This window comes from Alosa alosa, chromosome 14, assembly GCF_017589495.1.
Source record: "Alosa alosa isolate M-15738 ecotype Scorff River chromosome 14, AALO_Geno_1.1, whole genome shotgun sequence".
In the NCBI taxonomy this organism is placed as follows: Eukaryota; Metazoa; Chordata; class Actinopteri; order Clupeiformes; family Clupeidae; genus Alosa; species Alosa alosa.
Window position 1 is genome coordinate 11227752 of NC_063202.1, and position 72089 is coordinate 11299840.

The window sequence follows — 72089 nt, forward strand, 5'->3', positions numbered from 1 at the left end:
ACTGAATACGCACAACTTGCCCAGTGAGATGTTCAGGCTTATCTGAGGAGGACGAGGCAACCGGAACAACATTACTGAGAAAAAAAGGAAAAACCCCAAAATAGCAAAAATCTCAAAAATACAGGGACAGATAAGAACAGTGAGGTACACAGGTAACAGGAGGTCATCTGTCTGAATCTGAATGGGAAGTACATGAGCCGCAGAGCAAGGGGCAGCCTGTCCAGTTAGCAGCTGGAAACCTCAGTGAGCAATAATCTTAGTAATTCATGAAGGGTGTCAGAATGGGGGAGACTCAAACAACAGAGCCGTACAGCACACACACACACACACAACAACACACACACACACACACACACACAGACACACACACACACACATCCTCTCCCCTACCTCCCTTTCTCTCTCTTTTACACACACTCACCAGGAACCTTCTCTTTGACAATAACTGCATTAGCTGCCATAACTGCATTAGTAATTCTGTGGGATTCTGTGCGTCATGATTGGCTGAGAGAGTTCTCTGAGGGCTCGAGAGAGAGATGCAGAGTGAGAGGGCATCTGAAGACATCATTGGCCGGCAGCATTACTCACTAATGCTGGGTGACTTCAAAGCTCTGACAGCAGACCACAGGAGCCTCAGTGTGCTCAGGCAGGAGTCACAGCACAAGGACAGCATGTTGATATTATGTACCTTATTGGGTGAGTCACAGCACCAGGACAGCATATTGATATTATGTACCTTATTGGGTGAGTCACAGCACCAGGACAGCATATTGATATTATGTACCTTATTGGGTGAGTCACAGCACCAGGACAGCATATTGATATTATGTACCTTATTGGGTGAGTCACAGCACCAGGACAGCATATTGATATTATGTACCTTATTAGTGGCTGGTCTTGGAGAATGATCCTGAAACATAATACTAAGCAGTGACGGAGGCTGCAAGAGGCAGCAACTGGTAAACATAAGTGGCCATGTATCTACTTTGATTCCTACTAAAACTAAAACTAAACTAAAAGTTTATAAGTTTAGAGAACTTCAGTTCCCCTGCCGGTGGAGTTTTCATGGCTCGTATAGGGCAACAGTTGAGAAAATTTGTAGGTGAGAAAATATGGAGGTCAGAACAGCAAATAAAGTTCCCCTCCACAGCAGGAGAGTGTGCTGTCACCATTGTGATAAATGGTGTAAACAAGTCCAGGTCCAAGGTTGTGTGCCGCAGGTCAGGAGGTTGGCGGCAGCTCAGCATCTCCAAACAACATAATTGAGCTTATTAATTACCTCTAACAAGACAATTAGGGGCTGCGGGCACTCATGCCAGCCTGGATGTAATCTGGGCCTCCCAGCGGTTTCCGTGGTAAGCATATCTTAGCATCTCTAAACCTTATCAACTCTGCACCATGCCTGCCATCACTATGAGCACTGAGAGTGGACTAGCGGAGGTCTCCAGGTGTACTGCTCACTCCAACACACCGTTCCCAGGGATTTCTTTTTCATGTGCCCTGCCCTTTTGCCTCACTGTCTTTAAATAAAACATTGTAATGGTACTGTGGTTCTCTCCAAATTGCACAAAAATGTTCCTCCCCTTCTCTCTCACACGCACACTCACCATAATTAATGATTTAATTCACACCATGACATTTTGTGGTAGCTTTTGTTTTCTTTCATGTTTAGGTCTAAGACCAAGTGACGATAGCGGTACTGTAGAGTCTGTGTGTGTGTGTGTGTGTGTGTGCGCGATAGTCAGCTGGTAATAACAGACTGCATTACAGACTGCAGCACTATAAGCAGGATTACTGGAGAGGCTTGACTGCATGTGCTAATCTGAGGTTCATACAAGGAGCAAGCTGTCCAGTAGCCCTATGATAACACTGCTCAAATGGCAGAAAGAGAGGAAGAAAGAGAGACAATAAAATATGATCACTGTTCAAATGGTGAAGAAGAAAGAGAGAAAGAAAGAGAGGGGGAGAGAGATGGAGAAAAATAAGTGAAAAAGTTCTTTGCCTGCTCTCATACAAGAATCATTGATGGTCCTCCTGCCTCAAAGCCTTTTAGCATCATTGTGAGCACAAAACAAGGCTGTGGGTTTCCTCATACCCTGTCAGGAAGACCTTTTTAACAGCTGGTCATCTTCGCATGTTAACCTTCCACAGTCAGTCTGGACCTTATAGAATGCTGTTGATTATAGTACTGATGTTGTACTATGTAATGTAATGTAATGTGGTGCCCACCTGTCTTGTCCATATAGTCCACATCCCTATGGATCCAGACATTTTAATATATTTTCATTGAAATGGATTTCAGATAAAATACAGTTCACCTTCATGCTTAAACATGGAGAAACATTACATTGGGAATGAATTCCGCATTGACAATAAAATGTTATTTTACTCTTTTATTCTGCAAGTTCTAGGACATTTTTAAAATTCAGGATTTCATGTGGAACCAGTTCAAGGCACTTTAAAGGGTTCTTTCTGGGGGCAAGATGGTATGATGCAAAGAGATAAAGAAAGAGTGAGGGTGAAGTGAGAGAGAAAGATAGATTTAAAGAGTGAGGGTGGAGTGAGAGAAAGATAGATTTAAAGAGTCAGAGTGAAGTGAGAGAGAGAAAGATAAGATTTAAAGAGAGGGAGAAGAGAGAGAGAGAGAAAGATGTACTGGCACTGTGCACTGGGTCATCTCTGCCAGGATGTTTAAGAATGCAATATATATCCTCTCATCCAGCACTGCCAAGCTGCTGCTATCACATGAAACAGCACATCGTAAAAATGCCACGTGGACAGCCGGATGGACAGCCTGCCGACCGCAGCAGCCCCAGATATAGCCCTCTCTGAGCCCAGCATCAGCCCAGCGGCCCACTTCTTCCACTTGGCTGGCGCGGGCCAGGTGAGGCGGGGAAGAGGACATTCCCAAACAAGGGCTTTGTTTTGGCTCCAGACGCCGGGCCTCCTTCATCCCTCTCCACAGGAGTGGGCAGGACACCTGATATCAGGGCGGAGGGCATGAGAGAGGGACAGAGAGATTCAGACGATCCCACTCACTCTCCTGCACCCACACGCACGCACACACACACACACACACACACATCTCACTCAAATGTGTACACACAGATTGTACAGTATTTGTTTCTCCAGTTCTTACAGTACATATCATTGCAACCACTCACATCAAACACACAAAGTTAAACGTAACACACATTCAATCACGAAATGAGAGAGCAGGGTGATGGAGCAGTGCTGTGATGGTCTACTCTACTCTAGGAGAATGCTGCAAATGCATTCCAGGGGGCTGTTGTGCTCTCATCATGTTGCTGCCGTTCTGCATGTAATTACAGGGCTGCCCGCTCCCTCACGCAGACCAGGCATGGCCATGGCATCAGAGCTGCGCTGGCGTGCCAGGGCCTTCTCCACGCCAGCTAATGTCAGGCGTGCACACTACAGTTAAACACAAAGGACCATCCCATCATAAGTACAGGCACACATACTTTCACACACATCGTTTGCTCCCTGTGAGAGAAAAGAGAAGTATTACTTACCTATCCAGTCTCCATAAGGTCCAGTATTAGTCACCTAGTCTACATAACATCTAGTATTATTTACCTAACCAGTCTCCATAACATCCAGTATTAGTTACCTATCCAGTCTCTATAACAACCAGTATTACTTACCTATCCAGTCTCCATAAGGTCCAGTATTAGTCACCTAGTCTACATAACATCTAGTATTATTTACCTATCCAGTCTCCATAACAACCAGTATAGTTACCTATCCAGTCTCCATAACAACCAGTATTACTTACCTATCCAGTCTCTACAGTATATCATCCAAACGGCTTGAAAGAAATCCATTTAAGACATTTAGCAATATTTCACTTGCTGTTGGCTATTTAGATGTGTCATATTCTGTGTAAACACAAACCTTTTAACATCCTCATAGCGTTGATGGGTGCTGTGCTCCAATACTGCCACCTAGTGGCCAGGCCTCAATGACAAAACAAGAGATAATGCGCAACTTTTGCGACTTTGGATGGACTTTGGATATTGAGAACAATTGGGCAACTTTGGGACTTTGGATGGGTGGGTTGAGTTGCATCAAGATGTCCTGATAAAAGACTCCACACTAATGTACACATGTCAAGACACAGTTTATACATGGTATCGAGTTTTATTGTTTATATTAAATCAAAAAAAACATAAGCACTATAACATACATCACAAACCAAAAAAGCTGTTACTGAAAAAAGACAATGATTTAAAATGGCATATTAAAAAACAAACAAAACAAAACAGTAGTTACACTAGTGGACAAGAAACCTTTTTAAATAACAGAACTGTACATTTTTAAAAGGTAACTAAAAAAAGTAAGACACCAAACAAAAACAAAATGTTAAAAAATGAACGAAATGAAAAAGAAACACAAATTCCTTCTACGAAAAACGGCATTTTTTGCTACTAACATCTCTGACAAGAACTACGTAAAGAAGACCAACATAACAAAACAAACAAAACAAAACTGCCCGCAAGGGAAAAAGCAGAGACTGCAGCGAGAGGGACGAGAGACATAAGGCATTAGAGGGAGAGAGGCATGACCAGAAGAGAGGAGACATGCCGCATGAAAGACTAAAGCTGGTGACACACACACACACACACACACACACACACACACACACACACACACACACACACACACACACACACACACAGAGCCTGTGCTGGCAGTAAAGATGTCCAGGAGGACACCAGAGCAGTGGCTTTGTTTCCACTCGTCCCAAAGATAAATACCACTGAATGTCTGACTTTCAGTTCTACACAATTAATCTCTTTTACTTTTTGGGGAATTTACATTACATTACATTATATATTATATTATATTATATATTATATGATCTTATATTATATTAATGTTTATCAAGCGACAGTGACACTTGTAATAAACTGCTGGTAAAGGTGTTTTAGTGAAGCATTAGTAGATGTGAGACTGTCCTGGCCACTGTTCTGTTAGACATTGGTACAACCCTGTGATTGTCTTTGTACAAGAAATAAAATGGTCTCTGTCTTTTTGGATTTGGCTTGGATTTGTTCATATGTAGGTGCATAAAAGGTTGTATGTCTGCATGAGAGTGTATGTCACACTACAAGAAGGTAATGAACCAACTGAATTATTACACACGCACACATATACACACACACACACACACACACTTGCTCCATCTCTCTCTCAAACATACTGCACACAAAATGGAAAGAATAACTAAATAGACACACAAGACACTGCCTGCATCACAACTGCTGATGCCACCAGAAATAGAAAAAGAAATACACTGTTAAAAGTCAGAAAAAAAGGAAAAATACAACATTGACATGGAACGAGCTGCATTAACAATTCAGTACACAATGTGAAATAAGTGATTATACTTTATATATATATATATATATATATATATATATATACTTACATTACAATGGGACAGAGAGATACATCATAGTTAATGAAAGGTAAAATAGTTTCTGTTTCTCTGTGTTGTGCTGGTTTTGCTGCAGTGCTCTGCATAGTTATCACTGACAAGACAACACGCCACGGCCTTTCAACAGGCCGCTCAACTCAGCACCGAGCTTCCATAATCTCCATGGAAAAGTCAAAAATATACAATAGAAGTGCATACAAATAAGTCCTTTTTTTCTCTTTGTCATAGACTTTATACCAAAACATTATAGAAGTGTTTCCATCTCATATAAGAATCTTAAGATTTGTTTGAAATATCTTTTTTTTTCCATCTTTAAAATCTTTTTTGTTTGCACTGTAAACAGTTTGCCCTTTTTATGAAGTGTTCACGCTTTTTTCTTGATTTCTTAGAAAATACATTCTTGTCCGACGGTGATCGTGAGGCATATGTTAAGTGGCAAACTTTTTTTTTGTTTCTTTTAAATCTCATTAAATTTTCATATTTTACAAAAAAAAAAAATATATATATATTATGCAAAGACATTGAAAAATAATGCTCCGTGCATAAAGAAGAGCGGGTGATTGTGCCTCAATAAAGTATTCAGGGAGAAAGAGAGCTTCTCTCTCTATGAGTGTTTGTCGCCGGTCCCCATTACGCTGCAGCTGAACTGCACTGGACACGGGCATTGCAGCCAGAACAAGGGGTTCACACACTGGGCCCACACAGGGGCTGTGGGCACATATGCCACAGACTGGAACAAAGCAATGGATCCGGTGCCAGGGCCTCTCTGCCAGGCTTCAGAGTGGGCACTGGAGGGGTGGGTGGGGTGGGGGGGGGTTAGTTGCGGGGTGCTGGCGCAGGATTGCTGGTGGGCAAGTCAGGGACTGAGCCCCCTGAAGGGCGCGCCCATCTGTTTGCTTGGTGCCAGTCTGGTCTGGGCACCTCATCTCGGCTTGGCTCACCATCCTGTTTGTGCGCAGCGCAAGAGGATACAAGCAAGAGGGACGATGTCCTCAGACGTCATCCAGAATCTCCAAAGATGGACCCAAGAGAACAACCCCGGGAGGACCCGTGCGCAGAGAGCAAACGTTCCCGGTCAATGGACGTTGGACAAGGACAGTGTCACAGAAACGACATTCCTCTTTTTGGTGAAATTAGGGGGAAAAGACCTTAGCCACATGAAGGACAATAGAAGACGGTTATAAAAACAAAACAAAAACGATAGCAAACACACACATACAAAAAAAGTCCCTTATTACACCTCTTAGAGTGTGTATGCATGTTACTGCCAGTGCTGTGTGTGTGTGTGTGTGTGTGTGTCTGACTGTATGTGTACGTTCAGATAAACATCAAACAAATACACAAACAGGGTAAAAAAATAAAGACGCTAAGATGATTTCCCATGGACACAAGCGCTCCTGGATAAAGGGCATATGGGACTGACCACACAGCCCTGGCCGCTTTATGTTCCATTTGCGTGTAAGAAAAAACAAAACTAAAAAAAGTGTGTGCGTCTTAACTGTGATGCCGATGAGTCCACAAGTAGTGTGTGAGAGAGTGTAACATTTTTGACTCTTTACAAGTAAATACATGCAAGAATGCATCCTCACATGCACGTGCTTTTCCACAAAGTGTTCCGTTGAGCCAACAATGCGCGTGCGTGAGAGTGAAGGTCACGTGGAACTGGGAGTGACCTGCCCTGTCCACCTCCACCAGGAGAGAGTGCTCTTCAGAGTCTGTCGCTACGGAAACTGTCCTCCACGGAGGGGTCTGGCAGGACCATGTCGGGGTCACTGAGCATGCTCAGACCGTCCAGGCTGAGGGGCTCGATGCGCAGCTCGTCCTCCAGGGGGAAGCCGCCCTCCGAGTCGAAGCACTCGGGCACCGCCGACAGAGCATTGCTGATGTCCTTCGACAGGTTGGGGTTGGAGTCGTCTGGGGGGGGGGGGGGAGTGAAAGTGAAAGAGGGAATAGAAACATACATGTCAGAATGGTGTCTAGTGGACTGCAGTCTGTTTGGCACGTCATGCTTTAAAGAGGCAGAGACAAAAGTGAGTGAGAGAGAGAGAGAGAGAGAGAGAGTGTAGAGGGGGACTGACTAGCAATGGCAAAGCTAAATGCAGCGCCTGCGCTACCTGTGAGGATGATGTTGGGGACTCCTCCCCCGCAGTTATTGTAGAGCATGTTGGAGCGCATCTGCAGGGGGTCCTGCAGGTTGCCGTGGCTACCGCTCAGCCCCATCAGTGAGGCCTGGTTGTAGTAAAGGTTGGAGGCGTTGTCGAAACACGAGCCCCCACCCATCGCACTCATGGCATTCTCCAACAGACTGAACTGATCCTGCTACGGGAGGGAGAGGGGGAAAGAGGGGAGAGAGAGAGAGAGAGAGAGAGAGAGAGAGAGAGAGCAATAAGAATGAGATCATTTAGTAAATCACCACAATGGAGTGGTTTTCCCATCATTCCAAACTCCAAAATCCTACATGTGGTTTCGGTTTCTGAGAGGGGCCTTGGGACAGGGCACATTGATTGGAAGTGGTGTGTAAAAGTGGCATGTGAATTTCAACAGAATTACCCACAAAACATTTTTTTATTTTTTTATTACCCTTTTCTTTTACTCAAGCGCACAACTTGTTTTACCATCACACACACACACACACACACACACACACACACACACACACACACACACACACACACACACACACACACAAAATAAGACATACCTGGTAATTCAGACCCTTCTGGCGGCCGCAAAACTGAGGATCCATGAAGGGATCGTTGAAGAATGTTCCCATGTTATTTTGCTGTAAACAAGGAGAGAGAAAAGAGAGGATGTGAGAAAGGCAGAGAAAGAAAGAGAGAAAGAGTGAGTGAGAGAGAGAGAGAGAAAGAGAGAAAAAAAAAGAGACGGTCACTTTTATGATCATGGTATTAGACCCTGGCTCGAGGCTTGTGGAAAAATGTTTTTTTTCCCAGCAACCCCTCACAATGATCAGCACGGGCAATGAGCCGTACCTAACGGTAACGCATTATGGCAACGCATCACGGCAACCGCTTCCCCTCCCCATGCCATAATGCCCTTTTCAAAGAGAATGGCTCTGATGCATTCCGCCTGGGTCATTCCACGTCAATTCAACCAGGGCCCACGCACTTAGGTCTCAAAAAATTCTGAAAAAATTACCAGGTGTATCTATGTTACCCAAGAGACACACTGTAAAATTACTCTTATGTAAGATCAATACTCCAAGATACAGCCAGTTTTACAGGGGGAGGGGGGTGTCGAGGGTGTCGAGGGACAGCTATGACCATGCAGGATTATCCAGACCAAACGTGACGATTTTGCTACATACTATTCCTATTTATGTACCAGCATGCAAAATTTAAGCCTCCTACATGGTTTAGTTCTTTGGCCGTGGGCTTGTGAACTTTGACAAAAAAAGAGGCCGGTTTCAAAATCGACACCCCCTCCCCTGTAAAACTGGCTGTATCTTGGAAAGTATTGATCTTACATTAAGAGTAATTTTACAGTGTGTCTCCTGGTAACATAGGTACACTTGGTAATTTTTTCAGAATTTTTTGAGACCTAAGTGCGTGGGCCCTGGTTGAACTGACGTGGAATGACCCGCCTGCTCTTCCAAAAAAAATGTCTCTGATGCATTCCGCCTGCTTCAGCGTTCCTGGCGCTTGAGTCACCGCCTGTGGGCACACTACGGCTCCTGCTTCCTGCTGACCAGCGCTGCTGAACGCCCACCCCGCGCTACTCAGCACTGTGGTCAGGAGCGGTGGGGGGGGGGGGGGGGGTGTTGGGTGTGGGGCCGAGGCGAATTCCCTGGGCTTGAGACGGACACACAGGTCTTTGAAGTTTTGCTTTTTTTTTCTTTTGTCTTTTTTCTTTGTGTTGAAGCTGTGCATGTTGTCCTAGACCAAATAAGGATTTCGGGATCTTTATCTTTTTTTTCTCATAGAAGTGGAAAATGCATTTCCAGGAATTAACCCCGCAAATGGTGACCAAAGCTGTCATGAAGTTGCATTTCTGCCTGAATAATGGGAATGAACCAGATCCTTAGTTTGGAGATCCAAAGCCCACATGTACAAATGTGTCCTTGTAAATGTGTGTACATGTGGCCTGAGATTGCAGCCTTATGGGGACTCACCAGGGCTGAGCTGAAGTCCAGGTTGGACAGGTTTTGCAGTGGCGACACTGGCTGCTGCTGCTGCTGCTGCTGGTGGTGTTGCTGGTGTTGCTGGTGCTGCTGCTGGTGCTGATGCTGGCCACCCTGGCCCTGACACCGGCCTTGCTGCATGGGTTGGTGCTGGTTCTGGTTCTGCTGCTGCTGCATGGCCTGCTGGGACTGCTTGTAGAGGGGGTACGGTGGGGGGGGCTCCATGGGGAGGCTGGTGTCTAACGGGACGCCCTGGAAATAGACAAGGAGGACAGTGGGTTGGGAAAAGGCCTTGCATTGTTACTCTCATTGTTTTGGTCTGTGTCTTCCTCTCAGTGTCTTTATAAGCTGCTCATGCTAACAAAAAACAATGTGAATGTGACTAAGCTAGGGGCAGCCGTGACCTATTGGTTAGCGCTTCAGACTACCAGAGGGTTGCCAGGTTCGAACCCCGACCAGTAGGAACGGCTGAAGTGCCCTTGAGCAAGGCACCTAATCCCTCACTGCTCCCCGAGCGCCGCTGTAGCAGGCAGCTCACTGCGCTAGGATTAGTGTGTGCTTCACCTCACTGTGTGTTCACTGTGTGCTGAGTGTGTTTCACTAATTCACAAATTGGGATAAATGCAGAGACCAAATTTCCCTCACGGGATCAAAAGTGTATATATACTTATACTTAAGGGTAAGGACTGTGCAGGTGTATTCTCAATCACTGGTTATGTGAATGGCTATACAGTGTGTGTGTGCACGTGTGTGTATAGGTGTGTGTGTGTGTGTGTTACCTGTGTGATTGGGGACAGCGATGGCGACATGGTCGGCGACATCTGCTTGCCCAGACTCCGCCTCTGCTCCGCGCCCGGCGACAGCGTCAGGGGGCTGATGGGGGCAGGGCGTCGCCGTGGCGAACTGCTCATGCCCGCCGCTGGCGGACTGGTCAGTGAGGAGAGGCGCAGGGACGAGTGGATGGAGGGATTACTGAGGGACGAGTGCAGCTGGGAGTTGGCGAGTGATGCCTGGATGGAGGGGTTGCTGAGGGAGGATGAGAGACCTAGAGAGGGAGAGAGAGAGAGAGAGAGAGAGAGAAAGAAAGAGATCAGAAATTTAGAGGACAGTGCTTAGATATCACCACTATACCACACACACACACACACACACACACACACACACACACACACACACACACACACACACACACACACACACACACGCTCACGCACAGTAGATTTGTTCATCTTTGATGCACATGTTTGCTGGCCATATCTTTGTATTCTGTATGTAATCATTGTGCTTTGGCAATGCAAAAAGAAGTGGTTGTGCCAATGAAGCTCACTTGAATTGAGGTGAACAGAGAGGGAGAGAGAGCGAGGAAGAGAGATGGAGAGAGAATGAGAGAGAGAGAGAGAGAGAGAGAGAGAGGAAGAGAGAGGGAGAGAGAGAAAGAACGGGGGAAGAGTGCGCAAAGGGTTGGAGAAACAAACAGTGCTGTTGGCCACCCCACTGAAAACTATAAAACATAATCTGACTGATACTGCTCCTGGGAAGCATGACGTTGGGTGGAAATTATGATGGCTTGCATTCTCTACTTTGTTTTTTTCACTGTCCACTCTCCTCCTCCTCCTCTCAAACACACACACACACACACACACGGGTCCTTGTTGGAGAGCTGAGAGAACAGAGCAGCAGCTTGCACAGAGGCGACACTAGGGTCAGATCTGGCCTTGGATACTGGTGTGCTGCCAGAGTGAGAGTGCACACACAAATACTGCACATGCACGCACGCAGGCAGGCAGGCGCACGCACACACACACACACACACACACACGAAAGTCAAGAGAACTGCAGTAAATAAGAAACACCATCCACTTAAAAAGACTGAGATTAATGGGAGAAATGATGAAGTGGACGCAGTTTTAGACTGGACAGGACAAAGATAACATGCAGAGAGGAGCGGGATGTGGAAGAAGGGAAAGACGTCTTCTATGGCAAGCCCAGCCAAGGCAAGCAGCTGCTCTCATTCCCACACATTCACCGTTTTCTGTGTGTGTGTGTGTGTGTGTGTGTGAGTGTGTGAGTGAGTAAGTCTGTGTGTAAGAGTGTGTGTGTGTGTGTGTGTGTGTGTGTGTGTGTGTGTGTGTGTGTATGTGTGTATGTGTGAGTGAGTAAGTGTGTGTGTAAGAGTGTGTGTGTGTGTGTGTGTGTGTGTGTGTGTGTATGTGTGAGTGAGTAAGTGTGTGTGTAAGAGTGTGTGTGTGTGTGTATGTGTGAGTGAGTAAGTGTGTGTGTAAGAGTGTGTGTGTGTGTGTGTGTGTGTGTATGTGTGAGTGAGTAAGTGTGTGTGTAAGTGTGTGTGTGTGTGTGTGTGTGTGTGTGTGTGTGTGTGTGTGTGTGTGTATGTGTGAGTGAGTAAGTGTGTGAGTGAGTAAGTGTGTGTGTGAGTAAGTGTGTGTGTGAGAAAGTGTGTGTAAATTCAATTTTGGAAACATATAAGCCACTGGCATCCTAGCAAACTCTAAGCTCTGTGTATGCTTGTACACAGGTGTGTGTAGTACGTGCATGAGCACTGACCCTGGGAGTTGCCGATGCCCAGGTGCATCATGGCAGCGGGCAGGTTGCCGGTGCTGCTGCCTCCGCTCAGGTTGGGGTAGCAGCTGCCGTCGTCTGGGTCCAGCGGCGTGGGCAGTGGCGAGGGGAAGTGCAGATTGCTCAGGTCAGGCAGGGAGCCGCCCGTGTTCAGGGAGCCCTGGTAATGCGACAGGCCCATGCTGGGCTCCGGGGAGGGGAATATGCTGCACACACACACACGCACACACACAGAGAGCCAAGCACACACACACACGTGCACACACACACACACACACACGCACACACACACAGCCAAACACACACACACACACAAAGAGCCAAACACCCACACAACAACACAGATGTGTTCTGTTACAGCAGTGTTAAGTCACAGGAAATCTAAAAGCCTTTTATATTACTTCACTCCACCATAATATGTGGCTGAATCAAGGTAGTGCCAAAACAAAACAAAACAAAACAACGCTTGGCTGGAAGTTTTGCATAACCTGGCTTTACCGAGATTATATACTTAGACAAAGCCTATGTGTATTTGGCCAAAGCTGCCAATAAACTATTTGTGGTGAGAAGACCACCAGCATAGTTAATGTGTACGTGCACTCCAACTGAGAAGAGCAAAACAGCAACAGCAAAGAAGGTTATTTAAAGGCCCTCGGCCCTCTGCTCAGGTCACTACAATTGGCCACCAGGCCCCATGGAAGGAATACTGTGTTTCAGTTCTGGAGCACTAGGAAACATAGTGAACGGTTGAGCCTGAAACCTGTTGGGAGGAGACATGGAAGAGAACGAGGGCCAGTGAGGGCCAGCCTGACCGAGAGAGGACAGGCAGAAGAGAGACTAGAGGAGACTAGAGGGCAGGAGTGAGACTAGAGGAGACTAGAGGAGACTAGAGGGCAGGCAGGAGAGAGACTAGAGGAGACTAGAGGGCAGGAGAGAGACTAGAGGAGACTAGAGGGCAGGCAGGAGAGAGACTAGAGGAGACTAGAGGGCAGGAGAGAGACTAGAGGAGACTAGAGGGCAGGAGAGAGACTAGAGGAGACTAGAGGGCAGGCAGGAGAGAGACTAGAGGAGACTAGAGGGCAGAGTGTCCCACTCACTTGATTCCAGGCACTTCACATGACTTGGGGCGCGAGGACAAGGACTGGACCTGCAGTTAGGATCAGAGGACAGCCATGAACCCCTGGACATCATCAGGTGTGTTTGATGTCCACAAAACCCATCTCACACATTGGAGGTGAACATTTGACATTTTGTCTTGTCGTCATTGTCACAAGAAAATGAGTCTCCACATGACACTAAATGACACACAACGGTCTCGTTCATTGTACTAACATCTTACAATATCTTCTACAGTATGACATGATTTAAGACAAACAAAGCTTATAGTACACCCATCACTTATTCTACAGTATTCTATAATGCTTTACACACTTAGGCTGTCTGGGATTTTAGTCCATATCAGCAGCTCTGAAACAGAAGCACTCCTGTCTCCTCTCCATAAAGCTGTGTAATGAGGAGCCCGAGCCCCCCCCCCCCCATTGTGCCCCTCTGCTAACGAGCCCACTTCTTCAGAGCCCAGCACTGTCCTCACCTTCTTGGCCTCCCACAGCTGCTTGGGCATTGGCTTGTTGACGCCCATCAGGCCGTCATCGCTGGGCAGCGAGGGGAAGGAGAACACTGCGGAGGACAAGAGAGGACACACACACACATGGCCTGGTCAGCATGAGGAGAAGAGAGGACACACACACATGGCCTGGTCAGCATGAGGAGAAGAGAGGACACACACATGGCCTGGTCAGCATGAGCAGCCGAGACTGAGAGAGAGAGGCCTGGATTAAGACAGAGAATATAAAGTGTGTGTGTGTACTGTGTGTGTGTGTACTGTGTGTGAGAAAGAGAGAGACTGAGTGTGAGTGTCGGTGTGAGTGTGTGTCTGTGAGCGAAACACAGAGAGAGAGAGAGAGAGAGAGAGAGAGAGAGAGAGAGAGAGAGAGAGAAAGAAAAGGTGTGAGGGAGTGAGTCAGAATATGCGTAGGAGAGTGAGAGGAGGGAAAGAGAGAAAAAGGTGTTCTCGACTTCCTGCCTGCTGTGTTCTCTAATGGTTATTGCGGAGAAGGCCTCATGGGGCTCTTCCTCTGATCTCTCAACCCCCCCCTGGACCTTCCTGGCAGTCAGTCCTTCGGTATGGACATCAGTGTGCACTTCTGCCATTCATTAACTCTGTGGTTGCACCAGTGTCACTGTCAGTCAGTCAGTGAGTCAGTCAGTGGGCATCCCACGCTTTGGCCAGCAGGGGGCACTAATCACTACCAGATAGTCACAGCAATCACACTCAAGCCTATAGACAGTCTAAGACATCTTGAACATGTAGTGAAGCATTCATCCAAAAAAACGTGTTTGTGAATGGAAAACACACACACACACACACACACACACACACACACACACACACACACACACACACACACACACACACACAGCTTACAGCTGGCAACCAACACAAACAGCACTTCACTTATCCAGCAATGACACTCATATTGCCTCAGATGGAGTGTGTGTGAGTGTGTGTGTGTGTGCATGCATGTGTGCCATGCATGGCAGTTGTGCCCACAGTAGTGGGCATGGCCACCTCGGCACAGACACCTGCGTGTAAGGTTGGCATCCTGGCAGTGCGGGTCCAACGTGATCTAAAGCTGGCACGGCCCTACAGCCAGGTGGTTGAGAGTGCGGCTGCCAGGCCCACCCACCCCCATGGAGACGTCTCCTACGGAGACCTGCACTTGCGGACAGAGACGGCTGATTGAGGGCTAACGCTAACCACACCTCCCCTGCTCTACCACAGGGAATCCTAGAGCTTCAGCTTGCAGGGCTGGAACACCAAGGTTTGGGGGAAAATGGGGGGTTGGAAAATGCATGTTTTCCAGCACTGGAGCGGCCTGTGTGTGTGTGTGTGTGTGTGTGTGTGTGTGTGTGTGTGAGGGATATGTTGGCGTGCACCAGTGCACCATGTGAGGTGTGGGCTGAGTGTGTAGTGGGTACACACACATATGTGAGCCATGTGTGTGGTGTGTGTTGGTTTGCAGTCAGCAGGAAAGACTCCCACACAACAGCACTGGGTGGCGTTTTCAGTGTGTGTTACGAAGCTGACGCTGTTACAGATTACTCTGCAGTGTGTGGTGTGGGTTAAATGAGTGGTGTGTGTGGTGTGTGTGTGTGTGTGTGTGTGTAGTGTGGTATGTGGTGTGTGTGTGTGTGTGTGTGTTAAATGAGTGGTATGTGTGTGTGTGTGTGTGTGTGTGTGTGTGTGTGTGTGTGTGTGTGTGTGTGTGTGTGTGTGTGTTAAATGAGTGGTATGTGTGTGTGTGTGTGTGTGTGTGTGTTAAATGAGTGGTGTGTGTGTTGAGTGTGTTGAGTGTGTGGTTAAGTGTCTTTTGTATGGAAACACTCACCATCTCCTGATCTGTCTATCTCTGCCTCATTAACGCTGGCTGCACAGAGGGGGAAAAGAAAGGAAGAAAAAAGAGAGAGAGAGGTTAGTCATCCCCCTTTCATCTTTTAATTGCTTCCCTGATCCCCCCCAGTGTTGACAACACTGCCATGTAGGTGCACAACTCCAGCGAACAGGAGCTGAATACAACTCAGCTGAATTGCACAGGGACACAATACTCCACTCCCCCACACAGAATGATCATGCAGATTCTCTCTCTCCCTCTCTCTCCACACACACACACACACACACACACACACTCCGAGTTGTTTTCAGTCAGCACGTTGGTTCACAGCAGATTCTTTATGCCGATGAGGTAAACGGGGGAAATACGCCGAGCTGGATTCCTGTTTGATTTCCTGCTCTTCTACAACATGAGAAATATGCAAATCGGACTGGGAGTTCGCTGGCGTCTCACTAAGTCTCCCGAATGCTACCACACACACACACACACACACACACACACACACACACACACACACACACACACACACACACACACACACACACACACTTTCACTAGTTAGACAGGAGGTGTGCTTTCCTCTTTGCACCACACAGCAAATGCAGTGGCAAAGCTCACACCAGCCATTCATACATCACACACGCACTCCAGACAGCCTTCATTTCCTGTGCCTGCTCTTGTCCTGTGTGGGTGAGAAAGGGTCCAGTTGGGAGAGAAAGTGAGTGTGTGTGAGTGTGTGTGTGTGTGTGTGTGTGTGTGTGTGTGTGAGAGAGAGAGAGAGAAACACACAGAAATGCCCCCAGATCCCCATGCACGCTCACTGCCACTGCAGGACATATGACGTTCTGTTTCACTTTAATTATAAATGCTTTGACAATACAGAGGCATTTTTTATAATGCCAATAAAGCTCTATTGAATTTGAATTTGTGAAAGAGAGAGCAAGAGAGAGGGAGAACTAGAGCATGTGGATTTATGTGTGTGTGTGTGTGTGTGTGTGTGTGTGTGTGTGTGTGTGTGTGTACAAGAGAGAGCACAACATACTTTATGTGAGAGTAGGAGTGTGTGGGTGTGTGGGAAGAGAGGAAGGTTTTTTTTTCACTGTGTGTGTGTGTGTGTGTGTGTGTGTGAGTGTGTATGAGTGCTCTGTCTCTTTAAGGAGAGCCATTAGCAGGATGCTGGAGAGAGAGAGCAGAAATAAGCTCTGCGACCACAAGCTCTGGGAGAGAGAAAAAAGAGCCATTGTTTCACCCCAACCACAGAAAGCAAGGAAGAAACAGACCCTTATACATTCTCTCTCTCTCTCTCTCTCCATCCTTCTCTTCCTCCCTTAGTCTTTCCTGCCCTGCCCACTTCCGCTCTCATATCTTTGCTTTCATGCTCTGTTTCTCTGGTAGCACTCTGATGGAACAGAACACTGTGTTTAATCACTCTCTCTCTCTCTCTCAGCATGAACATGTCATCTCTCCCCTCCACCCCAGCAGTGTCAGGGCTAAGACTGAGACCCCACAGGCAGCCTATGATGGAGATGTGGGAGCCAGAGAGAGAGAGAGAGAGAGAGAGAGAGAGAGAGAGAGAGAGAGGCACACCCATGACATCACTGCACCAGAGGCACTGAGGAGGAGGAAGTCAGCAACCTCATTTAAACCACAACAGGGGCCAATCCATCACCAGAGTCGCTATGACAACAGGGGCAATGAGTGTGCGTCTCTCTCTCCTCCACTCTCGGTCTCTCGCACTCTAATTTAGTTCTGTAATTGTGCGGCTTGTTAACTCCATCTCACCTGATGGTTCTCCACTGCTTCTCCACACCTGAGAGTGAAAGAGTGTGGATGCACCATCCCACTGCCTCCACTAATCTGTCTCGGCCTCTCAATTAACCCTGGCTGACGCAGAGGACCTGAGAGAGGACTACAGTAGGTCCCAGGCGGCTCTAAAGGCATGCGCTCTCTCTCTATATATGTGTGTGTGTGTGTGTGTGTGTGTGTGTGTGTGTGTACTCCAAACTCACACTTGCCCCAGATCTTCACCTAATATCCTGTTTAAGCCTGTTGGCTAAACAAAGAGGAGTGATCCATAATCATCGCAGTGTGCAGTTTACTCAAGCACTGCTTTACAGCAACACATAAACACTCACTTTCTGGTCCAGCAACACATACACACACACACAGAGCTGAGGGTAAGAGAGAGATGACCCAATCTTTAAAAAGATAATGGAAGTGGTAGACAAAACATTAGGAGAGTGGGAAAGAGGGGAAGCACAGATAGAATCAAGCAGAGATGGAGAGAGAGGGGGATAGAGAGATATAGAGGGAGAGAAAAAGAAGGAGGAGAATGGAGAGATATAGACACAGGGAGAGAAAGAGAGAGAGAGGGGAACAGAGAGATATAGAGAGGGAGAGAAAGACAGAGAGAGGGGAAGAGAGATATATAGACACAGTGAGAGAAAGAGAGGGATGATTGGGAGGGGCATTTCTCTGGCATTTCTGAAGACATGTGTGTCCTGTGTGCAGCTGCCCACAGCCATTTTTACCTGCAGATGCTCTACCCCACTGTTACGCTAAGTGTTAATACAGGGTGTTATTTATATATATATATATATATATATATATATATATATATATATATATATATATATATATGTGTGTGTGTGTGTGTGTGTGTGTGTGTGTGTGTGTGTGTGTGTGTGTGTGTGTGTGTGTGTGTGTGTGTATGCGGGCCCAGGAATCCGGCCCTTCCCCTACCAGTTGTGCTGCCGGAGCAGTGGGCTCCAGACAGAGATGCACGCCCCTAAAACCCTCTTCACAGCGCCACACCTAGAGCGGGGTGTGTCACTGTTGGCACGCCAGGAATGTTTCCATTTCAAGTTGCTAAAAACAGGAAGCTACCTCACAATGATGTCACCCATAGAGCGCCGCGGCCTTCGCTTCCTTGCTCAACCGCCATTCAAGCTGAGCCCAGTCACACTGAAGTGGGTGTGTGAAGTGAGTGTGTACTGTGCTGCACTCTACTCTAATCACTACAGTATGTACTCGGACCAGTAGCTCACAATGAAAATAGAACACTGTGACGTACTCAGTCATGAGGATAGCCCCACAATACATATCACAACAATAGTTTAACTGAGCCTGAACAATGACACAAACCAAACACACAGACACACACACACACACACACACTGCTGAGAGCTGAGAGCTTCCAGGATACAACGGAAACAGGAAAAGAACAGAAAAACAAAGGCCGACACGCATCAAATACACACACACAGACACAGACAGACAGCAACTCAGAACCATTATGAGAGGTCACATAATGAATATACACTGCCTGGCCAAAAAAAAAGGCGACTACCTGGATTTAACTAAGCAAATAGGTAAGAGCCTCCCTGTGGGGGCAGTGCTATGATCTGGGGTCGCTGCAGGTGGTCAGGTCTAGGTTCAGCAACATTATGTGCCCAAAGAATGAGGTCAGCTGACTACCTTAATATACTGAATGACCAGGTTATTCCATCAATGGATTTTTTCCTCCATGATGGCGCAGGCATATTCCAAGATGACAATTCCAGGATTCATTGGGCTCAAATTGTGAAAGAGTGGTTCAGGGAGCATGAGACTTCATCACCAGACACAGAGTCCAGGCCTTAACCCCATTGAGAATCTTTGGGATGTGCTGGAGAAGACTTTGCGCAGTGGTCTGAATCTCTCGTCATCAATATAAGATCTTGGCGCAAAGATTAATGCAACGCTGGACGGAAATAAATATTGTGACATTGCAGAGGCTTGTAGACATGATGCCACAGTGGATGCACGTCGTAATCAAAGCTAAAGGCGGTCCAACGGAATATTAGAGTGTGTGACCTTTTTTTGGCCAGGCAGTGCATTAAATCAGTTCCTGTTTGGCTTCAACTGAAGAGCATTCTATTGTACGTGGGTTTAGCCTTCATTCAACATCATCCTCACGTTGTCATACCTTGAAACCCTCCAAAAAGCAGCAAAGGAAACAGATTTTCTGACTAAGAATTTACACAGAAGGGTATATGGGAAACGAAGGACTGACTGACTAATGCAAACTAAATGCAAACATGCCCTTTAAAACCTGCCAGATTAAAGGGAAGTCCTGTTTTATTTATGGGACATATAGGCTACCATAAACCTAATAATCAATAGGACTAAAATGACTATATCTATTGTAAACAACCATCATATACATTGACTTGCCATTTCAGCTCCAGGTGGAAAAATATCAGCACTTTCAAATGCATCGCCTCTCTGATCTTCCGAGGGAATATTAGTGTTTATGCACACAATTAGATATCAAATGGTGTGTGTGTGTAGGTGTAAATGTAGGTGTTTCTGTGTAGAAGTGTGTGTGGGTATGTGTAGGTGTAAATGTAGGTGTTTCTGTGTAGAACTGTGTGTGCCTCGGAGGCTGATACATGGTTACATCATGACACAGATGCCTACCAATTTCTTCAAAACTGTTTTTCACCTCATAGCGGCGGATGTCCTTCAAATTGTAAATGTATCATTGCTGTCTGGCACTTTTCCTAAGTCACTGAAAACAGCTGTTGTAAAGCCACTTCTCAAGAATAACCTGGATGCCTCCATGCTAAACAATTACAGGCCCATATCCAATCTACCTTTTATTGGCAAAATTATTGAAAAAGTAGTCTTTAATCAATTAACCACCTTCCTAACATCAAATGGGTATTTTGATTACTTTCAGTCTGGTTTTCGGGCAAATCACAGCACTGAAACAGCTCTCATTAAAGTTTCCAATGACATACGCCTCAACACAGATTCAGGTAAAACATCAGTCCTAGTGCTACTGGACCTTAGTGCAGCATTTGACACTCTTGATCACAATATTTTACTACACAGACTAGAACACTGGGTTGGATTTACAGGCATAGTTATCAGCTGGCTAAAATCATATCTACAAGAAAGGAGCTTCTTTGTTGCCATCGGAAACTGTACCTCAACACCAACGTCCTTGACCTGTGGTGTTCCCCAGGGGTCGATCTTGGGGCCACTATTATTCAACCTCTATATGCTCCCACTTGGACAAATCATTCAAAATAATTTGATTTCATATCATAGCTATGCTTTACTTAGCTCTATCACCAAACAACTATGGTCCTCTTGAATCTATGTGTCAGTGTATAGAACAAATCAACACCTGGATGTCTCAAAATTTTCTTCAGCTGAACAAAGAAAAAACTGAAGTAATTATATTTGGTAAAAATGAGGAAAGACTTAGGGTTGCCACTCTCCTTGACACAAAAGGGTTGAAGGCAAAGGATACTGTTAAAAACCTTGATGTATTAATTGACAGTGATCTAAATTTCAACAGCCACATGAAAGCGATAACTAAATCAGCTTTTTACCACCTCAAAAATATTGCCAAACTCAGAGGGCTGATGTCAAAACATGACTTAGAAAAACTCATTCATGCATTTATCTCCAGCAGGGTTGATTACTGCAATGGACTGTTTACAGGCCTTCCTAAAAAGACTATTAAACAGCTTCAGGTGATACAAAATGCAGCAGCTAGGACTCTAACTAAAAGAACTGACCACATTACTCCAATTCTTAAGTCCTTGCACTGGCTTCCAGTAAGTCACAGAATTGACTTTAAAGCACTATTGCTTGTTTATAAATCAGTAAATGGAGCAGGACCTAAATACTTGTCAGACATGCTTCAGCAGTACACACCTTCTCGTCCCTCTCAGGTCCCAGGTGAAAAACCTGCTAGTAAAACCTACAGTTAGAACTAAACATGGTGAAGCAGCTTTTAGCTGCTATCGCTCAGCTGTGGAACCAACTTTAGGATGACATTAAAAGGCCCCAACTGTAGCCAGTTTTAAATCTAGACTTAAGACCAAACTGTTCTCAGACGCTTTCTGCTAACTGTGCGAGTTACAAATTCTGAATCTGCCTCGATAATTATTCTACTTTGTCTTTTTTATTACTACTTTTTTTTTGTTTTTGCTTACTAATTATTCTTTATTTTTAAATGATTATTTTTAAATGATTTTACCTTGTGTTTTATGTTTTCTTTTTATTATGATCTTTACCTTTTAACTATTCTTTGACTATATTGCCCTTCTATGCTTTTATTTGTTATTATCGTTTGGTTTTGTTTATGTAAAGCACATTGAATGACCTCTGTGTATGAAATGTGCTATATAAATAAACTTGACTTGACTTGACTTGACAGATGAGCGTGTGTGAGTATGCGCCACTGGTTACTGTAGGTGAGACAGTTTGAGTCAGACTTCGTGCGTGCCTGTGTGTGTGTACGTGCATGTGTACACGGCGAGCCGCATGCGTCGCGTGTGTGTGTGTGCAGCGTGCATGCAATACGCGTGTGTGTGCGAGTACGTGCGTGTGTGCGTGCGTGTGTGTGTGTACGTGAGCGTGTGTGTCTCACCGTTGCGCTGTGGGGGCCCACGGGCCATCTGCTGGTTCATGCCAAAGGGGTCCTGTGGGTTGGGACTCATAGCGCTGGTGTGGAGGGCCGAGTCGGAGTTGGTCCTGGAGGAGAGAGGGAGATAAAGAGAGAGAGAGAGGTGGGGAGGAGAGAGAGGGAGATCAAGAGAGAGAGGTGGGGAGGAGAGAGAAAGAGAGAGGAGGAGAGGGAGAGAAAGAGAGAGAGAGGTGGGGAGGAGAGAGAGAAGGAGAGAGAGGGAGATAAAGAGAGAGAGGTGGGGAGGAGAGAGGAGTGAGAGAGGAGGAGAGAGAAGGAGAGAGAGGAGAGAAGAGGAGAGAGGGAGATAAAGAGAGAGAGGTGGGGAGGAGAGAGAGGAGTGAGAGAGAGATAAAGAGAGAGAGGTGGGGAGGAGAGAGAAGGAGAGAGGAGGAGAGAGGGAGAAAGAGAGAGAGAGAGGTGGGGAGGAGAGAGAGGAGTGAGAGGAGGAGAGAAGAGGAGAGAGGGAGATAAAGAGGGAGAGAGGGAGGTGGGGAGGAGAGAGAGTGAGAGAAGAGGAGAGAGGGAGATTAAGAGAGAGAGGTGGGGAGGAGAGAGAGAAGGAGTGAGGAGGAGGAGTGGGGCGAAAGACAAGGCATGAGTTCTCTGAGTCATTATGTTAAAGGGTGTTGGTTCTCTCACTGCCTGAAAGACTGCCCTCCTCTATTGTTCCCTCGGTCATCACTCCGTCATCGGCTCTTTCTTTCCTCTCTGGGTCAGCTCTCCCCTCTGGTCCCCTCTTCATCTCTTCTACTCTGACACCTTCCGTACTAACAAGGCTCTAGTGCTGCACCCTCCCAGCTGTGCCCCACTACTACAACTACCCCCCCCAAATACTACAACTATTCCAGTAGGTGAACAGTGTACATGTGACTGACTGAAGTATATTTGACTTTATAAGACAGGTCAATAACAACTGCTGTTTGTAAGAGATTGCTGTAGGGGATTGCTATAGTTTATTCATGTTAGCTGATTTCACATGGCCATATCAGCACAGCATGATTGACAGACCAGCAACAGCATGTCAAAAAAGAGAGAGAGATCACTGGTTAGTGGAAACAAAAGAGAAACTTCTCTGATTAGTGGATTAATTGTGGACTACCCGTACCGCAGCAGTCTACGCACCTATTAAGGGGAAGAGCAGAGGAGCGCTATCGAGACGAGAGCAACAGAGGAGCGTTATCGAGACGAGAGCAACAGAGGAGCGTTATCGAGACGAGAGCAACAGAGGAGCGCTATCGAGACGAGAGCAGCAGAGGAGCGCTATTGAGACGAGAGCAGCAGAGGAGCGCTATTGAGACGAGAGCAGCAGAGGAGCGCTATTGAGACGAGAGCAACAGAGCCGAGCAAGACGGAGAGTCAAAGTCTTCATCACTAGCTCAGTTGCTTGGCTTTTGCTCCTTGTTAGATTTGAGAAAGACAGGAGCTTGAGAATGTTGAAAATGCGAGACGGAACGGCAAGAGGCTAAATAGAGGGAAGATTACGAAGAAACAAAAAGGTGAGTTGATCTGTGTAGAGACGAAGAGGAAGAGGAGGAGGTCAGACGTCAAAGGTCACCTGTTGAGTTGGGACATTAATCTAAATCCGGGTCGCTTGTCTTCAGGCCACGGCTGCTGCTCCCTTCAGGAGGAAGAGGAGGAGGAAGATGAGGAAGAGGAGGGAAAAACATCAGAGTTTACCATCAGACTCACCAGACTCGCCATTGGTCAGACCCCCCGGCTGGGTTAGTAAGGGGTGAAGTCGGCAAGGGGAGAAGAGGAGATTGAAAAGAAAAAGCGCTGCGCACGCGTGTTTGTGCAACTGAACCCATCTCAGCACAAGGACATGCAAGAGTACGTGCTTCTCAGGCACAGGGACTGGGTATGTGAGAGAGGCAGAGAGAGAGAGAGAGAGAGAGAGAGAGAGATTTGTTGTGTAACTCATCCATGGGTGACAGCAGACAGGCAGCTTTGCATGGGCTTAATAAGTTGAAGGACAGTGTGTGTGTAGGTGTTTCAGATTCATCCTGTTTTCTTTGTGTAAACTCCAGTTATCCCCTCACACTGGGCACAGTCAGGCGCACAGTCAGGCACTCAGGCACACACACACAGGGGAACTACAGAGATTCTCACTCTCTCACACACACACACACACACACACACACACAAAGTTACGGGCCCCTTCACAAGAGAAGCACTGGGACCTACCAAAACAAACTCACTGGGTCATGCCAACACAAACACCACAGCCATCACGCTAGTCTGCCTTTTCCAGGAGCGGCTGTAGAACTCCTCAACCTCGACTTGAACTGCTCTGGTCACCAAAGCTGGAATTGAGGAGTGATCGTGCTTCCTCCCGCACACTGAAACCTCAATCCATTACAGCCTGGACAGCAATCGCTCAGAATCATCAGAGTCTGCAGAATAAATCACCTCTCCATCACCAAACTAAATCTCAATGTTCACACATTTCTTCCGTTACAAGCTTAAACAGAGGTCAGCCATAGTCCAACCCTTGTGGCCTGGAGCTCAGTTTTATCTCTTGAGGATTAGCCCTCTTATTCAAAGCCATAAAGACGGCAACATTCTCTCCATCTAATGCACAATAACCTGCACAACTTCATTGAAGGTACACTACAGTACAGAAGGTAACCTCAAACACCACCCACTACCGACTAAACCCAATTACTCTGTTCTCAGGACTAGACCTTAGGTCAAGCTCTCCTGTGTGCATGGGAAACGTCCTTTAGAGGACAGGCGCAGTAGTCCTGGACCTCTGGCATGGACAAGCCCTTCATGTCACTGTGATATCTCCTTCCCAACGTTAGATAAAGCCCTGTGGAGCGGCAGGAGGGGGTTCTGGAGTGGATTCTCACGGAAGTGCTCATCTCCTTCAGGGAATGCGCTACAGCACTTACAGTATGAAGGAACTTAAGAGGGTTTTTCCCCCCCTGTAAGCCTTTTGCAGCTGTGGATTCCTTAAAGGATCTCACTGCTCACTCCGGAAGCTTCCAGGCTCTCAGACAACAGCACTATGAAAGGGAACCAGGCAGATAGACATTTAACTGATGATCTAATGCCAAGAGTAAAACAACAACTTGCACTTTTATAGCGCTTTATCAAGGGACCCAAAGCGCTTTACAGTAAAGGGGGAACCCCACTAACCACCACCCTCGGCCGGTTATCTGGAGGCACTCTCGAGTCACAGGTCTGTGTGTGGAGGGGTAGTCTGGTTGTAGAGCAAAATTTTAGACCCTTTCAAGAGAGTTCCATTATCAGCATCATAATTGGCCCCACAAGACTTCCTTTTTAACATTAAATATGTTATCTTAAAGGTGCCATGTGTAATGTCCGCCAACAAATCAATTCATCCTCCACATTTCATAAAAGATGGGGGCAATATACCTCCAGAAAGTGAGTTGGTCAACCCTAGAGTAACAACCGAGAAACGTGTATTGCAGTTTGGCTGGCGGTTATGTTGCCCGCATACCGCCTCCCATGGCTGAAACTGGTATTATGACACCTGTCGGGCTGTGGCTAGTAATTTAGCATGCTAATTCAGGTTGATATCTCTGCAGCACTATACCTTGTCATTTTTTTAATGACATCATCACTCTTATTTCTCCTAATTCTTTTGATGCGTGTAGCTAATTTTTTGGATATTTTTACATCAATTCTTACACATGGCACCTTTAATGCAAAGGAAGTAGATAGGGAACCAAATAGAATGTTCAAGCATTGTTTTTATTGTTGAAAGGGTCTATAAAAACTGAACACACTGAATGGCTTCCAGTGGATTCTTGCACTACACAGCCCATATTATTTATTATTGAATAACCTTGTTAAGTAGTATAAAAATAACACAGAAGCAAAATCAGAGAATGTACGCAGGTCACAGGTGTTAAACCCGCAGCCTATTGCTGTAGGCTATATGTTGTAAGTGGTGCGTCCTTCATTCTTCTTGGTTGGAGGGAGCATGAAATCCATCCCTTTTGGGTCTTTCTGGCCCATAAACTACATGTTATGGTGGACTCTTCAGTTCTGCTGCAATGTGCATTCTTCATGCCCGATCATCCACTACCATCACACATGCAGTTCCCTCAACTGCTGTGGTCTGCGCACACAGTCCTGCCTGTCTCCACCATCCAGCAATGCGGACCGGACTTGCGAGCACTAGATTTAATGGACTTGATGGATTAAAGGAAACATTTGACCCTCGTTGACCTAATGGAGAAGGCATGCTGGCATTGGAGTAGATTTTCCCAGAAAATATGCACTATTATTAAGGAGAAAAAAGGCAAATGAGCAGCGTGGCCAGAGAAGAGGAGAGGGGTGTGTGTGAGAGAGAGAGGGGAGGGGGTGAGGGAGAGGTGAGAGATAAAGTCAGAAGTAGAGGGGAAAGAAAGAAAGAAAGAAAGAAAGAAAGAAAGAAAGAAAGAAAGAAAGAAAGAAAGAAAGAAAGAAAGAAAGAAAGAAAGAAAGAAAGAAAGAAAGAAAGAAAGAAAGAAAGAAAGAAAGAAAGAAAGAAAGAAAGAAGTAGTAGTAGATTTTCCTAGAAAATATGCACTATTATTAAGGAGAAAAAAGGCAAATGAGCAGCTGGCCAGAGAAGAGGAGAGGGGTGTGTGTGGGAGGAGGGGGTGAGGGGAGAGTGTGAGAGATAAAGTCAGAAGTAGAGGGGAAAGAAAGAAAGAAAGAAAGAAAGAAAGAAAGAAAGAAAGAAAGAAGCACCACACTAGAGATCCAGTAGGCTTGAGTCCAGCTGATGAAAGGTGCTGTTCCTCATAAATGCCGTGGTGTGCACAAGGGACTGGGGCAGCAGAGACAGCAGTTGGCAGAGAGGACGCAAGTTTCCATGTCTGCTCACATCACACTCAAAAGATCCATGTGCCAACACACACACACACACACACACACGCGTGTAATGCATTAAGACATAAGCAAACATAAATCAGACACACAAAAGTGTACATTTGGTGGAATCCCATACCAACTCTCTCTCTCTCACACACACACTCACACACACACACACACACACACACACAGGGATTCCAACTCACACACACACACAGGCATACCAACACATTCAGGCAGAGCTAAACCCACCTACAGACAGGCACTCAAATACATGTACAAGCAAAACGCAGCACATGATCAAACACTGGATGACACACGTGTTCACAGCCCACTGTACCATCCAGAAACAGGGGGATGCTCAACGTAAACTGAAACTCAACTACCGGTAACCTAAAACCGAATGGTGGCTTCCTCTCCTCTCGTCCCATTTGTAAAGGCTGCTAAGTAGTAGGGCTGCACGATCAACGACCATCGCGATATCAACATTTGCGATGGACATACCGCAAAGATTACTTAATTTTCGATAAATTTCGATACATTTTCTGTGCCGTGCGCATTCTATACAGTCTATGGTGTATTCACATTCTGAATGTCAACATATTTTACCAAACCGATGCGGTCATGCTGCCCTAGAAGCCTGTCCCCTACCAGTTTAGGTGTGTGGTGTTTTAGGTGTTGAGGTGGGAGCTAATGTTGTGATGGCTGAAGATAGTGAGTCGAGCGAGGTAGCTACACTTGGGTGAAGAGGAATTGGTGATTAAAAGGAAAAGCACGTCTGTTCTATGGAAATATTTTGGTTTTGTTAAGGATGACGTGTTACAAACACAGCGCCAAATGAGTCCTTCTCCACTGTGTTAAAATAAACAATTTCTTTCGTTATCGTTATTGGATGAGAAGATATCTGTCTTTCACTGTAAGGCTTGTATTTCATGATTTGCATTTAGCAAAAGCCCCAGACAGCAGCAGAGAGGTAATCAGGATTCGTTATTTGTAAAAGTTGTTTAGCCTACTTCGTTGGACTGTGTGATCGCAACCCCTTACTTTCACTTTCCGCTGCACTCGGCATGCCGGTAGCCTAATAACGTGGGATGCGCAGCGTATGAGGTTGGAGAAAAACATGAGGTGGAGAAAAACATTAAATATTTAAATATCGCAAGTTATATCGTTATCGCAGTACTCAATAATGTTATCGCATGTTTTCCTAATATCGTGCAGCCCTACTAAGTAGTCGTGAACGCATACAGTAGACACGTTCTTGCTCTGCTAGTGTGAGGAAGACTAAGCTCAGATGGGGTGAGGAAGAGGAAATGACACACACAGCCCTCCTCTATGTCCGCACAAAGAGGGCAGGCAGCAGGACACAGAGCCAGAGTGGTCGGCTCGCAGGACACAGGACACACAGGCTTTATTTTATATTCCTGCATAAAGCTGCTTCATGATTTCTCCATCTCCCTCGACACACTGCTCCTTGATCTGGTCATGAAGTGCATTGAGGCTTAGCTGGCTGGCCCACACACACACAAATGTCAGTCAATCCACTGTATCTTTAGGCACACAGACATGTATCTAAAAATCCAACAGCATTTTATATTGCATTTAGTTGAGACAGACTGCCTGCACACACACACGCCCTGAAATGCACTTTGCAATCTCAAACACAGTCAGTCATTTCACTCTGGCCATTTAATCCTCTGCATATATGTAGCAAAATCTGTAAACGAGAGATGGACTTAAAATAGCATACGCACACCAACGTTTCCACACACACACACACACAAATACGCAGATTAAAAGGCAGTGCTGACCAGAGGATAAGCATGGCAAAGTCAGAGATATTCAGATTTGCTCTAGTCGAGCAGAATACACATCTGCGCTGGCAAACAAACACACACACTCTCACACACACACACACACGAGCCATGTAGCAAAGAATCTACTTGTTTTACTAAGAGCAGCGATCAAACACTGTTTCTGTTCCTGTAACTAGGTGCTGACATCAGCAAGGTAGCGACGGGCTGGAGCTCCAGGGAGCAAATATACTGATGGAGAAACAAATGCACATCACACACACGAGCCAGGGAGCAAACATACTGATGGAGAAACAAATGCACATCTGTGCTGTGTGGTCACCTGCTCTGGACCAAAGGGTCTGAATGCTAGTGAGTGAGGTGGCACCACATCACCTCCTCCCTCCTCCTCCTCCTTTTCCTCCTGTCGATCAGCCCCAGCACTTTATAATCCCCACACTACACATCAGCTGGGGACACCGTACAGTGTTTCCCACAGAATTGGATTCAATTTGTGGCGGTAGCTCACTATGACAACGGGGGGGGGGGGGGTATTAAGATCGTCTTGGTAGTGTATAGGTCTAATTGAGTGCCTGTCACTTTTTAAGACGTTTGAGGGAACCCTTGCAATTGTAACACAGTTGAAAGGCTGCTGATGTGTGGATGCAATTGCAATAACGTTTTCTACATAGTTAAAATAAAGGTTCGTACTTCTCCTTGGGACAAGCACTTTTGAATTTTGGAAAACACTTCCATTTACATTGGGATTTTGCAAACATTCAGTGTCAGAGTCAATAAAATGAGCCCTTCAACGAAATTGACAAGCAGCTGTAAGTAGGCTAAGCATGCCAAATTCGACATCCAAACAGTATTCTAACGTTAGCTTTGAGATACTGCTTGATTTTATAACTTAACTTAGTTTAGTCTCTTCAATGTAGCCTACCATGTTGTGATAAGACCTTAGCAGAGTTCACTTCAATGCAGCAGTTTTGAACAAATTTGCGCAGCATGGTCACGATACTAAGCGGATTTAATAGCAATTTAGCCAGGCGTCTTCTATGCAATGCTTCTATGTGGCAACAACAATCCTTCAACAATCGTGAATATTTTGTTAAATGCACATGCAGAAGAGTGGCAGCAGGCTACGAGAGCGGGGCGGGGCAAGGAAAGGCTGCGTGCGTAAAAAGTGCAGCTCAATGGCAATGCAAGGATTTGACCTTACATTAAATTAAATTAAATTAAATTAAACATAGAATATTCATCTGTGGCGGACGATTTTTATTTCGTGGCGCCCCGCCACAGATTAGTCAATGTATGGGAAACACTGCCGTAAACACACTGGCTCGCTCGCACACGTGCCTGAGGTGAACAGAGCGCTCGTCGCCATGGCTTCTGCTGCGGCCCACCCAGCGGAGGGGACCCCGAGGACAGCTCCCAGACGGAGGCGCTACGCCACACATCTCACAGCGCTCCATCTCTTATGACCACCGCACACGAGGAACGAAGAACGTCTGAGGAAATGGCAGTGTTTCTACTGCGGCTCAGGGGCCAGACAGAGGCTGGGAAACAGAAATGCTCTCTCCTTTAGAGGGGCCAGTGTAGGAACATGGCAGATCACGGAGAGAAGGTTGGGTCTTTCTTCCATCAACTGGAAACTAAGCTTTCCCCTGGGCTAGGAATACAACGGAGGAACAGTGGAGGGATGACAGAGAGAGAGAGAAAGAGAATGAAAGAGAGAGAAGAGTGATAGAGAGAGAGAGGGTGGAGTGGATAATGGACAAACCAATGTGGGGGGGTAAGAGCGTGGGACAGGGGTGAGCCAGCGACCCCCTGGCTCTGACCCAGTCCAGCTGCAGTCCACTGGGACGCGCCCCTCTGCCCTGCCCAGGCCAACCAGAGGCCCAGCCCACAGGCCACCTCCCCTCTGCCCAGACTCCGCAGGGACCACACACACACATCCCCAGGGAGAAGAGAGGGCCCAGGCAGCCCAAAACACACACACACACACACACACACACACACTCTCCCACCAAACAACCACTTACCAATTCAAGCACAAACACAGAATAATGCTAAAATACTCAAAAACAAACCCCAGAACACTACACACACACGCACTAACATACATATACACTACATTTATAAATACAAGGACACACACACACACACACACACACTTTCACTCCCTCCCCTTTCCTCTATCTCTTGCAGGATGAAAAAAGGTCCCGTCAGACGGCCATTTCACGCCACACTAACGGGGAACATTCCGGCGATTCTGACACAGGGGACGGACGGACGCTGTAAATATGAATGTGAGAAAATATTTTGCTATAAATATCTTGATCAGGAAGCTTTCTCTCTTTAGGAAAACAAGAGCCCCAGTGCCCTCCTGAAGGAGCCCTGAGACGCCACATGTACTTCCCATAAGGGCTGCTGTCTGTGTGTATCTGTGTGTGTGTGTGTGTGTGTCCGTGTGTATGATCCCATGCAGTGACCAATTGACTGTATCTGTGTGTGTCTGTATCTCCATGTCTGTACGCATCTGTGTGTGTGTCTGGTCCCCTGTGTGATGACCCCTTGCCTGTTTCTTCCTCTGTTCTCTGCTGCTAGACTACAGGGAGGATAATACATTTCAGCCCTACCAGTCTGGCCACAGCTGGGTGGAAGTTACTGGACTGCATATTCTCAGCCAACCACAAAAATCTGTCAAAGCACACAAAATACAACGTACATTGACCCAGTTCAACCGATAGGCCCCCAAAAGCTCTATTCTCAGGAGGGCAGAGTGAACGCAACTCGTCTGGTCACAACCTCCATGGACACAAAGCAGTGGACTGGAGTGGACATGGAAGATCTACACACATTTAAGTTTGTCAGGTGACCCTAGTGAGTGTGTGTGTGTGACATGTGTGTGTGTAAAAGGTAAAGCAGTAATGTGCAACACATGTGATGCTTACTGCAAACAGTCCCACTGGGAGCTCTCCCCCCACAGGGCACTCTGGCTGCATCAGCCTCCCAGGGCTCTACTCACCAAACTGGGCCTCAATTGCCACCACCTCCCCTCTCCCCCACTCCTCTCCACAGCCTCTCAAATCCATCCCATGAACACAGTAGTCCCCACCTGGCTGTCTTCGTGTTCACACTTGGCCATAGATTTATGGATTTTAATTAAAGGTAAACGACTGTAGAAGCCTCCATACATGAGCTCCCTGGGAACTGAACCCATCACCACACTGTTGCCATGGAGATGCAAGAACATGCTCTAATACAAACGTTTGGTCAACAGCACCAAGAAAGGCCATCATGTGTCAGAATACTGTCACTTGGGCATAGTTACGAAATTAATGACACCAATTAAAAGGTGTATCAAATGATGTAAGCGGATAGAAGGTGTATCAAATGTTGCAAATGGACACTGCTAGAGACTGAGGAAAACACGCACACAGGCACGCGAGCCTCCTTCTTTCTCATGCTAGCTATCTCAGTCTAAATCCCTCAATAAAGCTACACATGGAGCACATCTCATAGATTAACAGTTGAAATCTCTCCCCTTGTGCTGGGAAAGCGCTGGACGGAAAGAGCAAGTGGGCCAAAAAGGGTCAGAATCTCTTATCGGCCCTGCCATCACTCACGCCGCTCTCAGCACAGCCCAAATCTCCGGCCCACTTTCAGGGCGTCATTACCCGAGCCCACAGAAAACAGCTGTTCCACTGCAAGCCAAAACACAACCACATCTGACTGTTACAAGAGGAGGGAGAGAGAGAGAGAGAGAGAGAGAGAGATTCTCCCCACCCAATCCCTTAAAACCAATACTTTGCCACTATGATTTACTCAAAACATAAACTAGAACAGCTCGCTTATCAACTTAGTGGCTTCAACTGACAGCACGCACGCGCACGCGCACACACGCGCACACACACACACACACACACACACACACACACACACACACACACACACACACACACACACACACACACACACACAACACACACGAGTGAGTGGTGAGTGAGTGAGGGAGAGGTCCTGAGTAATCAGGAAAAGAGGCAGCGCTAGAGGCAGCGCGTGTGTGTGTCTACGCAGCTCTGCGAAGGTTAGTGTTACTCTAGAGCTTGGGGGAGAAATAGGAGTGTGTAACACGCTCACCCTTAAGGGAAAAAAAGAGTGGGTTAGAACCAGCAGAGAAACGCAAGAGAAACGTTAGCATGTGGGGTTCACCAGGAGTCAGACCCAAACACAACAAACACTCTACACATGGGACCCAGCGGAGAAAGTGGTTCTCTTCACCGGCCAACTGCAACCAGGAGGGAAGGTAAAGACAAACACTAACAACATCATGAAATTCAGTGTAACATATCATTGATCAGGTTATTACACATTAGCTGTGAGAGATTTTAGGTGAACATTTTCATTTATGCATAATACACACAATACACAATACAATATTAGTGAAAAAAGCATTAAAAGTGCATTAATATTAAAGAAGATAGCATGTTATCTTTCACTCATACACTCACACGCAACGGCATTCAAATGAACACACAACAAAGTAACTTAATGACTGTCTGCCAGGTCAATCCGCTCTAGGTGCCAGTGAGTGTGTGTGTACAGTGTGTGTGTGTGACTGGGTGTGGCTCATTCAGTTTAACAAGGGATAGAGCCAACATGACTGCCCCTTAAACACACGCAGGCCACTGGCTTCATCGCAAGGAGCCCGCGGAGCACAGCACAGCCATGCGGCTGGAGCCAAGATGGCGTTGCTGCTGCTGCTGCTGCTGCTCCCAGGGCAGAGAGCAGCAGAGAGGCACAGGCGTGCGGCTGGAGCCAAGATGGCGTCGCTGCTGCTGCTGCTCCCAGGGCAGAGAGCAGCAGAGAGGCGTGGTGCTGGACGGCAGCCAAAGCCAAATTCAAAACAGCAGCGCTGACATGGGGGGAGGGGTTGCTCTCGGAAACAGTCAATATGGCCAGTGGTAAACACCGCAGTGGCTCTGGGAATCTGGCTGTGTGCGCTGGCATTCTCAATCTGTCCCCTCTCTGGTTTGTAAATATATGAGGCGTGTGTACTTGTGTGACTCTATGCATGTGTGTAAACTGCTCTTTACTAAGTCCAGCTTCATCTGGAGGATGATGCATGATTTTGTCTCGGAGTGATTCCTGTGGTTGTGGTGGTTGTAGTTGGTGTTCTGCAGCTTATCTGTGGCCATTATTACGGATTGTCGTGACTTCACTGGTTTTGCTTGGCTCTTTGGCCTGGACACTGCAGACGGACCACCATTAATCCTCTGGTGATTTTTTGTTTGTTATTTCTTGAAGAGGATCAGTGCTTCAAATGATTATGGCTTTCCAGGGGACATCCGCAGGAGAAGAGAGAGAGAGAAAGAAAGAAAGAAAGAAAAAAAGAAAGAGAGAGAAAAAAGAAAGAAAGACAGCGAGAGTGAGAGATAGTAACAGCCTGTGCAAGTTCTTAAAAGGCCATCTAACAGGCACCTCAATGGACAGTAAAAAGCCTGAGATGAACAATGATTTTGTTGTGCCTGTTTTCCTTTGCTAGCAGTAGGATGCTGTGCATGTGTGTTTGAGTGCTGCCTCTGGAGGCTGCTGGTTAAGGGGCATCAGAGTGAGAGCAGTGCTGTCTGTGTGGAGGCTGCTGGTTAAGGGGCATCAGAGTGAGAGCAGTGCCGGCCGATGCCGCTCCTCTTCAGCTGACCTCACTTTGCTTATCAGCGGCACTGTGGGAAATGACTGCGGGTTACGCAGATGGAAGCACAGTTGTGTCGGGAGTCTTCGCTTGAGTAAAAGGCTGACGTCAGGGAGGGATGTATAGTTGTGGGAAAGAGACCTACCTTCGCCAGTTGTTGTCTGGTGGAGGTGACAGGTAGACAGAGCTGTACGGAGAGCTTTCCATGTGAGGCAGAGTTAAGGAAAATACACACAACCACACACTCATATAGCAGTCATTACAATCTATACACACAACCACACACATTCATATAGCAGTCATAACAATCTATGCACAACCACACACATTAATATAGCAGTCATAACAATCTATACACACATTCATATAGCAGTCATAACAATCTATTCACACATTCATTTAATCTATATACAACAAATGAGCCCATACAATTGCTGTAAGTGATGTTCAGGGCATAAGATGCCCGAGTACATACGGTTGGGTCTGTCTGTCTGTCTGTCTGAGCAACAACAGAGTCTGTCTGTCTGTCTGTCAAACACTGTTACTGTCTGTCTGTCTGTTTCTGTCTGGTCTGTCTGTCTAAGAGCTTGTCTGGAGTACCTGTCTGGAACCCTGTGTCCTCATATTGTCCAGAGTAAAAAAACAGTGGAAGAGGGGAAGAATGAAAAATATCAACACAATTGAGCAACAGAGGGGAGGGGGAGGGCCCAGAGACAAGGTAAGGCATGTTTATTCATACACACTGGTGATTCAAAGTGCTTTATAGATGAACAGATAAAACAACATAAACACAAGGGATTAAGATGACAGAGTAAAGGAGGAGGATGGAGGGCTCTACTTCCCCTGCATCTGACTCTACTTCACCTTTCATTCAAAAAGGACATAAATAAACAGCGACAGGAAAAAAGTAGAAAAGAAGTGAGTGCAAGTAGGACGGACAGAATGAGAGAGAGAGAGAGAGAGAGAGAGAGAGAGAGAGAGAATGTGAGTGTGACTCAAGTCAATGTGAGAGCTCCTATAAGAACAGCTCTGCTTCTGCACATGACAAAACAGCTATGCAATAACTGCAGCTCCGCAGTCTCAGACTGACACATAGGGATCGGTGTTCTAACCCCACGCAGAGCACAGCCATAAAACCCTTCCCCAGAGGTGCAGGCCTCTCATTGGCCGTCGGCAGGTGAGCGGGAACTAAGGCAGAGATCCAGCTGAACAGGTTTACAGGGGACGGAGCAGGCTGGCACTGCTAAGCCACAAGATATCAACTACAACCCACACACACACACACAAATGTGCACAAGCACACACAATGGTGTGTCTGTAAACATATGATTGTGTGCGCCGATTATGTCTGAGGTGACAGAGAACACAAGGAAAAGTAAGTGTGTGTGTGTGTGTGTGTGTGTGTGTGTTATCAGGGCTAATGAACTGCACAAAACAGATGAGAGAGGGAGAGAGGAGAGGATGACAATCATGTCTCTGTAAGAACCAGAAGACTTGATTTGTGTGAGCCATTTCCTCCAACTTAATCACACACACGCCTCTAATGGACCTATATTTAAAAGTCTTTCTAAAAAGTAATTAACATCAATAAATTGCTTGTCATAATATATTACACAATCCCTAGCTAGCACACCCACAAACAATACACACTATAAAATTGGATGCAAACAGAAGACCTTGAATGTTTGGGTTGCTTGTTTCATAAGATGCATGCAAGTGTCTGTCGCAGGCTGTGCAATCCTGACAAAATATACAACCTACAGACTGTGTAATTAAGAATGCCTTGCAGTAAATCTAACACGGGTTGTGTAATTTGAGATTGTGTGTTTGCATGTGCAAGTGTGTTCCGAGTGCAAGAGTGTGTCTCACAGGCGGCGTAATCTTGGCCAGCTCTGTTAAAGTGATTTGCCAGAGCCACTACTAGGCTGTAAGGGACATCTGGCCTGCAGGACACAACAGGGACCAGACAGAGGAGTAGTAAACAAGAAATAAGAAAAGAAGAAGAGCACTCGGAGCGCAGACCTCCATGAAGTCGGATCCGCTCTGACAATTAATGGACTTGTCCTTCGCTCACCCATTCTACACCTTTCTACAAATAAGGCCAGCAGCTTTGGCTTAACCCGGCACAGCACACATAAGGAAAAAAAAAACAAAAAAAAAAAAAAAAAAAAAAAACAGGCTGCACTGAAAAAACCTCACTGGCTAAGGAAAAACACAAATCAAAATGTCAAAAGCCAAGACAGAACCAACGACTCTTTAGAACAGAACAGGTTAATGACGGTCTGAAAGATTACAGCTTGGGGGAGCTTCAATAATGCTTGTTTGTCTATGAATGTTAATAAGCTCAAATGTACAACTTTTGTCTGTAATCTAACAAAAAGTCACCAACGCCCCCAACAGAAAATGTTCTTATTCTGAGTCTGACCTGAAACATAGTTATTAAATGTCTATTACACTGTATAACACTGTTTAATTAAAGGCCAGGTTTTAATGAGCCTAGATATTCCAGAACTTTAAAGCTACTGGTCGTTTGTTTGCTCGCATGCACAGAGGTCCAATATCCCAAAGCTGCAGGCTGCTTTTAGCAAAGTTTATTTGCAGTGTGGACATCAAAAACCACATTCTGTGAAGCTATTCAAACTCTGGATTGCGCCAACAAATTATCTCTGCATTATTCTGTTAAGTGCTGCACGAGTATACTGTATGTGTGTGTTTGTGTGTGTGTGTGTGTGTGTGTGTGTGTGTGTGTGAGAGAGAGAGAGAGAGAGAGAGTGCAATCACACTGGTCTGTGACAAGCTGCTAACAAGCACTAATGACACCAATGAGTCATCTGGACTAGCTCCAGATAGTGTGTCTCTAGCTACCACTAATTTCTCTGTGAAAAACAACATGACTGATTGTGTGTTTCTTTAAGCAAAATTAAAATGGCTATTTTCTTAGTTACCTAATGTGATTTGAAGAAGCGCTGGCAAATGAAAAATCTCATTGCATCACACACATACAAACACACACACACACACCTCTATTGCTCAAGTGTGTGTGCATAGCTAGAGGTCTGATAGGTTCAAACACATCCATTAATGCATGACAGGATGCCAGTCGTCTCACTCTCTAAATCTCACTCAAACACATACACACACAGCAGGGTGTAAAGCTAATTGTATGGATTGTGTCTATGCATGTACACAAGTACAAACATGCATTCATGGGATAGCGAGGTTGGTAGCAGGTCACACACACACACGTGTACAAACACACACACAGATGCACACACACACACACACACACACACACACACACACACAGCAGGCAATGTTGTAAGGCTGGCTGCCCAGAGCTGAGGATTACACCCTGCCAGATAGGGTGATGTCACACCCAAGAGCTCTTACATAACACTGCTATAACTCTCCCTCTCTCTCTCACACACACACACACACACTCTCTCTCTGACCATAAATCTCTCCCTCCCTTGCCAATCTCTCCTAATATCCCTCCTTATATCCCTTCTCTCTCTTCGGCAGGATAACCCTCCTGGATCAAAACGCTGAAGGAGGCCAGAGGGTTCACGGTAAACACACTGACCTGCGTGCTACCTCAGCGTCTCGTCCTCACAGACTGACCTGCGCGCTACCTCAGCGCCTCGTCGTCTCGTCCTCACACACTGACCTGCGTGCTACTTCAGCGCCTCGTCGTTTCGTCCTCACACACTGACCTGCGTGCTACCTCAGCGCCTCGTGGTCACACACTGACCTGCGTGCTACCTCAGCGCCTCGTCGTCTCGTCCTCACACACTAACCTGCGTGCTAAACACACTGACCGGCGTGCTACTGTACCTCAGCGCCTCGTCGTCACAGGAGCCCTTCTCATTCCTGACCCACCAACTGAGCTTGGTGCTCCGTACCAACGCTGAGGTGTCATGGAGAGGCGCCGAGTGACCCTTCTCACTGCACACTAATGATGAGCCTTTCTGTTGAGGCCTGACAGCGGCCCATGATGACCCCAAACACACACACATATATCTACCTACACAAGGCACGCATATATAAATACAAACGCAAACACACATGCACGCACACACACACACGCATAGATAAATAAGACACATGGCGGTGCACATGGAGCACAATCAGGGTTGCATATGTATGAATGCTTTTTCCAGCTCTGCCTTGGTCTCAGACATCGACACACACGACGCATCGCATTTTACGACGCGACGCACGCATACGCGACGCATGACGCGACGCACGCACTGCACTGCTGAGTGGACACAGACAGAGAGGACAGCTTTTCTGGTGGTCATCAGCCATGCAGTAGCGCTCGGCTGCCTCCACACACCAGAACCTCTCGAAGCCCCAGGGCCAAGCAGCTGCTGCCCACATGAGCAAAGGTCAATGCACGCGCACACACACACACACACACACACACACACCAAATATATAAACACACATACAAAAACACTACCCACCTACGAGCACGCACGCACACACACACACACACACACACACACAAACCCCAAACACACATAGACAAACGCTATCCACCTACGAGCAAACACGTAAACACACACACACACAACCCCAAAACACACATAGACCAACGCTATCCACCTACGAGCAAACACACACACACACACACACACACACACACAGACACACACACCAACACTATCCACCTACGAGCAAACACGTAAACACACACAAAACCCCCAAACACACATTCAAAAACCCTTCCCACCTCCTACAGGCAAACACACACAGACACACACACACTGGGCAAACACATAGACATACACACACAAACGGTCCACACAGTGAGAGGAAACAAAGCAGACCCACAGATCCTGTGGTTGACATATTGCTTATGCATCACTTTCTATGTGAGTGAGTGTGTGTGTGTGTGTGTGTGTGAGTGTGAGTGTGAGTGTGTGTGTGTGTGTGTGTGTGTGTGTGTGTGTGTGTGTGTGTATGTCGGTTCGCCCACATGTGTGTGTTTACTTTTATGTGCATATTTATGAGGGCTGCATGTAAGCATGAGTATACTAGTGCACAACTGAGTTCATGTTAGTTTCTGCGAGCATTTTTATACCAGGCTCTGTGTGTGTGTGTGTGTGTGTGTGTGTGTGTGTGTGGGTGTACTGAGGGCTGAGTGAGAAGGATATCTGCCGGCCGTGCTTGTCCAGGGGTCTGCGGTGCGGTGAGTTGATGCGGTTGCGCTCGCGGTGAACCCTCTCCACCAGGCCGTGGTGCCGCGTCCCACGAACCCCCGAGTCCAGCCCCGACGGGAACGGACCCTACAGAGAGGAGCAGAGAAGAGCATGAGACACACACCTCAACACACACACACACACACATACACACAGAGGAGCAGAGAAGAGTATGAGACACACACCTCAACACACACACACACCTCAACACACACACACACACCTCAACACACACACACACACACACACACACACACACACAGAGGAGCAGAGAAGAGCATGAGACACACACCTCAACACACACACACACACACACACACACACACACACACACACAGAGGAGCGGAGAAGAGCATGAGACACACACCTCAACACACACACACACACACACACAGAGGAGCAGAGAAGAGTATGAGACACACACCTCAACACACACACACACACACACACACACACACACACACACACACAGAGGAGCAGAGAAGAGCATGAGACACACACCTCAACACACACACACACACACACAAAGACGAGAGCTCGCAGCTGAGAAAAGAATAGAAGCGAGAAAGGGAAGAATGGAAGAGAGAAAGGGTAGAATGGAAGAGAGAAAGGGTAGAATGGAAGAGAGAAAGGGTAGAATGGAAGAGAGAAAGGGTAGAATGGAAGAGAGAGTAAGATAACGATGATGTCCACTTCATTCAGCACCCTCCACTTCAGGTCTCTTTTTATTGATTTGAAGGGAGCTGCATCTCACAGAAAAAGAGATGGAGTGAGAAGAAGAGTGATAAGAGGAGAGAGAGCGGTTGATAGAGAAGGAAAAGATAGAGAGCGAGAGAAAGAGAGAGAAGGAAGAGACAGAGAACGAGAGAAAGAGAGAGAGATTGACAGACACACCTAGCCTATGTCAAAGTCTTTGCGACGTACATGACGGAACTTGCGCAGGACTGCCAGGCTAGACGGGCAGTATGGGAAAGCCCCCACTGAGCCAGCCCCGGCAAGCCAATCAGCAGGCAGTATGGGAAAGCCCCCACTGAGCCAGCCCCAGCAAGCTGCCCTCTCCTCTCCTCTCCTCTCCACACTGCAGCTTCCCAGGCTGGGGCAGGGGGTGAGCTGTGAGCAGGACTGCACTGTGCAGCTTGGCTCTGCCTTGAGTCCAGGTTGTGTTTCTGGGCCTCACGGGGGGATGTAGGGATCAGTGCGCCGGCTCAAAGGAGGCTTTCTTCCTCCGCCCAGGTGCTCCCGACGCCACCTTCATCTGACCGGCCTGCGCCACACCAACGGCCTGGTGACGGATACGCCTCATGTCCCCTGCTCACTCGCCCACTCACTCCTTCTCTCTCTACCTGTGATCTGGTCTCTTGCTCTGGCTGGTTTCTGCTCTCTCGATTTCTTACCCCTTATTCCATTTCCCCCAGCCCCCTCCTCAAACTGTTACCCGCAAACTCTTTTCCCCGTTTTTCTCTCCATGTCTATGTCTATGTGTGTTTGTGTGTGTGTTGTCAATGTGTGTATGTGTGTGTGTTTATGTCCATGTTATTCTTTCCCATCTGGTCACCTCTCTTCCAGTCCCAGTTCATCCATCTGTGCACTTCCTCCACCCACACAAACACACACACACACTCCACAAACACACACAGACCTTAACTCAATCACTCACTCTCTCTTTCTTTCTCAGTCTAAGTGTAGTGGCCTATCTGCAGCGTCCCATGGGCCGGCCTTAAGCGGTGGGAATGATCCAACCTCGGCCCCAAAGCTCTCGCCTCTGGAGGTAACAGAGCTGACTAATCTCCCCCCCCCCCCCCCCCCCCCCTCATCCTCCACACCACCACCCTCCTCCTCCACCCTCCGGCCTTTGAGTGTCTCTCCCGCCTCCTGTCCACATCTTCCCCAGAGCGCACACTTCCCCTGTCAAGGTTACCGAGATCTCCCGCGATGGGAGGATGGGGAACGAAAGAGAATACAGGGGGAGGGAGAGAGGGAGGGAGGTCAGAGATCTGTGGAGAGCTGAGGAGAGGAGAGGAGAAGAGAGCTGAGGAGAGGAGAGGAGAGAAGAGGAGAAGAGAGGAAAGGAGAAGAGAGCTGAGGAGAGGAGAAGAGGAGAGAAGAGGAGAAGGAGAAGAGAGGAGAAGAGAGCAGAGGAGGAAGAGAGGAGAGGAGGAGAAGAGAGCAAGAGGAGAGGAGAGGACAGGAGAGAAGAGAAGAGGAGAGGAGAGGACAGGAGAGAAGAGAAGAGGAGAGGAGAGGACAGAAGAGAAGAGGAGAGGAGAGGACAGGAGAGAAGAGAAGAGGAGAGGAGAGGAGAGGAGAGGAGAAGAGAGCAGAGGAGAGGAGAAGAGAGCAGAGGAGAGGAGAGGACAGGAGAGAAGAGGAGAGGAGAGGAGAAGAGAGGAGAAGAGAGCAGAGGAGAGGAGAAGAGAGCAGAGGAGAAGAGGAGGGGAGAGGAGAAGAGAGCTGAGGAGAGGAGAGGAGAGAAGAGGAGAAGACAGGAGAGAAGAGGAGAGGAGAGGAGAGGAGAGCTGATGAGGAGAAGAAAGAGAGCTGAGGAGAGAGAGAGCTAGGAAAGAAGAGAGCTGAGGAGGGAGGAGGAGGAGAGGAGAGGAGAGGAGAGAAGAGAGCTGAGGAGAGAAGAGGAGAGGAAAGGAGAAGAGAGAAGAGAGTTGAGGAGAGAAGAGGAGAGGAGAGGAGAGGAGAGAAGAGAGAGGAGAGAAGAGGAGAGATGAGAAGAGAAGAGAGAGGAGAGGAGAGCTGAGAAGAAGAGAAGAGAGCTGAGGAGAGGAGAGGAGAGGAGAGGAGAAGAGGAGAGAAGAGAGAGAGGAGAGGAGAAGAGAGAGGAGAGGAGAGGAGAGGAGAGGAGAGGAGAGGAAAGATGTAGGAGTCGTCTGAATAATACACTGTGGTTGGCTAGAGGGTTTCACGCAGGCAGCAGGAACATCAAACTGCCAAAAACAACATGTGGGTGATGTATTTGCAATAATAACAATGATGAAGCTTTGTACGAGATTTGTGAATAACACATCAGACAAAATCAAGGACTTTGATGAATTGATGATGATTATTTAGTACACCGCAGATCACCAAGATAATGGACGGCCGTCTTACGGCTGATACTACGATCCTTTGGTCCATTAGATGGGATCTTATACACTGTGGTATGCACTATGGAGCACTGTGTGATCTGAACCTTCTTGCCTGAAGATACATCTCATCACAGTGGGGATTTTATCATCACAGAGAACCAGCTTCAGGTGTGCGTCTGAGTGGGTGGTTTGACTGCTCTTTCCCTACAGTCATCAAGAGGAGGTGGACTCACCTGGAACTCTGTGTTGGCATGGCCGATCTGGTTGACATTGGGTAGGGAGCCTCCATAACATTGGGCCCGACCCTGGGAGAGACGCAGCTGCTGAAGTTTCTGGAACTGCACCTGAGAGGGCAAGCATGATCATCATTACACATGATGATCGCCATGGAAACTAGGGGTGTCACAACTCTCCAAATCCTCCATCCAGTTTCATTTTCAATGTCAAGGTCATGAGTCCATTCACAACCTTCTTTTATTTTAATCATATTGCTATTATGGCATTTCTTATGCGGTTTACTTTTCTTGCACTATATCCAGTTTTATTTTGGGGGGCTTTTATTTTGAACCTACAAACATGGCTTAAGTTAGTTCCTACTGCGAGTTACTAAACAGAATAGAGACATGAACATAAACGTGAACATAGACGTGAACATAGTGAAATGAACTAACACAGAATGATAATCTCATTGTTTTAGCACGCTCTGAAGAGGCAAGTGTTAAGGAAAATTGCACTGTTAATATGTGTTTGTGCCTAAATGTAATTTTAGACTGTAACTAGAACTTCTTCACACTTGCTAAGTTGAGTAAGTCAGTGTTAACTGACATGAACGAATGAACCACAAAATATTTCCGGTGATTTTAGAAAAAACAAGAGGGGTTTGAGTTTGGTTGGTGTGTCTCCTACAGTATATCAGCAGTTGCCATGGTGTCTTTTAACTGGCTGCAGCTTCAAGTTAGAGGAGATTAATGTTGACTCGCCGCACTTCCAACACTTGTGTGTGTGTGTGTTTTTCCCCTCTTGGCACGCCTACCGGACGTGATATTGGAGACATGGCTACATGCTCGATTTCACCTTTGATTTCTAAGGTCGAGAATGTGACGTCATTTTGATCAATATCCGACCTACAAGAGAGATTGTGGCACCCCTAATGCAAACAGCATCCTGAAAACACATAAATCTCAAAATTGCTTTTTACCAAAACACAGAAAATAAAGAGAAACAAGTTAATTTTCTTTATGTGACTGAGAACACTGAACGTCTTTTCTCTTACAGCTTTAGCTTATACTGTACTCTCTTCATCAGAATCACTATTTCCAAGCTACACTAAGAAAAGGGAAAATAGCAGAGTGTTGGGGCTAACACTTGTCTCAAGAGGCCCACTTCAGACAGGCTTCACAGTCTGCAATTAGTCTAAACCTAATTTTGATTAAGAGCTCAATGAAATCACTTAGGCTACTAGTGGTTGACAGGTGCAAGAAAAATGCTTTCATCTGCAGCAATACAATTGGAAGGGTCTCCCCTGTTGGGCAGCTGTGTGTAGCATAGCAGGTGCTGATTAGGTTAGCTAGCACCAGGCTAACAAGGGTGTCTCCTGTTCCCGGGCGCTAAGGTAAACAGTCTCAATTATCACCCTTCATCAGGAATACCCAAATGAGCAGGCAGTCTTTCCTCACACCAGCCAAAGGACAAAATTTGAATCTCAAAGACTGACCTCAATTCATGCCATCAATGGGTTTCAACAGGCCACATCTTTCTAACAGGAAAGTTACACACACAGAATGCGAGAGAGAGAGAGTAAGGGAGAAAAAGCAAGCCAGAGAGAGAGAGAGAAAGACAAAGGACAAGCAAAGGAGGGACAGAAACAAAGGCAACCCAAGATGCTTCAGCCAAACTCTAAGCATCAGCTTGGCTATTTCAGAGGCGGTCTGTAGCCGAGATGGGGTCCCTGTTGGGCAGAATATAATGCTTCCCGATAGTCCTCCCCAGGGTGCTGTGCCGCCACCCGTGTCCTCAGCCAACACAGCTCTGCACAACAACCACCTCAAACTGACAGTACAAAAATAAAAGCCAGATTATGGGATCCTTTCATTTCTGTGTGTCTTTTCGGAGTGCTGGGATTATTATGTGAAGTGTGAAAAAAACACTGTCATGGTTTCTGCAGTTTCTCAAGCTGCCGTTGTGAAGCAGTGAATTTCCACTGGAGGACTCACTGCTTTAAACACAGAAACAATACCGGCGGCTCAGAGTGATTATTATTGTTAATAGGCGGCTTCTGTCTGCACCATCTACTGTTTATGTGCCCCTCTTGCTCCTTTGAAGCTACAGATCCACAGATCTTACATGAGGGGAGGCCCAGAGCTGCTGAATTCTTCACAAGGCCGCTGTAAGCTCAGCGTGCACTCTGTGAGAACACGATCTGGACGCACCAAGCAATCGTGCGGAGTGCTCTCGGTGCCTGTGAGAACACGGCCTGGACGCACCTAGCATTCTGTGAGAAAACAGCCTGGACGCACCTAGCGTTCTGTGAGAACACAGCCTGGACGCACCTAGCGTTCTGTGAGAACACAGCCTGGACGCACCAAGCAATTGTGCTGAGTGCTCTCGGCGCAGGTCACACAGTCTTGTTTTCTGCCATGCTATCGTGTGCTGCAGGATCCAGATGCATCCAAGTGACCACAACAGATCTGCAAACCAGTGAGGGAAGACAGCCACGGTATTAAACTGTTCACACTTTACTAGTTTACACATTACTTTATTAGTCCGTGCCACTGATTCATACAAAAATGAAAAAGGTGTCATTTCTGTAACAGAATGAAACCATTATTACTTGTAAAACTGCTTGCATAAGAGCAGATCTTGTGGTAGACAAGGCAAGGGCAAAGTGCTTCAGCAGATCTTGTGGTAGACGAGGCAAGGGCAAAGTGAGTCTTTATTCACCTTACCATGCATCAACTGAATGAATTAGCAACTGAATGGCTTAGGCCTGAGCTACATAAAGTACACTGAACTTGAGCCTGAGCTACATAATGTACACTGACGTAGCCTCGATGTTGGCTTGTGGCTTCAATGGTTTCTGGATAATGCTCTGTACCAAGTAACTAATATGTTATTTCCAGGTGAGGTGAGACTAACCCCCACCACATTCCAAATCAAGGTCACTGACCTGCGAGCCATCATGACAGCCTCCCGCAGTGGCCCTGGGTGGTCAAAGTGTGCTCAATGTCAACAGCACCTTCACGACCCGACGGCCTTTGCCAACTCTCCTTCATGGGAACTTGCTGGCTTCAAAATATATTTTTTTTTTGGTTTTGGATGTGCTGCCAACTTTGACAGAGATGCGGTCAAGCAAACAATTTATCATAATAACAACAAGTTACATACAAACCAAAACAAGGGTATTGGTAAATGTGTACCACAGTGACCAAAGCAGCAAAACCATAAAACTACTTAAAAGGTGCTCTAAGCGATGTCACAGGCTCCAAAAACAGCTACAAAACAACTTGGGCAAACCTTGCCCATAAAAACATAACAAACTGTTCCAGCAAATCACTGACGAGATGCGCGTTTAGGTGAGTTTCAATTGCACAGGAGGGAGGGGGAGGAGGTAGCAAGCTAGCTTTCTGTTTTGTTTGAACGTCAACAAAAGTGACATTACCCAGCATCGCTTAGAGCACCTTTCAACCTTTTATGTCTAAATCTCTGGTTTTTATTACTTTACACATAACACAGGATTTCCCAAAAGGGGAATCACCTCCTTCAAGGTGCCACCCAGATATCAGCCCCAGTCGTTCTAGCAAATGTCAACATCCCAGAGGGCTAGCTTGTGGCCACAGGGATGGGAGATGTTATCAAAAGCAGTTCACAGTGCACAGACTCAAAGCACTATTACATTTTCATCATGTCAAAGAAACCGACATCTGGATGAACCATCATTGCTGACATGTCCCATAAACACACAATCCTGCTCCATATAAACCTACCGATCCAGACATGAGCTCACAACAACACTATGTTCGTCTTCATTTACATCCGGCTACTAAATAGTAGCCCCATCAACAGCTTGCACAATCTGACGACTGCAAGAGGGGGAGATGCCAAGACAGCTTGTGTGTGCGGTAGATGCGGGTAAAGAATAACATCAGCAAGTCCGTCTCTATTTTTCTCTCTCTATTTCTGTGTGTGAATGGGTTAAAATCTTAAACGAATCAACGTCACCATAGCCTAAGGCTACAGGCCCTCTCACTACCATACAGTTCATGTGTCTCACTTAAGATTGTACAGTAAGTGAGGCCAGTTAAACGACTGTAAAAGACGAGACAGAGCACAAGGTAGCGTCAGGTCATGTTCTCCACCATTAGGGTAGAGACACCAATAGAAACAAACAAATAAACAAACCTAGTACAAAATGAATGCATCATGCAAATAGTGGCAAACCCAAACAGTACAGCTTTTGTCTGGACACCAGCTGCCCAGGGTGGGTATGACTTATACACATGGAACACATGGAAACCTGACTAATTCACCTGATCCATGCTGTTGTTCCTTTTTAACAATGAACCATATCTCCAACCTGACTTCCAGCATTTGAAATAAGCTACTAGCTGCCAAAACCCTAACAGCTGAACGTCTCCTACTTCATGCATCATAGGTTGTGGGTACGTCATTCACACTTACACACACACGTTGGAGGAAGGCCTCATCGCGCAGCGAATATCGTCAGAAGACTCTACTGACCATATCCCTGCATCCCAGAGATGGTTACATAATCAGAGGCTCCCAAACCATGACGCTGCACTAAACTGTTAAAGGCTCAAGCATGGCACTGCACTAAACTGTTAAAGGTAGGGCTGGGCGATATATCGGTATTACGACTACGACCGATATATTTTTGAAAACGATATGTAGTTGAGACAATATCGTAATACCGGTATTATGTCAAATAATGGGCCATTTTATAAAAGCCACTTGCTCTTCTGTGTTCAGACCATTCAGATAGCCGCAGTCGCAGCACTACAAACTTTCAAACATGACGGACACCGAGTCAGATTTTGTTTCCCTTGATCAGAGGTTGGTGCTGATGCCTATTCCGTCGGCACATCAACGGCTAGACCGAGAATTCTCGTTGTAAAAAATCAAAATTCCAATGGAGCTCCAAGCGGTTTTGTACACGCAGATTTAAGTTACAACACTGTTTACAGCTCTTCGACTCACGGTAAAATGTCATTTTTGGTACATAGCTTGCTTGCGTTTAGCGATATACAGTAGCAGATCTAAAGTTCTCAGGGAGACAACCTACACGCTGATTTTATCAAGAGGATATGCACACGACTCGCGAGCAGTTAGGGCATAATTTTTTATTAGCGGAAAAGATTCTTTCAGGTCACCTTTTGCAAGCTTTTCAAGCTGCAGACTGCCGTATTCGGTTTTGGATGACATTTAAAAACACAAGCGTATGCGTAACATGTCACACATAGGCATTGCACATGAACCCATGCGGTGGGTGCAGTGTGAGCATATCAGCAAATAAAAGCCAATCATTAAAAACACCATTGGTTTGCAGGCCAACTATAACCTGACCCTAGCCAGATGAATTTCGCTCCGCCTAGCTCCACTCATCTATCTGGAACCGATCCATTGAAGTGTTGCTTCAGAAGGCTGGGCCTAATCAAAAATTGCTTGCATATGATTGAATAAGCCACTTGTCCGTCATCTATTGACGCATACTTCAACCACTCACATCGAAGCCAACCCGTGGACGCTTAATAACAGTCTCACAGTCGCTTCTACGCTATGTCACATCTAGGAAACTCCCGCCCTGCGTCCTGATTGGCTGTACCATAAAATCGGTTGCAGAAATCACTCTCAATGGAAGAGGTCCCAGATGGATGTGAGTGAAGCTAGGCGGAGCTAAGCGGAACGAAATTCATCTGGCTAGGGTCAGGTTAGGCCAACTGTCCCTTGTAAAACAAATCTGTTTCAGGTCCCAGTTTTCATAACAAAAGCAACATAATGTTACACAATATGCTTTGTGAGTGGAGAGGGAGCATCATGCTGTTGATAGCATTAATCCCTCCATGGCAACAGTGGATTAACAACGTGGCAGAAATAGGGAAGACTAGTGATATTAAACTGTTTCCATTATGAGCACTCTATTCTCAAAGTCATCACTGGAACACTAATTGTCCAACAGGATAAGCAATGGACCATTTTGTGTCACAGTGTGCTTTTTCGGACAAATAATGATAGTGGACAGAAATAACAATTCGCTCACCATCCAGAACAAATAATATATAATCTACGTCTATTATCTTAAAATAAATATTTAGGCCTAATTCAAATGCACCGTCTTAACATGTCATATGCTCTCCGATGGGTTTATGCATCTATTGCCAATTAACCGGAGACAAAACACTTCCATTTGTTCAGCTAGGCCAGGGGTGGGCAAACCTTTTGGCTCAAGGGCCAAATTGGGTTTTGAAAATTGGCTGGCAGGGGGGCGCACAACAGCCCACCACCCCCCCCCCCACACCCCCACACACACACACACACACACACACACACACACACACACACTACACACTACACACACATAAAAAAATTAAAAAAAATAGCCTATAATTTAGTATGAAAAGTACTTCTTTTAAAATATGAATTGCTTAAAAATACTGCTAATTTTATGTTGTTTAACAAATGTATACATTTTTAAGACAGTGGCTTTAATTCACGTTTATTTCTCAATGATCTTCTGCCTGCTCCGCTATGGCTAGTGCTGTATCTACGGCTGGGCCCTCTCACAGTTTTTAAATGGTCAGTAGTGGGAACTACTGTTACCTTCATGATTTCCTTTTAAAAGTTTCTTATAAAAAGGAGATATCAATTATCAACAATGACAAGCCAGCTGGAACCTGTGGCTCTCTCTCCCTCTCGTGAGTGCAGACGCGTTCCCAATTAAATGGATCGCATAATGTTCACGTTAGATCTGCTGCAAAGGAGATAACTAAGAGTTAACTTCGTTTAACATGATGTTATCTCTATTTAACATGATGTTTTGACATTGACATTGTAAACGTTCTCTAAGGGGGGGTGAAAAGCAGTTTGCAGTAAAGCTAACCAACGTCGCCTCTATCGCAGGAAAAAAATAGCGAGCAGCCTGATAACCAAATGAAATGCTCAGCGGGCCGGATGAAAGTGCTTGGCGGGCCGCAGTTTGCCCACCCCAAGCTAGGCAGTAAAGGCTGAAGGATGGAGATTTTCAGTAACACCCCATCCCTAAAGGATGTGTCACACACAGTGTGGCAATGAGGAAAGACACACCTTCCAAACCTGACGATAAGGCCCAGGCAATTATAGTTCTGAAAGAGAATAGAACAGTTTGCCAAATGTCTTACTTTTGCAGGACAATGAATGCAACAATAAAACACATGCAAGGATAACATACTGAGGCACATAATTATGGGGTAATGTTAGTCATCATTGCTCCTCCTCACCTCTCCTCACCAACAAAACCACACCTTTTTCCAGTTCTGTCTCTCTCTCTCTGTCTCTCTTTCACTCACAAAGGTAAATTTACATTCCAACGGAAACATTTCCATTGAGAACCTGTACCCCGCTGCTGCATGTCATTTTTGCATGCTGGCGTTCCCTCTGTCTGACTGCAAATAGAGGACGCATACCGGCCCAAGGCTCTCTCCATTGAGCACAGGGGCGAGGATCACAGGGTAGGTAAGGTTGCCTGTGCACCTGTGTTTGCAGGACCAGGCATCCTGTTCTGAAGCAGGCCATGCTGAGGCAGCAGAGGGCCTGGATGTTTCCTGCACCCGGCCCAGGTGAAGGAGGGCTTTGTGTGGTGCTGGTTGAAAAAGCAAGGCAGATAGGGGCCCCTGTGGCCAACCTCGATGTGAACGCTTGCTTTAATGGGGCCCTCTGCCACGCGAATACGTGACACGTGACACACACGCACACACAGCTACTAAGTAAGGAGTGAAAACAAGGCCAAATATGTTATTTTAGTCTGTATGTTGGTGCATGCATTTTGGTGCCTGTAAATTTACATGACTGCAGATGCGCTGGAGAAACAAATGTTTATCACCGATCAAGATTAAGAAATCATTTTGCAGATCATTCTGTAAAGCAATTTAATAATAAAAAAAAGAGCCTTTCTTCAACAGCAATGAATAAAAATAGAAAACACAGTTACAATCTAACAGCTCTTTCTGGTGCAGTGTCCTTGAGACTTGTAATCTAAACCACAAATGGTGAAGAACAGCGCTACACACACAACGGATGTCAGATGAGAGTCTAGCATGTGGAGAGTCCAGTCCACTTAAAAGAAAAGACAAAAGCAATTTTGACAGATAGCAGCCTTTTTTCAATGATGGAGTTAAGGACAAGTATTTACTTAAAACAAATATGCATGTCTGATAACCACATAGCCAGTGGTGCAAAGTGACTTGTGTCATGTGTGGGCTTGTGCATCCTACAAGGACAGTTCACTCTACATAGGCTGCATTTTTCCTGCCACAAAAATCAATGGTACTGTTACTGAAAGTGGAAGTCACTATGATTCAAAAACACAAAGACACCATTCATTCATTCCCTCAACATGTGCTCCAAACAGCCAAGAATATTACTCAAGTGAGATGAAATGGTGAGCAACTGACTAAGACCACTGCAAAAACGAATTGCCATATGATATCACCTTCATGATTTTCAGAAATGTAATTAAACCTTTAATTTAATTGGGGTCACATATTAAACAGTATGACATTTAAACTGTAAAAAAAAAAAAAAAAAAAAAATCACACTACCTAATTTAGAAAAAATAAACGGTTTTTTTTACACATACTCTGAAAATAAAATCTTAACAAAAGTATACCCATGTTGTTCACTAAAATACTAGTTAGTAGCCTACAAAAAACAGGTTTTCTGTTCTGTTCTATTTGCAGCAAGGTAAAAAGCAGCACAGCAAAGCCAAACACAAAGTTATTTGCCATTCAAATGCATAACTGCACACTGAACACCACCACAGAAGAGAGTAAAACGTTAGCCTGGATAGCTTTGTGGATTTGTGAGTGAACAAGTCCGTACCTTAGAATTTCCTCACTCCGACCACCCACATCATGGTAGCTCACCCAACTAACTGCGTTAGCTGCTAGAGAATCTCATCCGGTCGAAAGTCTAGAGTTGCTAAATTACATGCAAACTGTCAGCTAAATGCTAAGAGATTTTGCTATACTTTGCTTAACTTTAGGGTTACAAATTGCCTTACCCTTGAAACAGTGAGGTCCGTCATAAGTTGCTCAAAGGCCCGTGTCTCCTCCGCTTGTTTCTGATTGTGCAGGGCAATCTTTTCGCTGAATTTCCTCGGGTTTGACCCACTCGAGCTCGGGGATCCCGACATTGTGAGGGCCGCAGAGTTAAACAACTTAACTTGACAAAGGTAGGAGTTTAGAGTTGGAGCAAAAGTCACAAGTCTGACCAACAGTCCATTGTCGGGATTCGTGAAGAGATTTCTCCAAAGTGTTGAAAGAGACAAAATCGTTGGACGCTTGTTTACTTGCTGTCAAGCTTATAAAAACATTCGTTAGCTAGCTAACTTGCTAGTCCAACAGCCACTTACGCTAGAAAAACAAACTAAAACTAAAAATTCGAGAAGAAATATACGGGGATAACTCCCAAAGCAGCTCCGACACACTTTGCACTAGAAGTTAGCAATTTGGGGAAAATCCCGTTGCGACCACTAAACTCCGAGACACAAAGTAACTTGTTAAAGTGTGCTAAAATAGCAAATACAATTCAAATGGAAATGCCACCTACTTGGCTAATTGGGCAACTTGTTAAGCCAGCGCAGTTTTCAAGCTAACAAGCCTGCGTTAGCATGGTTGAGTAGCCAGCTATTCTAGCTAGTTTATTGTGCGCATCGTTTTACCATATAACACAAGTAAACTCAACTCACTATCAACGAATTTGACAACATAAAACAACTGATATAGTGGTTACAAATTTACTACACCAAAATCTGAAGCAGTCATTGTAGTTGTTTGATAACTGACAACTTGATTTGACAGATTCAAACAGCTAACGGTAGCGTAACCGAAGGTTCGGTAATACTAATCTTAGCAAAGGACTTGCTAACTGGCTAAAGTTGTACCAGCTTCTGCTAGCTAGCACGCTAACTATTTGGCGAGCTAACCTGTCATTGACATATTTTGTTGCGCCACAACCAGGAAAACCTAAAAAACAACATTCACGTTTGTTTTTTCTATGCAAAATGCACAACTGTAAACGGAGTGCTATAATTGTAACAATGTTGCGACACCAAGGTAACGTTAGCTCGTTAAAGCGTCTGTGCTGAAACGTTGGCAAGCTTATTCCCTAGCCAACATAAGCAATGTTAAGTTTATCAAAAATAACGTTAGAGTTCCCCCCAACAACCGCTCACGCAGTAACAATTATGAATTGGCTCCTGAGAAATATCAACTTCCCAAACTTTGAAGTTTTCATTTAATCCACGAAAAACGTAAATATCCTCGCATCTGTAGATTTCGGTATTTCAACAAGTGGTTGTGCAGAGAACGCTACGCAAAACAAAACACTAAAATAGCTTTTATCTTATAGCCAGCGTGTGTCTTTCTCCAACATTACAGTATAACGCCACTTTCACGGTGCAACATGCAATTTCATAACCTGCAACCAGATCAAATATGTCTGTGATCAAATAATCTCTCTATTATTATTCCGTGATATTCCTTCTTCCAATGCCATGTACTCCTTTTCAGTGTCCTTTATAGCATGTTCATCACTCCAGAAGTCGACGGCGTTTTCACTTTTTGAAGTTCTGACTCCTCGGCTACGTTTGTTTGGTATACCAAGATCCCTTACTCAAAGCGCAAATAGCACGAAAACAGTACCTTCCTTAAAACTGCGAAACAACTTCTGGATGGCACTCCACAAGAGGGCACAGAAGAGCTCTTAAAGGGACAGACATGTTTATTAGTTAGACAAGACATAGCTCATGTTTTCAGATCAAACTAAGTCTCTGATATATATATATATATATATATATATATATATATATATAAATCTTAAATTTAGGCTAAATAATTTCCCCATTAAAAATAGGCTATAGCCATGCTGTCATGATATATGACACTTTTGGCTACTTTTATTTGTTATTATTGTTTGGTTTTGTTTATGTAAAGCACATTGAATGACCTCTGTGTATGAAATGCACTATATAAATAGACTTGACTTGACATATGCATGCATGCAACATGTTATGACATATGGGGGGATTTGATGGCTATTGCATTGCACATTGGCTGGGGACAATATATGTCAACTTTTTACATTGTTTGCCCTCTGAGAATTTTTTTTTATATTGTTTTGCTGGATTCATTTTAATTTTCCTTGTTGTTCCCCGAGCTTCAAAGAACTCACAAGTAAGATAGCTAAATCTACAGCTTGTTTACTCCCCTGAACACTATTAGATATGATACCCTACCTTTACTGTCTATGAGGGATTTATGCACCAAGGTAACTCAAGTAAATTAATTGTGTCTTATAAATAATGTCTGACATAAATGTTTTAAAGATCCTATTAAAATCCCATTTTTCCTGTTGTTTTTGAAATAACAGGTCAAAATGAGTTTGTGACCTGTGGTAAGTTTGAAATCTATGCGGTTTGTCTGCTGGATGTGTAGCAGGAGTGATTGTGTTTCCCTGAATTTCCCCCATGATTTCTGTGTGTCGCTCTGTTCTGTGATAATTTCCCACGGTTGTGTTGGGATAAAGGGGTGTGGAGTAAAAGTGACGTGGGGCTCAGGCCCAGGAAAATTAACTTTAACTTGGGGCAGTCCTTCCCCCCCCTCTCTCTTCTTGGATTGTGCATCTTGAGAGCACGCATGTTACACTGAGCAATAAATGCTGTAAGATCCAATTTAGTTGTCATGTGGCCTTATATTTATTGATTTACAACAAAACACAACGCAGAGTATATTTAAGGGAGGTCAAAACACTCCTGTTACATATGCAATAGCCAAGGAAAGGAAAAGGCAGAAAACATGAGCCAATCTGGATAAGCGTTCATTGCTACGTAGAACTGACTAATTATTATTCATGGTCCTGCCAACTTGGTTGGTTCGTAACCACCCATAGAAGTTCTGACAGAATCTAGATTGAGCTAGGGCTAATACCACAGTCAATGGGTAATACACATAGTTGCTGCTTAGTTACAGAATTTTGAATGCAGAACGACAGCGAACCTGTGTGTTATGCCTAAACAAAACATCCACAATGCATTTCCTGCCAATGAAAGATGAGATGAAGGAGAAATGGTTACAATTTATTTTTGGAGAAATACCAGAACACTATGGTACCAAATTAGTGCTGTGTTCGGCAAATTGAAGATGATGACTTCATCAACTATGGGGAGTACAGCAGGGGGTTTGCATCACGTTGGTATTGAAACCTGGAGTTGTGCCATTACGGAGATTGTCCACCTCTCCACCAGCTGTAAATACTTTTATCTACACAAGGAAATCCTATTTTAAAAAAAGTTACATGTAACTACATGACCTATAGGTAGACACTACTGTCATTTTGTATGTATTCAATTAGCATTTTCGCTTGTTCCGTTTCGTGAGAAAAAATCCTTATGAGTGAATGAATGGGGTTTCGATAATCATAAAAAAAATAATGCCTCCGATAGTTAAATAACTGCTCCCGAGTCCCCGTGTTTGTTTCCTGTCAAAATTAGCGTGCATGTTGTCTCCGTGAGGACTTTACATCTGCTATATCTCTAAAATATGACTGTTGCTATGCCTCTGCTACCAGCGAAAAACTAACTAACTGTCTCCTAGCTAAATGTGTCACAAGCGAGCAGAAACTAACCATAGTTAGCTTTTCCGAGCGAGGATAACACGTTTTCCCACAATTATCACGCAGTTAAATAAAATTAACACCTCGATTAAAGAAGGGTTTGGCTGTCACAATCGGTTGGATAGTATAAATCAGCTGTGTTAGGTACTATAGACTGTAATGTAAGTTACATGAGAAGTCGAGGGGAGTGAGTAGTCATCTGTAATGTGTTAACCATGGATGCCTATCAACGTCCTACTTGCTTGTTGCTGCAGAGGCAGACGAAGTGTAGTCCGTTTATTTTTTGTGGACTACCAATCAGAGCAAAGCTCATTTACATATTAAATATTCATGAGAAAAGCAGTCGTCTCCTCTACCAGGCTTTTCAGACAATGCTAGAATAGCTTTAAATAAGCCATCTAAGGCATTTCCAACCCAAATAATGTTACAAACTCGATCAAATGACACATTTTCCATAACTCTTTTCATCCTGCATGGTCACAGGCACAGGGTGGCACATAGGCCTACATGGTCACAGGCATAGGGATGGCATATACATACATACATACACATACATATTTCATACATACATACGGTCATGTGTGATTGAAGAGTTTGTGAGCTATTAAAACAGAATAGGTATGGAAATTAACAGAGCTGTATGCAGATTGTAAATATGATTAAATTTGTGTCTTTTGTGAGTAATTAAACTGAGAAGAATGGGTGTAATTGTGGACACAATTTGCCATGTCAAACTCGAATATGAACAAATAGGCTGTAGATCTAACATCCAACTTTGGGCGATACAGACCAGACATTCCTTGCTCCACACTGAAAGCATGCTATGGGAGACATATTTCATATTACCACAAGGTAGACAAACATATTAAAATCCATCCAACTATCAACAATGAGCAGTTTATATATTGGATTAAGTGCAATTAATGTGTTTTACATTTTCTTAAAGCCAATGGACTATACAGTGATGGTCAGGCCATGGAAAACATGTAGAACATGTGCTAGGCCTATTTTAGCCTACAATGGAAAATATTCGACACCTTGACTAAAAATTAGGCTAGGCTGTCAAACGGCTGCTGTGGGAAGTCTCCTACCAATTGCATATGGAATTATTTAATATGTTTTCCTGTAATATTGCAGTAGTGCAGGGGGAAATGCAGGAACATTTCTGATCTCTTTCTGTTGTTTTCCGGGCATCAATCCAAACATATGTTGAAGAAAGTCCTCTCAAAGTCTTCAAAACGAAATTATATTTTTATAAAGTTTAATAATCCACAATATATCTTTACAAAACTTTTGTTTTTAATTTTTCCACAAGTTGCAATGCTGACACTGACATTGTACAACTTCAATTGTGTTCAACTTAAAATTACTAATAAGTAATAGATTCCCCTTTAAAAATGAAACAAACAAAATATGACAATTGGACAAAAACAGAAATAGCAGGACGTAAATAAAATGCAAACAGCATAAGAGCTGAAAAATCTACTTTTTTGCAAAGGTACTGTAGATAGCCAAAAAGGAATGTCAGGAGTGGAACATGGTATTGGCACACTCAAACAGCCATTACAGACCTGACATAACATGACTGTTTCCCAATGAATCACCAATTTTGGACCATCCTCGCTCATCTCAAATATGCAAACATCTTTATATCTCTTACTATGTTTAGCATTAATGGCAATTGTCATTGAAGGGCATGGATATTTTCATTGGGGCAAATATTATTAAACAAAATATATGTAGTCCAGGACACCCCAGACCAATTAGAAAATGAAATTCTCTCTTTACACAACATAACTATAAGCTCATGCAAGCATAGTTTGCAGCAAATTTCGAGCAAACTAATAAAATAGATCTTGACCTTTGGACTACATTCAACACAGCTGCAACAGAATAATAACCAATGATATACAATACAAACTTCTATGATACTATATACGCAGCCATGGCTGTGAGCTCCAAGGAATTATCCACAGTGAATAAGGCAGATGTGAACTTAAGGCAACGTTTTTGTAGTAGTGCAGCAAATGAAAAGATAAAGGGCTGAAGACCAAGGAGTTTTTGGTTGCATCCTTACATGGAGGAGTACTTTGTATGCAATTCATTCTTAAAGTGTCTTTCAGTCTCTATTTGCCATAGAACTTCTTGTTGAGCAGGAAAATGAGCAGGTTGACATTAATGGTGGCTTTGTCAAACAACTTCATCACAGCAACGCCTTCATACTGTAGTTGCAGCAGGTCCTGAGACAGACACACAGATACAGACATAGTGTTTTTAAGTATGACATCAACTGACTTTAATGACATGAAAGTATAACTGAACAGTATGATTGAGCGTATAAATAACTCAAAACCCTGCATGAAGTTATGTGGTCTTGGTGGAGGTACCTGGTATTCTAGCATGACTGTCTCCAGATGGACACCCATGAATTTGGCCTTCACGTCAAACACACCCACAACCTCAGATGGGGAGATCTCAAAGATGACATTTTTGAATCTGGGGGGGGGCAAGGAAAAGAGTTAGTTAATCCAATTATTTGATATTGTTATTATTACTATTATGTTAAATGTAGGATTTCCAACTTTATTTGAAATATTTTTTAACTAATACAGTCACTTTGGATAAAAGTGTCTGACAAATACCATAACCATAATTCAATTAGTTGATAACAGAACATCATATCACATAAAGTTAAAATATCAAAATCATATAAAAAAAAATCATATCACATTCACATCACATCACATCACCACATTAAGGGTAGAGGCAAGAACAATACATGGAGGTTGGTTTGCCTGTCTGAGTAAATATGTCAAGGCAGTTTAAGGATTATTTGGTCTCAGTGCTTTATAATATGCTGGAATTCTGATTCATACAAGAGTTAAAGCCATTGTTGGGACTTGATGTAAAAAGCTATGAAGACATGTGTTTAACAATAAGGAAAATACTTCTATCAGCAAACTAAAATATGTCCATAATTGAGGAAAAGTAAATGCATTGCAGTGAATGTAACTAGCAAACTCACTGATTTGTCTGCAGATCATCAATCTCAATCAAGACGCCCTTCTCGTGTAGCCGTGCTGCAGTGTATTTCTGGGAAACCTGCTTGCTCTTCTTGGCTTTGGCATCTCCAGGCTTTTTGTGAGGCCTGTGAGTAGAGGAGAGAAGTGTTCTTTTGAGTGCGTATGACACTGCAGCTAGAGTACAGGAGAGAAGTGTTCTTTTGAGTGCGTATGACACTGCAGCTAGAGTAGAGGAGAGAAGTGTTCTTTTGAGTGCGTATGACACTGCAGCTAGAGTAGAGGAGAGAAGTGTTCTTTTGAGTGCGTATGACACTGCAGCTAGAGTAGAGGAGAGAAGTGTTCCTTTTGAGTGTGTATGACACTGCAGCTGATATTTAAATCTTGCCTTGTGGGCACATATTCAACACACCTTTTCATGATGTAACTCTTTAAAATACCCTGTAAAAAATTCTCTGTAGGTCATTTAAGATGAGTGTATGCCCACACCTGACATTCTTGTTGTAATGGCCATAGCCCAAACTGTGGATAAGTGAGCATTACTTACTTTCCTTTGGTGGCAAGGTTGTCCATGCACGTCTTGATGTATCGGTTGTAGTAGTCAATTTGCTCATTGAAGAAGTTTGTCTTGGAGCTGAGGGCAACGTTGGTCTGCTGCAGTTTGACCAGCTCCGCCTTCCTCCGCTGCCGATACCTCCTCTGGTTTCTGATATCCTACGAAAGACATCATTGCAACACAGACAGACATGGCTTTAGAAGTGTGTATGAACGTCCAGACAATGCGAGAATATAGTAGCTGCCAGGGACCATAATCAAATGGTGTGTACGTCATTTGGTCTGAGGAATCGGATTATTGGGAAATGGTGTAGCCTCGAGCAGACATGGGAAACTGAGGTCAGAGTTTGGCAAATATCCTCTCGGTGCTGTGTGTACTGCATGTCTTTCTCTTTCTCGCTCTCTGTGTGTGTGTGTGTGCCAGCTCTGCGGTCTCGGTTTTGACACGCCTGGAGACTACAGAACAGAATGCAGTGAGTGTTACTACTCTTCCTTGCTCCGTCTCACTCAGCGGAGGCTCTGCGCCGCGCCTTAAGCCTTGGCCTGCGATCAATCCCATCTACTGCACTCATGTGAACAGAAACCTTCCCCTCGGGTTGTTCCCTTTCCCTCCTTGAGTGGCAAGGTCCCCAGTGTTCCCATCACTGAGATCTGCTGCTTGAGTCCCAGCCCTCAGACGTTGAGCTGCCACATGCTCTTTTGTGGCTGCTAATCTGATCTGGCCCAAACACTTGAGACTACAGTGTCCTCTCAAACCAGGGAGGAGCTCCGTTCAAATTTTGTCAGTTTGTTACACAAGCAGAGTGTTGTTTGAAATATTTTTAGCTCGAAAAGTGTATTTATAGAATAGCCTTGGTTTATTTCACTCAGAGGTAACATTACCAGCACTTGAGTAATGCAACGTTACCAGTGCTTGAATAAAACTGAATGAAAAATACTGAAGAATATATCCAAATGTTTGCAGTAATCATTACCATATTACACCAAATTTCCACTACAAGGAAACATGTGATCCCTGAATGCTTAGATACAATGTTACCTAAAGAGGGAACAAATGTAAGGATATATTTGAGATGATTACATTTATCTTTGCTTTTGCTCTGCTGTCACCTTACATAAAGTCTGATTTGATTAAAAAAAAAATGATGACACCATTTTGGTTCCCAGTCATAATCTTCTGCATTATGCTGTGTAGTTACCTTGGCGATGTCATTGATGAGGTCCTGGTAGCGGTTCTCTGGATGCACTTTGCCCAGCTCCCCCAGCCGCTGCAGGTTGCTCTTGATCTTGTCCTTCTTGCCCTGCAGGGTGAGGCTGTCATCCACCACTGGCTTGGCCTGCTTCATCTTCTCTGGGGTCTTGGCATCCCGGATGGCCCTCCTTTGCATGGCTCGCTGGTATTCCACTTCCTGTGAATGGAAGAGACAATGAGGCAAGAAAAGACAAGAAAGACAGAGAGGGGTTGAGAGCATTAATTTACGAATTTATACCACATTATGGGCTTGCCTAGAGGCCATTTTTCATTTCTTAAGAAGGCATTACCAGACCTAAACATCTGTCTTTGGACGAGACTAAAGGAAATTCTCATTCCACTCTGGAATTAATCCTGTTGTTGGATTCAGGAGAGCTACCACATTTGTCAGTTAGAACAGATTTTTTAACCCTTAAAGGAGTACCGTCACACCGGTGTGACGGAAATGTTGGGAAATTAACATTCTAAAGAATATCTGGGTTCATTGAATTCAACATAGAATTTTAGAACCTTCAATTGTTGCGGAACTTAGAATGTTCAAAAATAAATCCATCATCCTCTGAGGGTTTGACAGAGGCAGTGCATCCTTTGATACATGTTGAGGCTAGATTTACACAGAGAGATGACAAAGTCGCTGTCTGTCTGCCGTGTATCAGCCTATCGTTGGGAGAAACAATGACTCCTTTGTGTGATCCCTGAGTGAATTTGGCCTCGACGTCTGTCAAAGAGCTGCACTCAATTATGTGAGTCACGCAACACTGTTGCAAGCAGTCCAGCATGATTTACAGAGACGGATCTGTGCGCTTAAAGCTCGTTCAGAAGCAGATGCAAACAGAACGGAAATATATTTGTCCCATCCAGTTCATATTAGTATGGTGAACACTGGTCCAGTGATGCTTCACATGGATCTGTTAGCTGCCTTCATGGGGACCGTTGAAGAGAGCATCAAACTCTTTGGAGTAACAGTCGTTTGTTAGGTTGAATTTAAGATTTGTGGGAGCCCAAAGTTTGTTTTCAGGACTGTTAGATAACCAGCTCAGAGACGAGGACAAGAGTTTACTTTCACTACTGGTACATTCTTTTTGTATTCATATTAATTGATGACTTCTTACTATTGCACTATTTTCTCTGCTGCTGTGACATACTGCTTACATTGATTATCCTATTTTAACACCATCTTTTGTCAGAAAAAAAACTCTAGCTTGTAGAAAACCCCAAATGTTTTTTTTTTGGCTCCATCTGCCGTCTTGGCCAGCTGGTTTTCCTCAGCAGCAGTCAATGTAGATGTAGGACTCAAAATACCAGAGAAGCCTTTCCCCTTTCTAGTCGAGGTGTGCTTGAAGCTCATGTTTACCTGCTCAGGAGAGGGTGAAGACTCCAGGATCTCTGTGAGCGTCTCTCCAGGTTGGAAACGGATTACATCCACTATTAACCGCTTGGTGCTGGAACAAAGTCAAAGAGATAAACAATCAGTCAGATATATTAACAAAACACACACACACACACAAATTCCACCAGTGCCCAGTTCAATGTGCTCATCAGAGGCGTCAGGGTGACAATAAGAGCCAGAAGTTAACACTGCTTACTTCAGTAAGAGGGTCCTAGCATCCATCTCAGCATTGGCCTCAGCTGGGACATCAAACTTGTTAGTGAGGGTGAGTGACACCTCCGTCTTCCCCATCTGCTCCCTGGCAGGGTCATCAGGAGGGAGGGGGTTTTCTCCTGTGGTGGAAGGAGGAGGTGAGTGTTGAAGGATGTCAGATCATGGCAAGAGCATCCAATTAGGAACTGAGAGGGATTTCTGTAATCTATGTTCAAATGTTCGAATTTTTACACAGGGATGAAATCTTTGAATAAATCATGCAGTGCTAAAAGCCACTGAGATGATCCTTCCTGCCTACAAGCCTAAATATAAGCCCTAAAAAGTGGTCACTATTAAAACATTGTTATTTTAGTCAGATATACCCCAGGACAGTTATGGAACCCCACAGAAACAGCATAGACTCCTTTTGGTAGGGTTGGCTCTCTGTAGAACCTTTTGCTCTTTGAAGAGCAACCAATAAACTCAGATTTTACTCTTGATGTTGATAAAAGGTCCAGTTCAAAGTCCATCTACTCCTGACCCCATTTGTTTCTCACCTATCAACATCTCGATTGTTGGCACCTCGCCCAAGTCCTCCAGGAGCTCATGGATGGGATCGTTGTGCTCAGGAGCGATGGCATCTTGATGGTCTAGCAGGAGCTAAAAGAAAACAGAACCAACCAAGAGAAGTCAGAAGGAAAAGCACACTTCCTACCATGTGAGACCCAGAACAGCCATATTTCTGCACTCCATACACACAGAGCACTAAAGTAAAAAGGTGCTGACTCACCGTATGTGTGTTGATGATCTCACCGAGGGAGATGTAGATGACTGGTTTGGTGAGGGTGACCAAGTCTGAGTACTGATCAATGTTAAACCTATCTTCAAGTGACGGCACATCACACGCCGCCTGGAAGAAACGTCTACATGGACAGAGGAAATAGACAAGAGAACAGGATATCCGTTTGAACATCAGTGTGACAACATCTTGATAGTTCCACCTAGGCAACTTACTACATACTTTAGACCTTTTTAAATAATACAAAATAGCAATGTTTGCATGCAATGGATACATTATATTATTATTTTATAATTATGTTTTAATTAAAATGGTACATTATACACTGAAAACAATGGCAAAGATATTGGCAGTAGACATAAACTTACATAATCAAGAGAAATCGGTTTTATATGGCAGATTCCAGCTACTTTAGTAGTCCTAGACATTGCAGTGGCTGTGTGGTTCTATACCTGAACTTTTGGTAGGAGCTGGTGAGGTACTCGTTGATGGGATTTAGGTGGGCGTTGTCTCCCAAAAACATCTTATTGGAGGCAGCGTGCTGGAGCATCTTGGCGATGGAGCCCAGGTTCCGCCTCTGGTCAGTGGTCAGCTGACTTCCCGCAGACATCTCGATGATGTCAAAAGCATCAGGGGCCACGATAGCTGGATTCATGTAACGGTAGTACAGCAGGTTGCCTACAATCTGAAACACACACACACACACACACACACACACACACACACACACACACACACACACAATGCTGAGCATGTTAGCAAAAATCAGGGTGTTAATTGAAACATATTGCAACTAATTTTAGACACACCAGAGACTGTGCACCTGCTAGTATCATGTTGCATGCATGAGGTAAACACATGGCGACTGCCACTTGAAAACCAACACTGTTAACAGTGGAAGTGAGTCATTTTACAGCTCTGGTTTAAAAGTAGATGTGAAAATTTTATCACCTCATCAATGCCTATGTATGCAGGGACTAATGCACAGATAGAAAAAAACAAGAAAGAAGATCAACAAAGAGACAAAAAAGGAAGAGAAAATGAGAGAGGGAGTAAGGAAGAAAGAGAGAGAGAGAGAAAAAGAGAGCACAAGCTCACCTTCTCTGATTGGCCACAGCAGGGCAAATATCTCCACACAACAGTGAAGGTAAAAGAGGAGAAACTGCAGAGGTATAGGAGGGGCCAAGAAGGAACAAAGGAGAATAAAACAGCAGTCAAGGACACATAAAGAGAGGGAGAGAGAGAGAGAGAGAGAGAGAGAGAGACGGGAGGAGAAAAGCTGTAGAAGTACTGTAGATGGCAACCTCATTCAGTTATAAAAGTGTGGAGATTTTTTTCTGACACCATAGCAACAGAGGCAAGAGGAGCGAGAGGAAGGGAGAAAGAGTGGCGATGTCTGCTCCTCACAGCTGAATATCACATACACACACACACTCTCTAAGAGTTCAGAGTTGTTCTGACTTTCTTCTGTTGTTTTGTTTTTGTGGAGAATTGACTTGTACAGCAAAACCGTACTGAACCTTAACCACATAAACATAAACTTGAGCCATTCTCTGGCATGAAGAGTCCACAAACCTTTACTAGTTCATCTTCACTGGCATCAGGGAATTTTTCACTAAGCGTGTCCTTCAAAACCTTTGCGCATAAGCGCATCCCATACCTACAGCAGACAGGAGACAAAGGGCATTTATTTTTTGTTCGAAATATATACATACACATATACTCACACACACACACACACACACACACACATCAAATTACAGACACACTTCAATCAATAGCAGCAGAGCCTCCCATAAAACCCCCAGCTGGTTTGAATATGCAAACTCTAACCCGCCGCAGGTCATTTCCATACATTACACAATGATGATGATTATGTGCCCTATGAGAGTTTCCATTCTAGATAGCCATCATCGAGACAGCCCCACCATCACACACAGACAGATTCTTGTGCGTGCGGGAACACACACTCACGGGATTTTGTCGATGGAGACTACGATGGCGGACAGGAACTTGTCGGTGACGGTCCTCATGTTTTTGATGGAGGCCTCCAGGCGTGTGCGAACCTCCTCGTGGCTCATGGCCTGCTCTGGCGTCACGTCGTATGGCAGCTTGCTGTCCAGGAAACGGGCGAAATAATGGGATGCCGTTACGAGTACAGGAAACGGGCGAAATTATGGGATGCGGTTATGAGTACATTTGAATGAATGTCACTAGCACACGTTTTAGCATTCACACAATTATCATGGAAATATGTGAAAATCATGTGGGATATTTTAAACAAATACACTGACATGTATACCACAAACACAAACAAACACACACAAACCTGGCCTCTCCAGTCTGCGATTCCATCTGGTTCACCCAGCTCTTGTAAATGTCCACAGGGTCCGTCTTGATGTTTAGCGACTTGTCGTCCATGATCTCCTTGACGACGGGAGCGAGGATCTGTCTGAGGGCGTTCTGGCCCCGCGCCCCTCTGTTGAAGCTCACCACCATCTTGATAACTGTGGGGTTCCCGGTCACAATCTCCTGAAGCTGGTCCACCTTTGACCTGTGTGCACACAGAGCTGCTCAACACAGAGTCTCCTCCTTCTGCTTTATTAACATCAAGACACTGGGCGCCATAGAACTCTCTCATGGCATAAAGCATAGTTACTTAATACAGTGTTAACGGTCAATATATACAGTAAGTAGTTCATATGAGTGTTCATTTCTCATATAGCAAGTATGGCAAGTTTCCCCCATTCAATGTATGATAAGAAAGCCAGATCTGTTATATATCTAAGGACTAAATCCACGTTTAAGAACCTGCCACCCTCCTCAGCCTCAGGGAGATTATGGCCGATATGGCAGGCCGGCCTCCTTACTTGATCTCCTCCTGCAGGGCGGTCTTGAAGAGCTTGAGGAGCAGGTACTCCTCGCGCTGGTTGGAGGCGTAGTTGTACAGGGTGAAGATCACAGAGTCCATGAACTTAGTGGACTTGTTCTGGGGCATCTGGAAGATCAGCTTGGCCAGGTAGGTTGGGTTTGTCTGGCAAAAGAGAGGGATCACTGATTGTTATAATCATGACAACCTAATTATGGCGTTGTTTCATGGGGAACTCTAAACACACAGGTATAAAAGACAAGAAAAGAAACAATAAATCTATCATTTAGTCCATGTGATGTTTTTACAAAATAGATCTCTGACATAGTAGTACATTACTCTGACTCTCACTAGATCACATGATTCTTATGTAATTTTGCATTGACAGAGGTCTTCCACTGGCACCCATGTGCAGAGGCCGCGGCTGCACTCACCTGCAGCAGGTAGAAGAGGTACTGGTAGGCCTCCAGCTTCACCCTCTTCTCCTTGCTAAGGGCCTTGAGGCCGCCTTTTTGCTTGTTCATCATCATCATGTTGGACAGTGCGCCCTTGTTCTTCTTGGTCAGCTTCTTGCTGTGTGACACTACTTCCTGCAGTGTGATCTTGTTCTTGACCAGCAGGCCAATCTTGATGTCCATCAGGTTGAGGTCGTTCTCCAGCTGCTGGTTGGAGCGAATGTTGGTGACCACCTCCTCACGCAGACGCATCAGCTCCAGCTCCTCCTGGAAGTCCTGGTCACTGTGATCCAGCAGGTGCACAAACTTGCGCACCACAGCCATCGGGGGCTCGTCAGCATTGACTGCGGAAAGGGAGCACGAGATGGATGAAATATTTATACAACACTGATGTCAATTCTGTTTGTTTGCTTCAATTTATGTAACATTATTAAATAAATGCAAGCATAAAATTACACACTTGATTGATTCATTAACTAGACTGTTTACACATCTTTCAATCAACTGATCAATTTCTTGATCGTCGAGGATTGAACGATTCCAGACATATTCCATTTTATTTCTATGCTTAATTGCTTTACACAGGAAGTACCGGTACATGGATTATGTTCAATGTCCTGTGGATAATGACCTTTGAATGTTAAATCACAAATGGGAGAAATTATGAGTGAAATGGGGTGTCATAAACACATAAAAGAAGCAAATAGCTATGGACTGTGTAATTATTTTGACACAGTTTCAAACTTGACTTGATGGGAATTTTGAGGGATTTCATCCAAACAAAATAGTTTTCAACATTTCCAAGACCTGCACATTTGTAATTGTAATAACTCATAATACAATTGCCAGTATAATCCAGCTTCGAAGTTGACTTGAATAATAATGATTAAGGAATAAACTGGTCCATCTGGAGTAATGACTGGGCTGAGAAATGAGCCGTAGTACTCACTGAGTGTCTTGTAATCATCTCTGGCTTTATTGGCCCGGATGAAGGCCTGGATTTTCACAATTTCGTCCATCTGGGGAGCAAAGCACACAGCTGTGAGCGCAAGCATCAACACCAGTCAAGCCAGACAATACAGCCAGCCAGGCAGGTCAAACACATGGCCTCTGAGCTCAGGAGTGCGCAGTGCGCTTTCTTCAAGATAAAGGAAACACAGCGCGTCCATAAAGGGAGTCAATGTTTAGTGTTTGTTAAAAGACAAACAAGCAACAGAGTTTAGGTGGTGGCTCTTGTATACCATAGGCGAAACAGCAGACACGTTTTCCTCCGCTTGAAAACAGCACAGACTCGTGGCATCTGATATGGATGCCACAGGGAGGGAGAGTGCTGCTGAGTGGAGATCTGTGGGACAGAATTCAAAGGGAATGGAGCATGGGCACTCACGTGGTCCTCAAAGTACTTCAGTCGGTCTTTGTACTTCTTGCGAGCTTGGTGCATCCTCACCATCGCTTGAATCTGCAAAGAGGATTAGCGGTTGTGCATTAAGGCACCAGGACAAAGGCTTAAGTGTATACAGTTGTCTCTCTGGACTAGTCTTTTCTCTATGCTTAGGCCAGAATGTAACCAGATTGCTCTGTGGTGAGATTGCAATGGAGGGCCATGGCATTTGGTAGCAAAATCTGGCATTTAGTGTAAATGGCAAAAATCTAGTATTCTGTTTCTTTAAAATGCACTGGTGTTAAGATGGCAAAGTTAATCCAGGATCAAGTTTAAAAGGATGACACAGCTCAGAGGAAAAGGGTCTTTAAAGGGTCTTACTTTTCGTCAGTGGATGGGTTTCTTGGAGGACTCAGATGTGAGATATTAGTCTCACCTGAGTATTTCTATCCCTCTCTCCATAAACGCACACACGCACACACACACACACACACACAACAGTCTTACCTTGACTACTTGATCACTGCTGTCCTTGAGATACTTCACTCTGTTTTTGTAGTTCTGCCTCTGCTTGTAACCTCTCCAGTGGGCCTAGAGTGGGAAAAGGAACAACACTTTTACCATGAAATATACACTGCAGGGGCAGACTTTGGGCTTATTTGTAACAGCATTGGAAGTCAACAAAATAGCAGGCTAAAAGTCCTGCAAATACAAGAAAAAAAGAAAAAAGAAATGTTTGTGTGTGAGTGTGTGTGTGTGTGTGGGGTGTGTGTGTGTGTGTGTGTGTCTGTGTGCACGTGTGTGTGTGTGTGTGTGTATTTGTACACATGTCACATGGCAAATGGAGAAGAGGGTTAACTCAGGTCACCTGTATACACTTGGTAGACTGATCCTGATCCTTCAGGTAAGCAAGACGATTCTTCATGGCCCGCCGGACCAGGTAACCACGGCAACGGGCTTGAAGTTTGGCGATGAGGCTCTCGTTGGCACGCCAGAGCTGCTCCCGGTTATACGCCGCCGTCACCCCTGACACCACACCCTGCCAGCGAGAGAGAGAGAGAGAGAGAGAGAGGGAAAGGGAGAAAGAGAGAGGCAACGATGAAGGCCCTCTTTTTAATTAGTAACAAACACCCACATCTAGCTGGTCCCAGGGGCTCGTCTGTTGCTCATCAAGGCTCCACTCTATCTCTCTATCTCTATCCATTAAGAGCCATTTGCATAATGCATTTGTGCATTAGCAACCGTGGCTCACCGCAGCCATTTATCTTTTCTCAATTATGCCTTTTCAGTCTTACATAAAAAAAAAAACATTACAAGAAGCTAATTAACAAACTGACCTAATTTTGATTCAGAATTGCATCTCTAGGCCAACACAAAAACTAGCATAAATGGCACACTAGACTGCAAACAGCTATCTAACTAGCTAAATGACCAGGCTAATTTGGTAGTTAACTAGCCAACTCTGACTGACTGAGATGCTACGGAGTGCTGTTGTGAGTGCCCACCTGGATGTCCTCCTTGTTGAGCAGAGTGTTGTTCTGGACGAAGTCCTGGGGCTGCTGCCAGCTGCCCTCCCCTGTTTTCAGGTTGTAGTAGTAATTATGCCCCCCCTTCACCCAGTGCTGCACCCACTCACTGCCATTATCACCTGAGGGACAAAAAAAGAGAATTATATACACACACACACACACACACACACACACACACACTTATCCACAAGCCATAGATATTCTGCATCATTTGAAGGTTAAACATAATTCCAGTGTGAGGACAGAGTACAGGAAGCTTCTGAGAGGGTATCAATTATGAACCTTTTGTCTGTGTGTGAAAATGTGTTTACACTCTTCCCATACTGTACAACGGAAATAAAAAGCCTCAGGCAATAAAGCCTTATGCCATATGCATTACACAAACAGTAACAGGTTTTAGGAAGTGCTATGACCTCAATGCCACATACGCACAACACAGTGTTAATATCTTAATGTATGTGATGTTGTTAAATGTCCCTATAGGAGCATGCCACCCTTCACTTTCTTACCCTCCTTCTTCTTGTTCTCTTTGATCTTGGACAAGTCCGCCTGGTAGGTGGGAGCGCACTCGGACGTCACCCCGTAGAGCCCGGCCGCCGGGGTCCTGAGTGCGGCCAGTGTCTGGGCCGAGTCCCCGCTCTCCACCGCGTCATTAATGCCCTGGATGGCCTTAGAGACTACAGAGGAAGGGGAGGAGGTTCTTTAAGTCCATCTTGTGTTATACTATGTGAATGCATACATAGTGATTCATACATTCATGCATACATTAGGGCTATTAAAATCAACAGTCATTGCTGTAGACAGTAGTCAACTGGTCATGGACAAAATGGTTAAAGGCTAAAAAAGCTAGACATTCCTATGTATGGAAGTGCTTCACTGAAAAGGAGATCTGTGTGAAGCTGTGTGCTGTGGATAACCATCTAAAGATGAAACATCTGCTGCCAACAGCCAGCACTAGCAGTAGCCTAATGTTAGCACCAGCGCCCGTAATAAGACTACGGTAGTTGACAACTGTAATGAAACTAGTAACTCAAATAGTAAAAATCCATAGTCGTGAAACCCCTAGCATAGATACATTTGTGGAAGTATAGGCAATAGTGTATAACAGTTTTTCCCTGTTATCAAATAATATTAAGTGATTTACATCTTTTTTTTACTTGTATGGTTGTATCTATTTTAGAATTTGTTTCATTATACCACACATCAGTGACCAAGTCTCCTAAGGCTGATTAGCATATTCCATCACAACACCAAAAGAGCTTAAAAGATCCTTTCCCCCAAGATACTAAATTATTTATGCTATCTCAGGAAAATAGATTTTTTTTTTTAAGAAATTATTTTCAGAAATTACATAAATAAGGTCAAGATCAAGAAAATGGTAACCTAAAATACTGATAAATGTCCCAGTAATCGGATGGCATCATAGGGTTTCCATAGTAATAACAATGACATGAATAAAAATATCAACCAAGAGAAAAAGGGGAATATGGTTTAGAGACAGTTTCAATTTTGTAAAAACAGGAAGTGCAACTAAAACTTAAAACCTGAAACCTTCAGTGTAAAGGTGCTAAAACTCTTGAGTCGTAAAAGAGCACCCATTTGAAAAAAAAGATGAAAGACAATTAAAGAGTAAAGGGAATATTGCACATTCTAGCTCCTGTGAAATGTACAAATAACAGAAGATCTCGCCGAGGGAGGCGTGTGAGTCAGAGATCTAACAACACAGAACAGAAGCCTGAATGCTTTAGCATCTCCATGCCATCCACCTTCAAAAGCACTCAGGGCCTCTACTTTCTAACGCAAATGGGTCTCTTCTCAGGAAGTTCATCTCCATTTAGCACATAACTCCTATCCTGCATCAAACACTGACACGCACAAGGGCTGAGTGGACTTATTGACCGGACCCTGCTTGAGCGACGCCAACTGGTGAGCCCGGTGAGCCCATGTTGGGGTTGTCCGCATGAGGGGCTGGAGAGGCAGAAGCGCCTGGCCTGTTGTGGAGGCGGGGGCTTTGATGTGATGTTCGGGGTCCTAGTCACACTTACACTGCAGGGCCTCCTGAGTCTCCTGATTGGCTCTCAGGATGGCATCCTGAATCTCATCCAGCCAAAGCACCGCTGAGGGGTCCTGTGTCTCCTGCACACACACACAAACAAACACACAACACACACACACACACACACACACACACACACACACACACACACACACACACACACACACACACACACACACACACACACACACACACACACACAAGATAAGATTAATCAAATGCTAGAGCAACAAAAGAACTTCATAAGGAACAACAGGAGTATCAATAGGTTGCCCAAAATAGAGAACTGGACGGGAATGATGGTTTAATTAATAGTTACAAAACTAAAAGTGTAATATACAAGTATCTATTTATTTCATCCTGTCGGCTGTGAACACACACATGTGTAAACCTTGAATATGTCTGTCTACTTCCACCACACTGTTATGAAGCCATCTGAACACTAGATGGGGCTAGTGTCTTTTCTAAAGCTAACGCTCAGTTTATTCACAATCTAAACTGGCAGCAGGCATGCTGCTCTCAACAGTTCTCAACCACAGGCTTCAACAACCGTCACTCAATCCAGTCTGAAGCTGATAGCATTGCACAACACAACATGAAAAAGCAGGCAAACATCAACCCCCATACACACACACACACACACACACACACACACACACACACACTTCAATGTGGAAGGCAATATAGCCAACAGAGAAACCCAACAACAAACTGTTTGTGCCTGTAGCTGTAATCATGGGCTTTACTCTTGAACGCATTAATGAGAAACCTAAGTAAGGGGCCAGGTGTTTATCAGAGATACCACAGACTGCGGATGCAGTAGCGCATAGCAGCCCACAGGAGGAGCCTCAAGGCACGGCTCAACACGGCGAGCCCCTTTACGGAGCGTTTATCTCTGGCTGCTGATTGGCTGACAGGACAGAATCCACACTGTACCCCCCCTTTCCTTTGCAGAGGTGCAGAAAAGATGGAAACAGAGAGATGGAGAGAAAGAGAGAGGACTGCCAAAG

The 72089-nt window shown here is 45.1% G+C and overlaps 2 protein-coding genes across 6 annotated transcripts in view; both read right to left on the minus strand.

Annotated features, from left to right (window-relative positions):
• Positions 1-5083: 5083 nt before the first annotated feature.
• On the minus strand, positions 5084-53637 carry crtc3 (CREB regulated transcription coactivator 3). Of its 5 annotated transcripts, none has more exons than XM_048262242.1 (15): positions 51971-53637; positions 42933-43043; positions 39578-39709; positions 34564-34625; positions 23656-23718; positions 22062-22165; positions 15629-15667; positions 13771-13856; positions 13277-13326; positions 12165-12385; positions 10382-10647; positions 9594-9854; positions 8163-8243; positions 7576-7777; positions 5084-7375 (listed from the first exon to the last, which is right to left on the minus strand). In XM_048262242.1, exons 1-15 carry the CDS (start codon positions 52100-52102, stop codon positions 7170-7172), a joined length of 2016 nt encoding a protein of 671 aa, XP_048118199.1. In that variant the 5' UTR covers positions 52103-53637; the 3' UTR covers positions 5084-7169. The 5 variants fall into 5 exon arrangements, with proteins under 5 accessions (XP_048118199.1, XP_048118198.1, XP_048118200.1 ...); XM_048262241.1 differs by having other exon boundaries at positions 7576-7780; positions 51971-53635; XM_048262243.1 differs by lacking the exon at positions 23656-23718 and having other exon boundaries at positions 7576-7780; positions 51971-53633.
• Positions 53638-56858: 3221 nt separating this feature from the next.
• The window catches only part of iqgap1 (IQ motif containing GTPase activating protein 1), a 48701-nt gene continuing 33470 nt past the window's right edge, over positions 56859-72089 (minus strand). Inside the window, exons 16-37 of the mRNA XM_048262207.1 lie at positions 71069-71159; positions 69533-69700; positions 69000-69142; positions 68363-68533; positions 68002-68085; positions 67501-67572; positions 67063-67132; positions 66093-66457; positions 65660-65823; positions 65119-65343; positions 64764-64904; positions 64365-64449; positions 63242-63474; positions 62781-62913; positions 62548-62650; positions 61995-62130; positions 61763-61850; positions 60356-60565; positions 59149-59315; positions 58607-58729; positions 57969-58077; positions 56859-57821 (exon numbers count right to left, since the gene is read on the minus strand). Coding sequence (XP_048118164.1) covers positions 57708-57821; positions 57969-58077; positions 58607-58729; positions 59149-59315; positions 60356-60565; positions 61763-61850; positions 61995-62130; positions 62548-62650; positions 62781-62913; positions 63242-63474; positions 64365-64449; positions 64764-64904; positions 65119-65343; positions 65660-65823; positions 66093-66457; positions 67063-67132; positions 67501-67572; positions 68002-68085; positions 68363-68533; positions 69000-69142; positions 69533-69700; positions 71069-71159 — 3195 coding nt within the window. The 3' untranslated portion in view covers positions 56859-57707. The remainder of the gene's footprint in view (positions 57822-57968; positions 58078-58606; positions 58730-59148; positions 59316-60355; positions 60566-61762; positions 61851-61994; positions 62131-62547; positions 62651-62780; positions 62914-63241; positions 63475-64364; positions 64450-64763; positions 64905-65118; positions 65344-65659; positions 65824-66092; positions 66458-67062; positions 67133-67500; positions 67573-68001; positions 68086-68362; positions 68534-68999; positions 69143-69532; positions 69701-71068; positions 71160-72089) is intronic.

Excerpts from the sequence above, each read along its gene's own strand:
- crtc3 (XM_048262241.1), bottom strand. The coding sequence starts at position 52,102 with ATGTCGGGATCCCCGAGCTCGAGTGGGTCAAACCCGAGGAAATTCAGC. Across the intron at positions 7,781-8,162 it reads AGAAGGGTCTGAATTACCAG|CAGGATCAGTTCAGTCTGTT; the intron begins GTATGTCTTATT and ends TCCCTCCCGTAG. Across the intron at positions 7,376-7,575 it reads CCCCAACATCATCCTCACAG|ACGACTCCAACCCCAACCTG; the intron begins GTAGCGCAGGCG and ends CCCCCCCCCCAG.